This window comes from Zea mays, chromosome 3 (assembly GCF_902167145.1).
Source record: "Zea mays cultivar B73 chromosome 3, Zm-B73-REFERENCE-NAM-5.0, whole genome shotgun sequence".
Taxonomy (NCBI): Eukaryota; Viridiplantae; Streptophyta; class Magnoliopsida; order Poales; family Poaceae; genus Zea; species Zea mays.
Window position 1 is genome coordinate 54851834 of NC_050098.1, and position 72089 is coordinate 54923922.

A 72089-nucleotide genomic window follows, 5' to 3' on the forward strand; every position below is an offset into this window, starting at 1 on the left:
ACATGACATCTCGACAAGTTTCATGATTTTCCGACTTCATTTGCTTTTTATGCAATTTAAAAACAACTAGACCGCAAGTTTATGGTCAAGTTTCGTGAACATGCTGTTTGAAATCTCTGGTATGTTACTGGATAAGGCCTCAAATTATACTAAATAGCATGAATATCATTTTTCCATCCATTTTCCATTATGCGAATGACTTGCAGTTCAAATTTAAATTATTAGACGACATTCATTTAAATGAAATAAATTTACTAAATATAGCTAAACATTTAAAAAAAATTATCAAAACTTGACATGTAGTTTTAGGTGATATAGAAACATATCATAAAAAGTTTGGAAGCAAAAAGAAAAGAAAAAATATTTTACCGAGTGTCAAAAAAGACACTAGGCAAAATGCCTCTTTGCCTAGTGTCCTGAACTGACACTAAGCAAAGAGTCTCTTTGCCTAGTTCCTGAACTGACACTAGGCAAAGTAAAAATGGATATTTTCCTCATATGCTTCCAGTACGACAATGTGTGCCGAGTGTCGCCACGCTGCACACTCGGCAAAAATTTTAAAAAAATCGGGGCTTGTTCTGACAAGTGGGGTCACGTGCACCAAAAGCAAGTGACTAGTCGGCCAAGCACACCGCCTCCAGTTCGCATCCAGTGACAAGTGGGGTCACGAAGCTTGGACTTGGTTCCAGTCGGCCAACCCTAGCATGGCGGCAGCGGCGGCTTTGGATCCAACCTGTGCGTTGGCCGCCGACGATCTTCTGGCGGCGTGCTCAGCTCCCACCTCCGGTTCTCCTCCTCCGTACAGTACTCAAGTGATCCTTGCACTCCTAGTCTCCTCCGTCATTCCTGCTCTCCCCGTCTTCTCCTCCTCCTCCGGCCGATTGGCGTGCTCTCCCCAGGTCCTAGCTGGCTAGCTTCTACTGCGTCCGACCAGCCAGCCAGCTCCCTCTCCTCCGGCCTGCTCTCCCCGACTCCTCCTCCACCTCCAGCCTGAGCAGTGGAGCGCGGCAGGGCCCTCGCCCACACTAGGCTAGTCGGCTCCCTCTCAGTCTCACGCGCACAGCTGCAGCGGCCAGCGGCGTAGTCTCGCCCCGCCGGACGCCAGCAGACAAGGTGAACCTCTCCCTCTCAGTCGCACAGCTGCAGCGGCTAGCCGGCTCCCTCTCAGTCTCACGCGCACAGCTGCAGCGGCCATCCGTCTCCCTCTCAGTCTCATGCACACAGCTGCAGCGGCCAGTTGGCTCCCTCTCAGTCTCACGCGCACAGCTGCAGTGGCCAGCCAGCTCCCTCTCAGTCTCACGGCACAGCTGGAGCGACCAGCTAATTGCAAGTGTCACCAATAACATTTACCGGATGTTCATTGGGAATTTGGGTGGCAGCTAGCAAAACTAATTCCATTGTTTTATTTGTGGGGTCCATTTTAGCACTCATTTGCCTCACTAGTACTAACAGTCAACGGTAACCTTCACTGAGTGCCAACAGCGTCTTCACGTGACTTGTTTATTTAGTTCTATAAAGGCTTTTATGGGTGCTAGGTTCAATATCCTTTCCTGAGAGGAGCATCTCTTCATTGCAATATTCTAGATTGGATTGGATTGCACGTTACATGTTTGTGCAGGATTGGATTGCAGTAATTAAATGATAAATTTTACTTGCTTCTTTTTACTGGAGTGGAGCTAGAGTATATTACTAGTATTGTTTTATATTGTTTTTACTAGTTGGTCCCTACATATTCTCTTACAAGCATTTAGAGAGTAGGAACGTTGTGTAGATGCAATTGTTGTTTATGTTACTCTCTACTATATATGTTAGGCGATGGAGGACCTTGAGTGGATGTACATGGGCCGCTCAGGTCAGGGTCAGGTCACCAATGAATGGATCAACAAGACTGATGCTTTCTTGGAACGAGCATTTAGTGAGGCTGCTAAAGGAGCGAGTAGAATTTGTTGTCCCTGCAGTAAATGTGCAAACAGGAAAAGACAAACAAAGAAGGTCATGGGGGAACATCTTTGGTTGAATGGATTTACGGTAGATAATTACGCCTTCTTTATATGTGCTTATTAGTTTAGTGTTCTTAATTGCAGATAATTGAATAAAGATGGTGGGTGGTGGGATGAGGAGAGTAGCGTCGCTTTACCAAAGGCCGAGGCTTGATTTACCTTCAAAGAGGAGGAGCACTCGCAGGGCGGACGCGGAGCAGGCGCCTCCCGCCCCGTCATGTGAGGAAGAGCAGCTGCCCTTAGAGATCGAGGAGGCGCGGAACAATGCCGAGGAGGCACATGGTGACACTGAGGAAATGCAACAAGACGTCGAGGGGGCGACAGCAGGAGATTCTACTGCCTCTGGTTCGTCGAACGTCTACTTGCGAGGTCCCACAAGCCTCCCTAAGCGACAGATACCTCTTGAGAGACGTCCGGTGATTCAACCCGAGGGTGAAAGGTGAGTAACTTTAGATGTTATCACTACTACTTCATATAATCTTGATATTATATGTTCAAATTCAAAATAGAAACTAATAATTTTCTTAATCACCTGGGCAGTAACTGGTCGACTGTGGTGAGTGGAGGTGCTCCCACACGCCGAGTCAATGGCATACTCGGTCTTTTGTGCAAGGAACACTTCCCTGGCATGGTTGAGTACGATAGAGTGATGGTGCCAGCCTACTCGTTCGACCACTACGCCATTGCCCCCAATGCTGAAGATCGAGTCGGTAGGGTATTCAACAACAAGGCAGAGCGGGTGAAGCAAGAGTTGTGGGTAAATCTTTCTTATCCCATATTGCTCAATACATTGCATTCGTTGGACATTTTTGAAATAATGAATGGATGCATCATGTTTGTATATATAGGATTTCTACAGATGTCAGGAGGGATATGAGGGCAGGGCAGATGCGTAGGCTACCAGATGTTGTAAAAAACTCGTCGTAGATATGCACTACGAGGCGCGCATCCAGGCCATCATAAAATACATGGGGCCATCCTTAGAGAGAAGGTCTCCAAAAAGGACGCAAGAACCATGAAGTTGACTCGGGACCAGTACTTGGAGATAAATACAAAACATTAATATCGATTACTTTTTAGATTAGGTAGCCTTAATTTAATCTTCTCATATATCATGTACTTGATTTTCTATAGATGATTCCTTATTGGTGTGCCACGCATCCCGAGTGTTGGGAACGGATGGTGGACAAATGGTGCTTAGATGGGTGGGAGGAGGTGCACAACACTTGCCGGGATCGGCGTTTGATAATGCTAGGTGTACCACACCATCAAGGCAGCCGTAGCCTTAGCGAATACGCACAAGCATGGGTATGTGAATTCATTTATATATTGTAACACTCAATTATGCATAATTTCTAATCATCTCGCTGGTTTTCTCGCAGTCGGTGTCACATGGTGGACAAACTTGTTCCATCTTCAAGGCATTTGCTATGTCCCACAAGGGCAAGGCGACGTCCGACATCAACTATAACCCAGAGGATGGGCTGGAGGCGTACAACAACGGAACCGTCCACAGTCGCCTCAGTGAGTACACATCGATAGCAAGGGAGGTATATGGGCCTGAATACGATCCGAGCACCAAGGAGCTTGACGCAGAAGTTATCATGAGGGTTGGAGGAGGCAAGAAGCATGGACGGTACTGGATTTGCGACGATGGAATTGACTCAGCCGCTACTCCCACTCTATCTCAGATTCAAGCAAGTAGCACAAGCGCGAGTTCAGCCATACGACCTCGGCAGGACACTTCACAGCATCGGATACAAGCACTCCAGGTTGTTCATGCTATATTCATCATTCATTGAAATATTTCTTTTCTATGCATTATTTTAACATTTGAGTGAAATATTGTAGAATCAACTGGTAGAAGAGAGAAGGGAACTCCAGGTTGTTCATGCTATATTCGTCGTTCATTGATAATATATCTTTTCTATGCATTATTGTAACATGTGGGTGAAATATTGCAGGCCCAACTAGAAGAAGAGAGGAGGCAACGTTTGGAGTTGGATGCGAGGATGAGGTCCGAGCAGCAGAGGACAGAGGACATTCTTCGTTACATACAGTCCGCAACGGGTGTAGCTCCACCACCTTCGCTATTCACTCCAAATCCACCTCCATCTCAGTTTTCCACTCCTGTGAGTATGACTATTTTAGTTTGTATGTTCATGGTTAGGGTCAAACCACTGCACTAATTGAAACCTAGTAGAGTATGAAAGTTTTCATTAAATATAATATATATTTATCTTGTCTCACACATGCAATGTCTTCTCATTTTTGTAGAATCAATCGGCGGCATCGAATGATCCTCATGTTTCACCAACTGAGCCTAATTGCGTGCGTCGTTTGTGAACTTATTTGTGAGATATGTATTGTTGGTGATATATTTTGATCTTTGTGAACTTATTTGTGAGACATGCGAACTTATTTGTGAGATATGTGAACTTATTTGTGTTGTTGCTGATTTACATGTGATGTTGATGATATGTATGTGGTGTTTGATATGTATTTTCTGTCTGTTTGGATGGAATATATAAAAATAAATAAAAACGGTGGCTCTGGTCATTTTGCCTAGTGTTGCAGTCGGCAAAGAGGGTCTGTGTCGAGTGCAATAACCATATTACTCGGCAAGGTAAGAAGCGCGGGTAGCCTGGAAACACACTTTGACTAGTGTTACACTCGGCACAGGAGCCGCCTCTGCCAAGTGCTGCACTTGGCACAGCCTCCTTTACCGTGCTTCCCATCGTCATGGAAACTTTTCTTCGCCGAGTGACGTGTGGCACTAGGCAAAGTTTTTTCCGAGTGCCCGAGAAATGACACTCGACAAAGACACTTTGCCGATCCCTTCGTTGCCGACTTCTCTTTGCCGAGTGCAACACTAGGCAAAACATTTGGCGAGTGTAAAAGAGGCTTTTCCTAGTGTCTGTGGCACTAGGCAAAGAAGACGAGTTCCTGTAGTGTCTATTTCTTCTCCTATCATGCTTTTTATTTCAAATTTCACTATGTAAATAGTACCATCTAGAATGTAGAACAATATTTATACAACTATATGCACGATGTGTTGAAGATATTGCCTATGCATATAGAGGTTTGTTTGGTTTCCAATTCTGGGGAACCTGGCCACTGTGGCCTGTATTTGAGGTTGAGGAGCCGGGCTCCTTTTAGCCAGACCAAGCATTAGATCAGATGCAATCTATGTTTGGTTGCATTCATGTGTATACATGTGATACAAATAAATAAATAAATAAGTAAATAAGTAAAAAATGTAATCTTTAAAATTATTAAAAGATATAAAAAACGAGTTTAAAAGCCATCTCGATTTCTGTACCAAAGTTGGAGACACATGCATAGCACTTGCAAGCGCGAAGACGACGGGATCACGGGATGCTTCGTTTCAGCGCGATTAGGCCAGGCCCCTGTTTGGTTGGGATTCTGGGCGGATTCTGGCCACCAGAAGCTGAAGCCGCAGCCAAACGCCTAGCTTCTGGGCCAGCTTTTGATGGTCGCGCTTCCCACAGAAGCCGCCCGCGTACAGGAAACGAAAAGCCGCCCGACCCACGCGTCCTCTGGAAGCCGGGCTATTCGCGATAGGGTTTCCACCGCGCCCGCGACTCAGCTCTCTCCCTCGACCGCCGCCGCCTCCTCCGCCGCATCGGGTCGGGGACCTCGACCACACTCCCCTCTGCTCATCCGCCGCATCGTCATCTTCTCAGGTACGCGGATCATTTCGTCCATTCCGTTCCGTATCCGCTCGTCGTCCTCCCCATGCTGCCTCGTTTCGAAAACTTCCCTGATCGTTGACGTCGCTAGGGTTTTGCCCGTGCCGCCGCCAGTTCGTCTGCAAGGTTGGACTCCTCCCGTATCCCAACTCCTCGTCTTCGCAGGTACATTCGTAACTTCCATGTGTACCCTGTCTCCTCCCCGATGTGCTGTTACGGATCCGGTCATCCCCCATGTACTAATTAGGGTTTAGGTTGCATCGACGTCTGTGGTTAATACTTCCCCCTATAATCAAGACAATTTGACAACTGCTTACTAACGATTATCCTGTGACATTTGATGTTCAGATTTCGGGGAGTGAGCTGTTTTTCCCTGTTGCATCAGAAGCTCCACTCCTACGAAGGTGATGTTCACATCAATTTATTTATCCCTTTTACTGCTTTACATGCTGTGTATCTATTCGAAGATCGAGTTGCAAATATGTTCACGTTCTTGGGTAATCCATTCACAGTGTGTTAGTACTTTTATTAGTAGACACGTGCCTAGTAAATTGTGGTACTTGTACCCTCCTTTGTTAGCAGCCTAGGCACAGGACATGTCACTACGCCAAATTTTTGTAGATAGTCCCCATGTCTGGTATACTAACGACCTAATAAATCCACATCAGATGGATTCAACAGACTCCATAGCCGATAAGGCAATTGGAAGGATGCAAGAGATTGCGGACAAGATTTTTTCGGTAGCGAGGGAAACAGTCCGTCCTGGACGCGGGTTGACCTCATTTGACGCTACCAAACTTCGTGTAGTATTGGAGGACATAGCTTGCATGCTGGAGCAAGACTCTCTGGTGTTGCAAGAGAATTTGGACATCGTGAACAACGTAAACAACCCGGGTGCCAGCAGCTACAAACCTTCTACCTTGTCCTCACCACCCCCTGCTGACGACGACCTTACTCCAGACTGGGACTTTGCGGAGCACTTCGAAAACTTCTGGGGTGTTGAATATGACTCCGATCAGATGCCTTCGTTTAGTGACAATGGGGTTTAAGTTAGAACATGGTGAACCTAGCAGTCAGGTGTTAGAGTAACAGGGATAGATCAGCCTTTTGCTTAATGTGCAGTTGTAAAGTGTTCCCTGTGCTTTTGTGTCTACTAGCACATGAATTCCTTAAGTCTATATATGTAATTATGGCAAACCGAATGTGACTCCTTATGGTACTACCTTATGTTATTATGGTCCCTTACGTGTTCACTTTGTTTTCTTAGTAAGTGCACTTCAATACGTATTTTCAAACGTGTACACTTGTTTTGCACTAGATGGACAAGTCTGGCAAAGTCATTGCAAAGTGGGATAATAGAGCAACAAAAGTTTACACAGAAATTTGTGTAGAAGAGGTCAATGCACGGAACAGGCCACAACAATTTCTAAATGTCGAAGGGTATGCTAACCTCATAAGGAAGTTTAAGGAACGCACTGGTCGCACTTACACCAGGGATCAAATGAAGAATAGGTGGGACTCCTTAAAGAGAATGTTCATCCAGTGGAAAACTCTTAATGAAAGGGCTACAGGTCTTGGTCGAGACCCTCATACTGGTTCTATCAGTGCTCCAGATGAGTGGTGGGCTAAGCAAAATGAAGTAAGTAGACTTTCTTTTTACATTTTGTAGATTAACAATAGTAATGGCCATCTGAAAGTAGGAAATAACATGTTGCTGCAGGCAATGCTAGGGTGTATTATGTTCAAAACAGCCCCCTAGAGAATGAGGACGAGCTAAAGGTTATGTTTGGACCCATTGTCTGCACAAATGAAACAACCCTTGTTCCTGGCGTCGAGGATGCAAATTCATCATCTGATGATCATGTCGAAGCCACTTTAGGTGGGGGTGAAAACAGCACACCTGACCCATGCTCAAATGCGACTGGGAAGCGTAAGGTGCATCATGATTCTCCTAAACCAAAGAAGAAAAAAGATACGAGGGAAGAGTACATGAAACGCCTAGTGGAGGCTTTTGAGTCGCGTTCAATGACCACTAACAAGTCCATCACCTCTGCTGAGACCAACCCTGTTCGTGTTGAGGTTATTGCGCAGTTGCAACAAGTGATCGATGATGGTTCACCAGAAGGCAGCGACCTACATTTGTTTGCCACTCATCTGTTGATTGAGAAAAAGTATAGAGATGTATTTGCATCACTGAAGACCAAAGAAGGAAGGAACGCTTGGCTGCGCCGTGCTTTCGAGATAGATGTTAAAAAGTCCACTTAGATGGTGGTCGTCCGACAACAGAGCCTGATGTTCACTATTATGTTGTTGTTCATGTTAGTCGTGTTGCAGTCGTGTCACTATTATGAGTCTTGTCGTGTTACAAAATAAACATGTCGTACGCATAATTTTCCCCTTCGAACAATTTTGCAATTATTCGAATTGAACATGTATTTGAATAATCAGAGTTGTATGTTTGTGAACAATGTCAATCTGTGAACTTTCTTTCACCTATGATACATGAATATGTGTCTTATATACTATGCTTATACATGAATATGTGCCTATTGTTTGTGTGCATGCAGATGTGTGACCCTGCTACACACACATATGATGATGACACAGATGACAGAGATGGACAATTGCTTGTTGCCCTATATGATGTAGACATTTGGGGCAGGCCTTCTAGTGAGGTTTCTAGAAGAACAATGGTTGAAACAGGTATTCAATGGGTTGAGCGAACTTTGGAGAATAGTAACGACTGCTTTGACATGTTTCGCATGCGACGTACTGTTTTTAGACGATTGCATGAGACGTTGGTGGAAAGTTATGGTCTGCTTCCAAGCCGTGGTGTCAGTACTATGGAAGCTCTAGGTATTTTCTTGTGGGCATGTGGGGATCCACAATCATTTAGGCAGATAAGGAATAAGTTTGGTCACTCCTTGGAAACTATTAGTCGCAAGTATAGTGAAGTACTTAATGCACTATATAAGATGTCATCTGACGTAATCAAGCCCAAAGACCCAAATTTCATAGAGATTCATCCTCGTTTGCGAGAGGGGAGATTTTGGCCCCACTTCAAGGATTGCGTAGGACCAATTTATGGTAGTCACTTTCCAGCGTCTGTCCCGGCCTCGGAGCAAGCCAAATATATTAGTCTGCACGGTTACGCATCACAGAATGTAATGGCCGTTTGTGACTTCGATATGAGGTTCACATTTGTTGTCACAGGGTGGCCAGGTTCAGTACATGACACTAGAGTATTACAAGATACTTTGATAACTTATGCGGACAGGTTCCCCCATCCACCGGAAGGTAAATAAGTATGTTGTACTTTTGTATCATACGATATTCATTTATGTCTTAAGTATTGAACTTTATATTTCTGTTTGTGCAGGTAAATACTATCTTGTGGATTCAGGTTATCCAAATAGAAAGGGGTACCTTGCACCTTATAAGGGTCAGAAGTACCACATTTCAGAATGGCAAAATGCGAGGCAACCTATTGGGAGCAAAGAAGTATTCAACTATGCACACTCGTCGCTACGCAATGTTATAGAGCGATCTTTTGGTGTGCTTAAAATGAAGTGGAGAATTTTGTTAAGTCTCCCTTCATTTTCGCTTAAGAAACAATCCAAGATAATTATTGCATGTATGACATTGCATAACTTCATTAGAGACAGTGCTCTACACGATAGAGACTTTGATCAACTAGGACCTGATAGCCTTGGTCATGATGTATCTGTAGGTGAGAGTAGTAGTAGCACATCTGATGAGTTAGACATGAGTGCATTTCGAGATGGAATTGCTAATGCATTAGTGTCGTAGTTAAATATGTAAATTTAACGGTAGTTATGTTGTAATGAACTCCACTAATTATATGTAATGACCTTTTGTTGGTTCGGTGTTAATGTGTATAGTTTGTTCAAACAGAATATGCAATCTGAGAATCTGTGTATCCAAACACCTAGATTCTAACGAACAGCTTTTCTGCACAGCTGGCGAACCAAACACCTAAATTCTAACCACCAGCTTTTCCCAACAGCCAGCTTTTCCCCACAGCCAGCTTTTCAGAAAAGCTATTCAGAAAAAAGCCGAACCAAACACGCCCCAGAGGGCTTCGCTTGCATCTTACGGGCCGAGGCGAAGAATAGCGCACAGGTAACCAAACAAATAAAGAAAAAGCTAAAGATGTTGCATCCCACCGGCCACGTCCAAGTGCTACAGACTACACATGGCCATCAAGTCCGTAGCCCGGCAGCCCGACATGAAGCCCACTCTTTAGGTCCGATTTAATCCTGATCCGGCCCGTCCTGGCTCTATACGGGCCCAAGCCCAGTCTGGCATGAGCGGCGTGTCGGACTCGTTCAACGTTTTCGGCCTGTTAGGCTATCCGAAGCACGATCCGTTTCTAAACAGGCTCAGATTTAGCCCGTTTAATAAGACAAAATTGCAAAAATAGCTATATCATTTATTTAAGCCTATCATTTATTTGTGATATGTGTATTATTTGTAATATATGTTATTGTATTTAGTTATATCTTTCAATTATGATTTGTAAATATGTTCAACTTTTTATGGTGATCTAATTTTAAGCTCTTTACGCACTCGTAGGCTTGGGCGGGTCGGGCTTAACGGGCTAGCTCGGTATGGTTGGACCCATCCCGTGCCGAACTCGTTCAGATAATTGAGCCTGTCGAGCAGCCCGGCTTGGCCTAGATAGTTATTCGGGCCTAACTGTGTTGTGCTTAAACGGGCTGTACTTTAACGGGTTTGGGCCATGATGTGCCGGGTCGGGCGACCCGTTTGGATATCTCTACTACAAACAACCAAATAGCGCTTGGTGCTCCAGACACGTGAACGTTATGAAAGTTGTCTTTTATAAGGGTTAGTTTGGGAACCTCATTATTCCAAGGGATTTTTATTTTCCCAAGGGAAATTAGTTCATTTTCCCTTGGAAAAATGACAATCCCTTAGAAAAATGAGGTTTCCAAACTAGCCCGAAATAGTTGCTACAGCTACAGAGTTAGACACACGTTATAATGCCACCCACTACAAAAGTTTGACGAATTTATATCTATCTCTACCCTTAAATCCCTCAGCTTAAACTACGCTAAGTACACAACATGATTCATCCCACGTACTCATGCCCATGCTAAATGCACCCAACGTTTTATCTCCAGAAAAACCCTACTCACAAAAAAACAACGTCTCAGATCAATTCATTTGCCTACTATCTCTGCTAAAACGCATCCGACGGTTATTCTGTAATGGATCATACTTAATGCTACTCATTAATCACCCGAGTTTCGTCGTGCATCTCTATCTCGTCCAAAAAAAATCCCGCCCGCGTGCGCCCGCTCGAATTTTCGAAGCAACCGCTCGTCGCATCCTCCGTAATCATTTGTGGAACCAACCGCGACCACATCCTCTGATCTCCATCCGTCCGTCGTCCATCTCCCACCCACCGCAACACAGTCACGACCTCACCCCCTAACCCCCGCCCGCCTCGCCTCATTCACGACGCCCGAAGCCGCCCGCCATGAAATCGTGCTCCGCACTGACTGCCACGCTCCACGGCAACCACAAACACCCCTATCTTGCTCATGACGTCCGATGGCGCCCACCATGCTGGACAGGAAGTCGTACATGCCCATGTCGCATGGTCCCACCCTGTCACACCCGGTTTTGGAAGGCAAACCGAATGCGAACCATGTACTTGTCAGGATCAGAAACTCACGTACAAAGCGATTACATAATTGGACATCATCACACAATGCTCAAAGTAAATAGCGGAAAGGTACTTTATTACAATAAGATGTCTGAGACATTCACAGAGTCTAATACATAGCCATAATCCTTAATATCATCAAAGTGCGGAAAAACGTAACGTAGTAGATAAGGCCTACACAGGTATCTGACTGGGGGTTTGCCACTAAAAAAACTAGAACTCGTCATAGTCCTGGAACTCCTCAAAGTCCTCCATGTTGCCAGCATCTCCTCCTGAGCACTGAATATTGTGGCGACAACCTGGGGTGGGGGTGGTTTGTAAAGCAAGGGTGAGTACACATCAACGTACTCAGCTAATGTCCCGTTTGGCTAAAGTGGACTAGCTGTATATGGGGTTAAGGTTAAGCAATTGCTTTTAGTTGGTCAAGTATTTATTACTATTAGTAGAGCCAAATTTTAGTAGTAACCAAATTATTACCCAAATGTACCTCCTCCAAGAGGAAATACCAAGGATCAAAATTATAACCATCATCATAAAAGTAACCAAAGTTCTTCTAATCAAAGAGGATCCCAAGGCCGCTCTTAACAGTGAGCTCGGCTGATATACCAGTTTCTAACACTCTACAGAGGTTGCACACTTTACCCACGAGTCGTGAACTCTTTCCAGCCTGGGTTGTACAGACCCGATCTTCACTACTGAGGTGAATGGCCGAGGATACACTATGTAGCCTTTACAAAGACTCCCCTGGTGCATAGCTACTCGTTAGGTTTCCCCAGTCGTACAAATGCAGTACACCTCCCCAAGGTGGGTGACTAACAAAACCAAATCGAATGAACCTCTGTACCCCCCTTGGTAGAGCGAGCACCACGCCCCAGCCCCCATTGACGACCCTCAGGCAAAGCCAACTACACTGTAAACCCTAAAAAACAATGAGTTAAGAGATCCGGTATTCCTTCTAGGTCTTTTATATGAAGTAATACTAAGAAATCGTGTAAACATAAGATGAAATAGAAATATCATCAATCTAGTGGGATACGTTATCCACCTCATGAAATATAAAGAATGCTCTGAAATAAAAACAATATATATATACAAGATAAAGTGACACTTGGTAAAAGAGAATACATTATTTAAAAAGACAAGTAAGGTAATGGATATTTTTGTTAAACTTGGAATTGATCACATATTCAAAGGTAATATTTTCCCAGAAATGAAATAAAATGTGCATGTCATATTTTGAGCTTTTGCCTAAACAAATGAATAAAATAATTAATATAAATACATAAAGATATACATTTTGCATTATGGTAATATTTTGGATTGTTGCATTTGAACATAAATTGGAAATTTGGATTTTTATGTGGATTTGACAACTGAAAACAGAAATAAGAAAAAAAGGAACAACTTACCTGCACATGGGCCGAATTGCATTGGATGGCCCAACTCGCCCGCCCAACCAACTGTCCGCGCCGACGTGCGGGCCCAGCCGGGCAACCCCAGACACGTTTCTCCACCCGACTGACTCGCGGGGCGCATTGACCAGTTCTTCCTGGTACCTCGGGATGGAATCGCCCCGTTTGCTGCGATCTCATCCTTCTTCGCCGGCCGTTAGCAGCAGGCATCGCGCGCATCTCGCACTCCTCTGACCTTTCCCCCAAAATAGGTCTCGACTCTAGTATAAAACCTTGGATCGCTGTCCGCCCTGCTCCTGCTGCCACGTGCCCTTCCATCAGCGCAGATTGCCGCGAGTCGCTGTCATTGCTCCCTGCTTAGCTACCGCTCGTAATTCGTCTAGTGTGTTCGTGAAACTCTCGTGGACATGTAATCCGCGCTCGTCGATGAGGTTCTAGGCATGGGAGGGAAGGACCGCGTCTAACGAAGACTTTAGCGCGGGATCGACATCCGACGTGGGATCTTCCTCTCCACTGGTGATTGTCGCGGGCGCCGCAACCCAAGCCCAGTACCGCGGCGGGACCCGCGCGCTCCATTGTCGGTCGGCCTCCTCCATCGGTGGTGAGTACCTCTCCCTCTCCCAAGCCGCCAGTGCCGGTGCTTCCTCCCAACGCCGACGTCGTAGTTAGATGCGCGCTGGCCTGTGCGCAACGTTGAAGACGATGACAGGGCTATAGATTGTAAAGCCAACGATGCATATTAAGTCACGGCGCGCGGGATAGGCCAGATGAGTTGGGACCGTGTGTCCGTGGATCGACGGTGGTGATCGTGTGGTCGTTGTGTTCGGCCTGTCGCATCACAGCCGTTGATTTTGGATCCAAAGGGCACGGTTGCGCACCAATTCCTTGCGCAGGGAGATCTAATCGGGACCGTCCATATGCGATCGCAAGACCGAGATTAGACGATACCGCTTCGGCTTTGTATAATTTTAGAAGAGACCCTGTACTTTTTATATATGCGCCCATCGTCCACTTGGCAGTGGATTGTGTCTTGGGTACTTTTCGCGCTAGCCCTTGGTTTCCTGTGTATTCACGCGCTTAGTCCGAGGACTGGGTAAATCAGAGAAAACTATTTATAAATTGATTTGTGAATATATAAATAATTGCAGAAACTTATTTAATTCCTAGAAAATTCATATTAGGTCCAAATTAATCCATTCCAGTTTCTATAATTTTGTAATATTATTGTTTATCACCTAGTGTCTCTGTTTTGACATGGAAATCACATTAAAATTTATATCCTATTTAATTTTGTACAAAACACATAGAATCTTAGAAATTCATAACTTAAACTCTATAACTTCGATTTGATCCGTTCAAGTTGTGTTAGTCTCGTATAAATATTTACTATGCAATAACAACATTTATTATACCATGTCTCATTATGTTATAATTAGATCTTATTTAACTTATGTTGGTTAGTGTTGTTAATTTGCTTATCATTATAATCTACCAAAATATAATTTATGGTCAATTTATAACTTAAATTGAAGTTGAGATAATTATTTATAGAAGAACCTATCATATGATTAATATTAACCAATTTATAATATAGTTTAACATTTTAATCACATAAATCCTCTATAAAATCATAACTCCTTACTAGTAACTCCGATCGTAGTAGTTCTCGAGCCCACGATCTCGTAGCAACGCGTAGATCATGGTTATGCAATATGTTCTTATGTTTGGTGTGATGTTAATTTTGTCTATACCATGTCTGTTTGTATTGCTACGACTAGCAGTGCGATCATGAGGATCTGAAGAATCATCCTGGTAACTGGAATCTCAAGTGCCAGGCAAGTTGTGCCCTTGATCCACTTTTGTTACCCAATAATATTCTTTATTATCATCATTCAATGCATAGGTTTAATTTTGATGGGACCCAATAGGTCACCCTAGTCTGTTTATCCATTTTACCTTGTTATCCCTGAATCACTTGGGTAGTGTTTGCTATTGCTTTACATGGTTTTGGGATAATATTTCATTATATCCATGTTCCAATTATTTTGTTATTCTATTTATGTTCATGTCAAGATCATTAATGTTAATTGGAACATGGAGCTTAACTTGAGAAACACGTGCCACCACAAGGGTGGAATGGGACGCCCTTGGCTAACTAATTAGGAAAGCTAGTGGAATACTACCTTACCCGAAAGGGGCAAGGGCAGTAGGGGAGTTGCATGCAGGGAGGTTCTTGGGTTGATTTTGCTACGATGGCGGTCAGACGAGGGATTCTTGCAAGTGCTTTTCCCATAAACTGTAGCGGGTTTTCGGAAGCTAGTGAAACTTTGTAAAGGCCTCGTAGTGGATCCCTAGCCATTCACCTCGGTAGTGTCTAAGGGTCTAGCTAACCCTAGCGACATGGGATACAAGACTTGTGGGTACAGGGTACAACCTCTGCATAGTGTAAAACTGGTATACTAGCCGAGCTCACTGTCATGAGCAGCTCAGGACTCTTGCATGATTAATTTATGGAACTTAAATTCAAATTGTCATTTGCATTTGCATGGGATTATTTATTAATTTTGTTCTATTATTTATTATGGTTTGGTATTTACTTACATTTAGTAACTGCTAATAAAATTTTGACCAACTTATTAAAAGCAATGCTCAGCTTTAACCGATATTGTTGATCAGCCTTACACATCACATGAACTCCCACCTTTGGTGAGTTCATGCACACTGGTTTCCCCACAACTTGTTGAGCTATGATCATGTGTGAGCTCATCCTTGCTGTCTCACACCCCCACAGGAGAAGAACAGGTGGTTCAAGTGGGGCCACACAACGAGAAGTTCGATTCGATCTAGGTGGTGTCTCCCAGTTGACTTTTTGGCGCCATGGATGGATTTAGTTCGATCTATATTTATATTTTATTTTGTAAGACTTCCGCTATGTAACAAGTACTCTGATTATATTGTGACATTTATATCTATACACTCTGTTATTATATATGTTGTCTTCTTTGGCGCATGTATGAGATGCACCCGGCTTTGTCCCTTAAATCTGGGTGTTATAGAAGTGGTATCAGAGGAAATGTTGACTGGAGGACGAAACCTAGATAGAAATGGATAAACCCTTACCTACTTATCTTACTCTGATTCATTCTATACTTATCTTATCTTGGTCCTGTTTCACCTTTTGTTGTCATACTCTGATTACTCTTATCTTTTCTGCTTTAAGACAAGATGGATTTCACAACTTGGAATCCTCAGGCAAAGCCAACTACACCCCCAGGTTCATCTAATTAATCAGCTAAGGGCGTCTCATTCCACCCTCATGGTTGCACTGTTATCCCGGGTGGTCACTGAAAGGGAAATAGGGTCAAACCTTTTCCTAAATGATTTTGGTGGTTGAAATGCCCAACACAAATAATTGGACTAACTAGTTTGCTCTAGATTATATGTTCTACACGTGCCAAGGGTTCAACACAAACCAATAAAAAGATCTAAGTTAGGGTTCAAAAGAAAGGAGCAAAAGAAACCGAAGAGAACCCTGGTCTGGTGCATCGGACTGTCCGGTGCACCAGGGACCGTACAGGATGTACTCTTCACCTTCGGGTTTCTGGAGAGTCGCTCCGCTATAATTCACCAGACTATCCAGTGTGCCAGCGGAGCAACGGCTATCGAGTGCAACGGTCAACTCCAACGGTCGCCTACAAACGTGAACAGTGCGCGAACAGTTCGCGCAGAGTTAGAGCAGCGCCAGAAGGCGCACCAGATAGTGAATAGTGCTTGTCCGGTGCGGCACTAGACTGTCCGGTGCCCCAAGATGTCAGAGCTCCAATGGTCAAAAACGTCAGAACCCTAATGGTTGGGTGACGTGGCTAGCTCACCAGACAGTGTCCGGTGGTGCACCGGACTGTCCGGTGCGCCCATCGACAGACAACCTCCCCAACGGTTGGTTTGGTGGTTGGGGCTATAAATACCCCCCAACCACCACCACTCCAAGCATCCAAGTTTTTCAGATATATCATTCAATACAAGAGCTAGTGCAATCAATACAAGACACAATTCAATAGAATCAAAGCCTCTCCAAGTCCCAAATTCACTCCAAAGAAATAGTGACTAGAGAGAGAGTTTTGCTCGTGTTCTTTTAGCTCTTGTTCTTGGATCGCTTTCTTCTTCCTCATTTCTTGTTCTCAAGAGACTTGTAATCAAAGCAAGAGACACCAAGTTGTGGTGGTCCTTGTGAGGGGTCTAAGTGACCCATTGATTAAGGAGAAAGCTCACTCGGTCTAGGTGACCGTTTGAGAGAGGGAAAGGGTTGAAAGAGACTCGGTCTTTGTGACCACCTCAACGGGGACTAGGTTTGCAAGAACCGAACCTCGGTAAAACAAATCACCGTGTCACTCGCTTTATTTCTTGGTTGATTTGTTTTCGCCCTCTCTTTCGAACTTCGTTTTTATTCTAACGCTAACCCTGGCTTGTAGTTGTGCTTAATTTCTATAAATTTCAGTTTCCGTCTATCCACCCCCCTCTAGGCGAATTTCAGTCACTCCACGAACATGTCCTTACGGAGAGGTACTCAGGAAAAATGGCCTGAGTCCCCTAGAGTATCACAATATCATCATCAGGATAACATCATCGTATCATAAATGTTCTCATCATGTTCATTGATTAAGTTGAACCAATAGCATGAGCTAACCATGATAAACCCAAAAGGTAAACAAGGATAAGTAAATATAGACTAGTCCATCCTTAGGTTTCAATAATGTAATGCGGGACAGTGAATTATAGAGTAAGTAGGACATAATAGGTCAGAGGACACTTGCCTTCACCAGGTTGTTGCTCAGGAACATCTTCAGCAACACACTCAGGAACCACGGACTGCTCGTTGTCTAAATAAAGCGATCATACATTCAATACATTTGGTAAATGACAAATAAACAACACATCAATCATGTACAAACATGGGAACACATCTCAAAAAGAAAAGTATAAACTCAAAAGGGAGTTTAAATCATAGGGTAGACTAATCTCATTAAGTAGTTGATTATTCTTTAAGTGTTGTCCATGATTACATAATCTGATTCTATTTCTTTTAATGAGACATAAGAGTTACACCAGAGATAAATTCATACATCACATGTTATTATCTTCCCAATATTAAACATCTATTTACCACTAGGGTTTCCCTTTTTATTTATTTTATTAAGTGAATAAATCAATACATATACTAATTTATAGTAGACATAAAAATTAGAGTGTGCAGATTGTGAATGAATCTAATTTATTTAAACAGATAATATTCCTATGAACATTTTGCAATTTGAATCACTAAATTTGGAGTTCATATGCAAAAGATATGAAATAAACAAGTTTGGGAGTTTAAAATATGAAAATAGGTCTTATTTTGTAATTATTTAAAAGTCTAGGGTTCAATCTGCAAGATTACAGGGGCCTGCACGCGAAAACCAGGGATAGCGGGTTGATTCCCAACAAACCGAGGGTCTCTTTAACAAAACTACCGTGTGAAGGGGTATTGGGTCCGCTCAACCGTTAGATCTAAAATCAACGGCCGAGATTAGATCCGCGGGCGAGCGCGCAGACGCGGGCGCGGGCGCGCACTAACCAGCGAGCCAGGGCTGTCAGTGACCGAGGAGGGGAGGGCGGACTGACCGGCCGGGCCCGGTGCCAGGGGCACAGGCGACCGACAGGTGGGTCCGGACACAGGGCGCGCGTGCGCGAAGCGGTATCCCATGATTTGGTCCGTGCGATCCGAATCGGACGGTGGAGATCAAAGCTGGGAGGGCTGATTGGCTGCAGGCAGCGCCGCTCCTTCTCGCAGTGGTGAGGTCGTCGGAGTTGGGGCGGGTGTGTGCTACTGCGGTTCCAGGGTTGCCGGGACTGGCAAAAAACGAAGAGGACCACCCGGCGAACTCACTGGTGGGGTTTTGGCCATGAGATCGGGGTCAGAGAGGGGAGAACGGTGGAGGAAAGGCTCCGAGCGGGTCAGGGCAACTCCGGTGAGGAATCGCGGCCAAGGAGAGGAGGTCTGAGGCATGCTAGGGCTTGGACTAGCTTCAACAGAGCGAGGGGAACATCAGGGACCGACGCGGAGGCACATGACTAGACCAATTCGGCCGGTTACCTCGCGAGCGCGGCTAAACTCCGGCGAAGCTGAAGTTGGACGACGACAAGGCATAATTGAGGGAACTGGGCATGGGAACGGGTGTCTCACCTTGGGGCGAAGCTCAGGGTCGCTTGGCGCGGCGTCTGGCGGACTGGGTGATCGGTACGGCGAGCGCGGGTCTCCGGCGAGGCCGAGCGGCGAAGGCAGAGCGCAAGAGATAGTGGGACTGTGCGTAATGGGATGGGGAAGCGAGTGCGGGTGCAGGCGGTGCTCAAAAGGGAGCTGGGGGCGTGGGCGAGCGACGTGGCCGGGGATCCCGGCGAACGTGCGCGAGTGCGCACGTGCTGGTCCACGATGGGTCGCGGGGAAGGCGGAGCTGACAGGGCGTCCCACGGCGTGGCGAGAGAGAGCAGGCGCGCGGTGAAACGGGTCAGTGAGTTGACAAGGCAGGCCCTGCGAGGCAGAGAGGAAGAAGGGTGCGCGGGCGAGGGCGACTGGTGCCGAGAGAGCGGCCCCACTGGGCAGAGGGAGAGGAGGGGGCACGCGGGGGGGACTGCCGCTGATAGGTGGAGCCCACCTGTCAGGCGACACGGGCGCACGGTGCAACAATTCAAAGAATACTTAAGCTCGACATGATGCAACATTTCATGACCCACAATGTTTTTGCAAAAATAAATAATTAATTCCTCACTAATAAGCCCAATCTACTCAAAAGAAAGAGAGAGAGAAACTAGAGAGAGAGAAGAGTAACACCTGAATTTGAATGATAATTAGAAAGAAATTTTATACATCAAATTCAGGGTGTTACACACCCGCCCAGCACCAGCAGCTTCACTGCCGGGCCTCTCGCCGGACACGGTGGGATGGCAGAAGAGCGAGAGGCAGTCACCGTCGTGCCCTCGTGCACTAGGAGAAACGGGCACGGGCAACACGCCCACGCACCGGGCACGGACAACGCGCCCACGAGCCAGCAGCCGGGTCATGCAACACAAGGCGAAAGGAATAGCTGGCGCCGGAGGCGACGTACCTGCAGGTCAGGGCAGAGCCGGCGAGCAGAGTCTATAACACCCCTGGTGTTACTATCACTAAAACTTAAGCATAACATCATGTTCATGGGCATATTATGTGTTTTTTACACCTTGAGTGCATTCACTAGGTAAAAACTTTAATCAAGTTGTGATGTTAGGACTTGTTGAATGATTAACCCTAGGGTAGGGCACTAAACCCTGAGTTAGGGCTTATGGATATAAGTAAAGCCCAAATAAGTGAAAACCTCAAAAGACATGAGAACTGATCATAAGATATCATCTTTAATGAACTTTAGTGACACTAAAACCTAAAAGTGCTAAAAACCCTGAAAAGACCCCTCGAAAACCCTAAATTGGAACCCTAGGGGGTTAAGTGCAAATTTTGTGCACTTTTGGACCCAAGTGCAAATACCAAAGTAATAGAACACCACAAATCATGTGTTTCTCCCATTTGAGGATTTGCAAGTCAAATTATGGGATTTGAAATTTTTTGCAAAAAGTACCCCATGAAACCATATATGCCAAAGTCGGAAATTCAGTGCATAGGGTCAACTTTGGAACCGTATATCTCTCAATTCATAAAGAATTTGCCCTAGGTCAATACATCAAGATTATAGAGCTATTATAGGAGCATAACTTTGTTTAAGTGATTAAACCATGGTGTCATATAAAATTGGGAGATAAATAGACCTAAAGTGTGGCTGTCAGTCAAATCAGAATCTGAAATTTTACTAACAATGACTTGGGATGAACTTAGGGAGCTCTTTTGAGAATGATCCAGTGAGTATTTGAGGGTGATTTCTATATCAAGATTAGAGCTAGATTGTAGGCCAAGAACTTTGTTATAAAGAGATTAACAAGTTGCCACATAGAAATCGGAGATTAATGCCCTGCAAATGGCCCTGTCAGACAGACTGAATGGTGTTCTGATTGTACAGTGACTGAATAAGATCACAGGTTCAACTCCCCTTGCCGCCGGCGACCCCCGCGCCTAAATTCACGCTGGCAATGCGATTCGTGCCCACTGGTGCCCGGATAACGCCTCGGGATGAAAAGATCTTCACCGCGGATGAGCTTGAGACACTGTTCCGCCCTGGCCGCCGTGTCCGCTTGACTCACGGCCAGTTCAGATAAGCTCATCAGAGTTGGCCACCTGTCGATTGGTTGCCATGTGCCTAGGTGCTCTACCACGTCGCAGTAACTCGCCTTGGCATGTCTGTTCATCGCAGGTGACCTTGCCGCGGTGAAAGCCACGCATCTCTTGCGCCAGTACTCTCCCCTCTCTCCGGCCACCAGCGCGCCATTCCAAAATCAAGAGCCACCACCCTCGAGCCCTATAAATTGAGCGTGCCATCAGCTCCGCTAGGTAGTCACGCACCCAACGCACCAGCCCGTTCCTCAGATCGTCCACCAGAGCGCTCCAATTTTGAAGTTCCCCCAAATCAGTCAAAACTCCGTCGTGAGTGAGCTCATCGTGGCTAGCTCTCTACAGGTCCGTTCATGTCTTCCTTGCACTCGTTCAACATCCCTGTGTGCTATAGATGCTTAGCGGTCCGGCCAATTGAACTAGATCACGCTAGATCACCGGGAACACCTCGGATTGTCCTCGGTTTGCGCCATCACCGTGGACAGAGTGATTGTGAGCCAGAACCTTGCAATTGAGTGAGGGGAAATGGTCGTTCGGGGTAGAATTAGGTGTGGTGCAACGGAGAAGCATAGTCGTTGCGTTTTCCGGCTGGTATGGGCTCGCCGGAGCCACTGCTTCGCCGTCCATAGTTGGGAATCTCGAGTTGTGAAGAAATAGAAAGGGGAGGGACCTTTGTGTAGATGTCAGTGAGACAAAGAAACAGTGGAGAGGATTCTTTACGGTTTTTTCAAACGACCAGGGATCTATGTGCAAAATGGACACTGCGGGTGCGCGCGGGCGCACTTTCGCCTGTGCGTGCGCCGGTTTGGGCTAGTTTTAGCCTAGTACTATTCACCTTTTTCCTTTTTCTTTTTCTACCAGATTTAGGAAATCTATAGGAAATTATAGAAATGATAAAAATATGGGACCAATTTTGTTGGACTCCTAAATTTCTCTAGTAATTAATAAAAATGGTTCCAAGAATTTTAGCCCAAACTAGGAATTATGTAGTATTTAAAAAGACCAAAACCTAGTCTCTTGGAATTTTAGAAATTATATAATGACTCCAAAAATCACCAAACTTTTTGGATAAGCCTAATATGGTATTTAGATCCCATGAGTGAAGTTTGACTTGATTTGGACATTCTTTGATTCCTAAACCCAAAACCCTAGTTTTCTAGGTATCTGTCTTATGAAAATGAAGTACTGACTCCAAAAACCCTAGTTTCCCTGGTTCACCATGAAGGAAAGTTGTATTCAAGATACAACTTGGTGTAGCTTTTCTATTATTGCATTTTCATAAGCATTACATGAGCATTCATGGTTATATATGGTTATGTATAGAGAACGAGGAAGAAATAACTGTTGAAGAGGAAGAGACTACTCCATCGACAGAAAATCCACCTGCCGGAACTATTTTTATTTTGATATTTGTGGAACAGAGCCCGACTCTCCTACAACACAAGGCAAGCCCGAGTGCATTTGCCACATCCTTGCTGTTTTAAACTCTTTATCACTTGAATGATGCATTAGGTGATAGGAGTTGGGTGTTAAACCAATTGCTGCATTTCCTTCCTTGGAATCGTTTACCATTTCTTGATTACTCGTTTTATTAAAAGGTTTTCATATGCTTAGTCTTGCTTTAGAAAAAATGTTTTGTTTTAAACAAAAGTGATGCTTCACAGAGGATGGGATGTTTTCAAAAATAAGACTTGATGGTGGATCCATCATGGCCATGATGGGTTCAACATCAGAAAAGATGTACCTCTACCAGGTACCAAACTTTGGGTTTGAAATGATAAAGCTGAGACCGGGCAGGCGACTTGCACGAGAAGAGAGTCTCGGTGTAATGTCTCCGTCTGAGTTGATTAAGGACCGTCTCGATGTGGGCCTGATGATCGAGGACCTTTTAACTGGTCACATGCCTCATCATGGGTAAGCTTCGCCTCAGGCAGACTAATACCAGAAAGGCCAACACGCAATGGGAGTGGAGACATGGCGTGAGTAGCGTGTACCATCCATGGCAAGAAGCTGGTCGGTGGTGTATCAGTGCTCTTGGTTGGCGTGAACCCGGTCTGGTCTTAAGAAACTCGGTGGCGAGTTGACATATGCAAGGGTTAAGTGCTACATATGTCGTGTGATTGGAGATCCCCAGCTGGGTATTAATCGATTCAGATCGCCGTTACTTCTCGGACATGAAGACTTGGTCACTGACTTACACGTAGCATTCCAGTGAACAAAAAGGGTTGATAAAAGGATGACTAGTATAGGCCAAGTGCTTGAACTAGGGTAGAAAGAACTCTAGTGACACGTAATGACTTAACTTGTTAATAAAACTGGATATTAAGGATCCACTATTAGTAAGCATTTTTGCAAACAGAGTCTTGATTCTTGATTAAGCCTTACCTTGATTACCTTAAGCCAGCATATCCTTGAGAGTCTTTTATTTTGACTGGTAAGACTTGCAAAAGTACACTTCGTACTCAGGGTTTTCGAACCCATGTTGTTGTAGGTGAGGAAACAACATACTTTTGTTGTTTTTGCACTAAGGTGGTGCCCAAGGACGAACCTCAACAGTGAAGTGGTTGAGGGAGGATGTTGGCCTCCCTTTTGAAAAACAATATACTTTTATGTGGGAGGGGTTTTCTCCTCCCAAGTTTGTAATAATAATACTTATGCACACATATACCCTGGTTTGTAATAACTACAACACTCCCTCTACATTTTGATGAATGTAAATTAAGTTATAGTAATTCGCTTCCGCTTATTCGTTCCTTCGATGTGTTGTAATATATGCGTGACAAGTGAAATGCTCTTGGGCGAGGAAAGTGATATAGATACTGAACTTGTCGAGTGATTATGTGCATCTACAAGGTTGTTCATGGTCCGTGGGACAAGGACAACTGTAGGTGGGCCTAATGACTTGGGAGGTTCCGTCACAACTGGTATCAGAGCAAAGCCCATCTCTTCAGATATTATGAAGCATTTTCAAATACTTATCCAAGAAAATTTCTTTCTTACCTTGCCACTTTCTGGAAGTGCTCATCTTGTAAGACCAGGTAATAGAGTAAAATATATAGGAGGTTGGGAATCAACGAAGGTTGATTCCGTAATTATGCATACATCATGTTTAAAAACTATACTAATAAATTTTCCCCCTTATGGAGATATGCCGCGTAGAAGCAAAACCGCGCGCAAGTCCACTGGACCTAATGGCGTGCCTCGTCATCAGTTGGCTCCAAGACATGAAGGGAGCAGCAGCGGCAGCAACGATCCAATCGGAGACTTGGAAGCCCAAGTGGAACAACTTCGGACGGAGCTACGTCACCGAAACAGGGTGTGGGCACAAGACGGTTAGCGTATAAATGAGTTGGTAGCTGACGTCAGACGCCTGCAAGACGAGCTTGCTGAACAGGATTTGGCGGTCGATTGGGCCGTCAACTCACGTTCGGTTGCTTGGGACCGGGAATCCAAAGCTCGTGCTCGTGTGGCAGAGCTTAGTGCGGCCCTAGATAACTTGCAGGTGTACTGCAATACTTTACATGAGTAAGTGCATGTACTGTATTCGCGACTGCACCCGGATGTGCCTGCCGACCCTGTTGCAATGGGAGTCGGTCCATCAGGGACAGCAGGTGAAGGAACTAATGGGGAGCTGGACCTTTTTAGGCCTCCTCCTTCCATGAACCTAGCTGATGATCAGTCTCCCACGGCAGGAAATGAAGAAACCAAGGACGGCGAAGACTAGACTAGTATAGTTTAGGAACTATACCTATGTAAAATAAGTAATAAGGTCATGTTGTACACTTGAGTCTATATCATTACATCTTGGTAATGTAAAATGATGGTGTGTATCGGCATGTTATATTTTTCCCAAATGTTTCTTTGCCTCAGATGCCATCAAGGACTTGTGTGCATGACAGTGCGGGGACTTCCCGTGGTCGGGAAGATACTCCTAATCCGCCACCTGTACCACCAACACTAGCCGAGGCTATCGCTGTCTTGGTTATCGCGACTACAGATAATACCCGCTTTTTACGTGAGATGGCGGGTAATCAATTCCAGTAGCATGGCGGAAGGGCTCCTCCATAGGGACCACATGAAACCTCATATCTGGACTTCTCTGAAATGTGCCCCCCCCACTCTTTGTTAAAGCTGAAGACCCTCTTGAAGCTGATCAGTGGATAAGGGTAATGGAGCAGAAGTTCGGATTAATCCATTGCACAGAAACACAGAAGCCGTTATTCGCTGCTCAACAACTAAGAGGCCATGCGAGTACCTGGTGGGGAAATTTTGTGGCAATTCAACCAGCCGGTCATCAGGTCACTTGGGATGAATTTAAGCTAGCATTCCGTGAACACAATATTCCAGAAGGAGTGCTTCACATGAAACAAGAGGAATTTATTCGACTAAAACAAGGAGGGGATACTGTGATGCAGTATCTCAACAAATTTAATCATTTATCCCAATATGCGATTGACCAAGTAAACACTGACCTAAAGAAGAAGAATTGCTTCATGAGAGGACTCAACGACCGGCTCCAACAGAAAATGGCCACCTACCTAGATCTTACCTACATTAGAGCTATCAGCACGGTGCTGGCAGTAGAAGCCAAGAATACAGGCCAAGGAAAATCAAAGGGATTTGGAGGTGACAGGTCCAATCAGGGACCTGAGAAGCGAACCAGGTTGGTAATCCGACCATTTAATCAGAATCGTTCTTCGCCTCGTCCACCGTCCTATCCGTTCAAACAGCCTGTTTTCATTCGTCCTACAACTGCCCCCACTTTTACAAATCAGCCAAGTGCCCCTGGTGCTCGTTTCCCCGCCCTCCCTAGTTCTTCAACTGGCTGCTTCAACTGTGGAAAGTCTAGTCATTTTATAAAAGACTATCCATATCCGAGGCAGAATAAGTCCAACAATCAGCAGAACTCTGGGAGCTCAAATCAAGGCAAAGGGATCATGGCTAATAATTCAGCGGGCAAAAATGTCAAGAAGACTAGGCAAATTTATTACACTCAAGTGGCCACTACACCAGAAGGAGAGCCGGTAATGATGGGTACGTTTCTTGTGGCCAATCACCCAGCAGTCATTCTCTTTGATTTTGGTGCTCTGCATACATTAATAAGCAAGAAATTCGTGTAAAAACATTGCATTCCGTGCACTGAATCAAGGGAAGGGTTTAAGTAGCCTTCCATGTGTAGTAACATTGGCTGAACGTGACTTTCCCACCAATATGATTGTTTTGAAAGGACAAGATATAGATGTAATTCTGGGCATGAATTGGTTAGCCCAGCATAAAGCTATCCTCAACACTGACTTCAGGACTATCAAGTTGAGTCATGGCCATGAAGAGGTTCTCTTGTCCATCCCTATAGTTGTCCCAGCCAAACCATTTGGATGGGTCTATGAAGCTATCATCCCATAAATCCAGGATATTCCGGTAGTATGTGAATTTCCGGATGTCTTTCCTCAAGATCTGCCTGGATTGCCTCTAGAAAGGGACGTAGAGTTTGTGATCGAACTAAAACCCGGTACAGCTCCTATTTCTAGAATGTTGTACCGGCTGCCACCAAATGAATTGGCGGAGCTCAAGACTCAATTACAAGACCTACTGGAGAAGGGATTCATTCGGCCCAGCTCATCACCTTGGGGATGTCCCGCAATCTTTGTCAAGAAGAAGGATCAAACACTTCAAATGTGTGTGGACTACAGACCCCTTAATGAGGTCACTATCAAAAAACAAGTATCCTCTTCCCCGGATCGATATCTTGTTCGATCAACTTACTAGAGCACAGGTATTCTCCAAGATTGACCTCAGATCGGGCTATCATCAGATCCGTATTCGACCCGAAGATATACCCAAGACCGCATTTACTAGCGGTATGGATTATGCGAATATTTGGTTATGTCCTTCGGATTGACAAATGCTCCTGCCCACTTCACATATCTAATGAACTCGGTGTTTATGCCCGAGCTGGATAAATCTGTGGTGGTCTTCATTGATGATATCTTGATTTATTCCAAGAATGAAGAGGAGCATGCTAAACATTTACGAATCGTATTAACGCGCTTAAGGGAACGCCAATTATATGCTAAATTCAGCAAATACGCGTTTTGGTTGGAGAAAATCCAATTTTTGGGACATGTATTATCTGCAAATGGGATTGAGGTTGATCCCAGCAAGGTCAAGGATATTCTAGAGTGGAAACCTCCAACCACTGTACATCAAGTTTGAAGTTTCCTTGGACTGGCTGGCTATTACCGCAAATTTATCCCAGATTTCTCCAAGATTGTGAAGCCAATCACAAGTCTATTGAAGAATGATACCAAATTTAACTGGTCCTCAAGATGCAACGAAGCCTTCGAGCAGCTGAAGGTATTGTTGACCACTGGTCCGGTATTGGCTCAACCGGATATTGAAAAGCCTTTTGATGTGTACTGTGACGCATCGGGCAGTGGCCTCGGATGTGTCTTAATGCAAGAGGGCCAAGTTATAGCATATGCCTCAAGACATTTGCGCTGGCATGAGGAACATTATCCAACTCATGACTTAGAATTAGCTGTTGTGGTTCATGCCCTTAAAATATGGCGTCATTATCTACTGGGAAATACCTGCCATATATATACAGATCATAAAAGTCTGAAGTATATTTTTACCCAGTCAGAACTAAACATGAGGCAGAGGAGATGGCTTGAGTTGATTAAGGATTATGAATTAGAAATCCACTATCACCCAGGAAAGGCCAACGTGGTGGCAGATGCACTAAGTCGCAAGGCTTCCTGCCATTGTCTTATAGTAAGGACTCCGGACACCACATTATGTCAAAAGATGGAGAAATTAAACCTGGGGATGATTCAACATGGAACCTTGAACCAATTGAAGCTTGAGTCGATTCTTCTACAAAGAATTATTGATGCCCAAAGAAATGATAAGGGTATGAAATATATTCATGAGAAAATAGAAGCCGGCAAAGCGAATTGTTTCAGAAAGGATGATCAAGGCATTGTATGGTTTAATGATCGCATAGTTGTGCCTAAAAAAGAGGAAGTCCGCCAGCAAATTTTGGATGAAGCTCATCTTAGTCAATATTCCATTCATCCCGGAAGCACTAAGATGATCAAGATTTAAAGCAGCATTATTTCTGGACAAAAATGAAGATTGAAATTGCACGCTATGTGGCGAGATGTGACACCTGTAGACATGTCAAAGCCATACATATGAAGACTATCGGTGCACTGCAATCTTTGCCCATCCCGACTTGGAAATGGGAGGACATTATCATGGACTTCAATGTGGGATTACCCAGGATGGCTAAATGTTTTGACTCTATCTGGGTTATAGTTGATCAACCTACAAAAATAGCATATTTTCTACCGGTCAAGGCATCTTATCCAGTCCTCACCTATGCCCTGGTATATATTGCCCGTATTCTCAGTTTGCACGGAATTCCAAAGACCATAGTGTCGGAGCGCGGACCGCAATTTGTATCCAAGTTTTGGGAAGAACTACATAAGTCCCTGGGTACTAAGTTGCTCCACAGTTCGGCCTATCATCCCCAAACAAGTGGACAGACTGAGAGAGTGAATCAAATACTTGAAGACATGTTACGGGCATGCATTCTGGAATTTCCACAAAAATGGGATGAATGTTTACCATTGGCAGAGTTTTCATATAACAATAGTTATCAAGAAAGTATCAAGATGGCACCCATTGAAGCATTATATGGACGACGGTGTCGTACCCCCTTGAATTGGTCTGAACCAGGAGAAAGGTGGTTTTTCAGGCCTGATATGGTGAAAGAGATGAAACAAAAGGTTCAACTAATCATACATAACTTAAAAGCTGCACAAGCTCGACAAAAGAGTTATGCAGACAAACGCCGCCAACCCTTGTACTTTCAATTCAAAGATTATGTGTACCTGAAAGTATCACCAATGAAGGGTGTAACCCGTTTCGGTGTTAAAGGAAAGCTTGCACCCCGATACATTGGTTCGTTTCCTATTCTTGAAAGATATGGACTAGTGGCATACCGACTCCAACTACCCGAAACATTGTCTGCAGTGCACAATGTGTTCCATGTATCCCAATTGAAGAAGTGTCTTTGGGTTCCAGATCGAACCATTGATGTGATGGATGTTACCTTGGAACCAGACTTGACATATTCAGAACATCCCATTCCATTCCTAGACCAAAAGGACAGGGTCACCCAAAGAAGAGTTCTCAAATTCTATAAGATACAATAGAACCAACATACTAAAGATGAAGCTACATGGGAAACCCAAGACTTCTTAGAAAAGAATTTTCGTGGCTTTTTAGCTTCATGTAAATTGTGAGATATGTACAATTGTTTGTAAAGATGCAATAGACCCCATATCACCCCTGCTTTGTACAAGAAATAAGGAAATAAAAATATGACGTGTTTCCTTTTCCACTACTTGCCCTAGGACTTTAAATCTCGGGACGAGATTCTTTTATGGGGGGAAGGATGTAACACCCCTGGTGTTACTATCACTAAAACTTGAGCATAACATCATGTGCATGGGCATATCATGTGTTTGTTACACCTAGAGTGCATTCACTAGGTAAAAACTTGAATCAAGTTGTGATTTTAGGACTTGTTGAATGATTAACCCTAGGGTAGAGCACTAAACCCTAAGTTAGGGCTTATGAATATAAGTAAAGCCCCAATAAGTGAAAACCTCAAAAGACATGAGAAATGATCATAAGATATCATCTTTAATGAACTTTAGTGACACTAAAACTTAAAAGTGCTAAAAACTCTGAAAAAGACCCCTAGAAAACCCTAAATTGGAACCCTAGGGGGTTAGGTGCAAATTTTGTGCACTTTTGGACCCAAGTGCAAATACCAAAGTAATAGAACACCACAAATCATGTTTTTCTCACATTTGAGGATTTGCAAGTCAAATTATGGGATTTGGACTTGTTGGTACCCTAAATCAGGGGTACCCTCTCCTATAGCATGAAGACGCCGCACCCATGCGACGTCTCCTAGCCACGCGGAGGACGGCGCCTGACCCCACTGCATGGGCAGGCCAAAGGGTGCCACGTGGCAAGGAAAGACAACACATCCCAGTAAGTCCGGACCCCCACAGAAGGACACCGGACCCCTATACATATAAGTTCGAAGCCTCCGGGTAGGTCCGAACCCCAGCAGGGTCTCGGAACAAGGAGGACCCTGGTATGAGCAGGGGTCCGGTGCTAACACATGTGCGGGCCTTGCCCTCCACTTCCCGCTCAGGCGGAGACCCGCTGCTTGTGGCCCATGACATAAGCTACCGGGCCGAACCTGACGTGAAGTCGTGCAGCCCCTGCATTTATTGAGGAGAAGACACACCGCCTGCCACTGTGCTGACGGGCGACGTGCCCTCTCAGCATTTAATGTGTCCCGTCCCATCCGCTGGCAGGCAGTGTCAAGGTCACCCAGCAGGCGGCGTGCCTGCTGGGTCTGCTGGCGAACAGTACGACCGTGCCAGGCAGCACACTGTCCACATCATCCCTTCTGCAAGAAGCTTCCCCTATACGCCAAGGATACGCAGATCTCGGGCGTCAGGGACAAGAAGATTGTCTTGGCAACAGACATTAGTGGCTCCAAGTGCTATATTCTTTATGTTCCTGGGCCCACATGTCGAGGCCCAGTGCCTTTGTGCATGCCCTCCTTCAGCTATAAAAGGGGAGGCATGCGACGTTACACACACATGCAATCTTAGGACACACCTTAGACTCGCAAACTCATACAAGCTCACAAGCAATACATATCACAGTGGAGTAGGGTATTACGCTCTGGTGGCCCGAACCACTCTAAATCCTTGTGTGTTCTTGAGTTCTTTCCGTTCATTCCAACAATCAAGAAAAACACCTAAGCCCCTCCTCATCTCAGGATTTAGGGCGGGTGCACTCCGCCACCCGGCCGGAGATTTACTCTCCGACATTGGGCGCGCTAGGTAGGGGCCTAGGCATTAGGTTTTTGCTTGATCACTTGCCCAAGCATGATGGGGCAGATCATTGAGAACCGCGCCAAGACTTAGGTTGACTTTGCGGTGGAGGGAGAAGTTGTTTCCTCCACACCTCAGGTTCCCGGTCGCCTAGCACCAGTCACTCCAGCTGTGCACGCCGCACGGCAGCACACGGTAGCGCAAACGTCCCGGACTCCATCAAGGGCGTCTCCGGGGGCATTGTCAGCAGCCAGGGAGTTGTTGTGACACCCTCCAAGCTCCACGGCTTCACCAGGAGCCATGAAGCAGTGGTGGGACGACGTCGACCGACTGCTCAGTATGGCGCATTCTACCTCGACTAGGTCGAAGACGTGGTCATCCCGGCGCCAACACGAGGCGTCAGCGTCTGTGCGCTCGCCCTCAGTGAGGGGCACATAGACCAACGACCTCCGGGCAGAGCTCAATCGTAGGCGTGCGCGAGAGGACGCCCGGATATCCTTAGAAAGGGCGCGCGAGCGCCACCAAAACATCGATGGTCGCGACCTCGATCAAGACTTCGCTGCGGTTGCACCGCAGACAACCATGGGCACCCGGTCCCAAACGGGTGTCCCCTTGGCCGGCGTGGGCTGCGCCGCTCTTGCGGATCATCTCCGCGCAGCATCCTGGCCACCCAAGTTCCGGCCGCACCTGCCGGAAAAATACGACAGAACGACGAACCCGTCGGAGTTCCTGCAGGTGTACGTTACCGCCATCACGGCAGCAGGTGGAAACACCGCTGTGATGGCAACCTATTTTCATGTGGCCTTGTTTGGACCTGCCCAGACCTGGCTCATGAACCTCACCTCGGGATCAGTCTACTCCTGGGAAGAACTCTGTGCGCGGTTCGTGGTGAACTTCGCCAGTGCTTACCAACAGCACGGTGTGGAGGCCCACCTCCATGCAGTGAGGCAGGAACCAGGGGAGACCCTCCGGAAGTTCATCTCCCGCTTCACCAAGGTGCGAGGTACGATACCTCGTATTTCTGATGCTTCTATCATCACGGCCTTCCGACAGGGAGTACATGATGAAAAGATGTTGGAGAAGTTGGCCACACATGACGTGGAAACTATTCCCACGCTCTTCACTCTGGCCGACAAGTGCGCCGGAGCCGCCAAGGGTCGTGCATGACACTCGGCCCCACAAACTGGAGCTGCCCAGTCGGGTGGCTCGGGGGCCGTCCTCTGGGACGGAAAGAAGAAAAAGAAGAAGGACCGCGACTACCAGAAGCCGCGGTCCACCGCTCTGGTGGTCGCAGCAGCGACCGGAGGCCAGGCTGACCGCAACAAACGCCCGTGGCCGTAGAGAGGTGGCAGCGGTTCATGCCCTGTGCACCCGAACGGTCGCCACAGCGCCGCGGAGTGCCGCGAGATCATTGACCTCACAAAACACGTCAGCGAGCGACGCGAGCAGTCTTCCAAAGACGACTCCCTGCCTTGCTACCACCCTGGCAAGGAAAAGGTGGACGACGGCAAGGTGGCCACGCCTGAGCGGGACCTTGGGTATCAGTCGCCCGAGGGGGACCTAAAGGATATCTTCGCCGGAGGCTCCTACTCTGGTGAAGACAACTAGACGGACCTCGGAGGGACCCCGTGTCCCCCAGTCTACGAAGCTGAGGCACGCCTTCCTCCGGAGGCCCTTCCGGACCCCCCACGGGTCCGGGCTGCAGACAGGTACATGCAGAAGTGACCACGGCCAAAGATGAGGGCTCCCCGTGTCAAATGCAGACGGGAACCCTGGGTCGGGACCTAGCCCCACGGCAATTACCATACCAAGGAGGGCTCCACAACTCTCCCCCAGATGGGAAGGACCCTTCGAAGTAACGGGAGTGCACCAACCCAGGGGCAACCATCTAGCTACGACTGGAGGAGTACCTTACCCCGGTGCCAAACATCTTTGTAAGTTCTATCCATAGAGCAAGACTAAGGGGTCGAGTCTGTTTCCCTTTTTTGTAACTAGATAACGCATACGTGTATGACAACCCGGTGGGGTCTGCCCCCATGAACCCGGACTATTGGTCTGCACACATGCACGACAAGTTATAAAGAGAAACTACCCCCCTCAGCTGTGCTCTTGTGATAGTTCCATCTTGCTGCTCATGGTCCTACCTCATAGTCTTTCAGATAATACTTTTTAGCTAACCCACCCGTACGGTTTCCATCTGTCTGACATAGCAACATCTGGATTGAACAGCCAGGCTTGCAGTTTAGGGCCCCTAATACGAAAGTGGGGAGGTCCGATAGCCTGGGGGCCGACTCTAGAGAACAGGACCCCGTTCCATAGGGTGGTCTGGAGCCCGTGTAGCCGCTCAGCTAGGTCCTGTACCGTGGGCCTACATGCTCTGCCACCCCATGACGGGAACTTAGTATCTACAGTTATAAGTCCTGCGGGTCCGACAACCTTGGGACTGGAGCTAGAGAACGGACATTAGTCTCCTAGGGTGGTCCGGAGCCCGTGCAGCCGCTCAGCCTAGTCCCGTACCGTGGGCCTGCACGCTCCACCACCCTGCGACAAGTGTCCCAGTATCTAGAACCGTGACCTAAGGGGGTCCGGACACGCAACTTGGCCACCCGGACTAAAACCTGTGGGTCCCGAGCATGTATCAAAGGACGACCAATGTCAGACGGAGAACCCTGTGAGGTGTACTACTAATGCTTCCTAGCTAAAAGTGGTGTACAGATCCAGATCCCGGCGAGTTTGCCTCCCGAGGATTGTTGACAACCTTTTCAGAAACGCTGGTATCCAACCTCAACACACCAAGCCTGCATCCCAGGCGGGGGGCCAGGTACTAAGGAGGAGTCAACAACATTGCACACAACAGGAACAGGCGTTACACAGATAAGTGCTAAATGTTGCTTAGAAGGCAATATTTATTTCTTTACAAAAACAGGGGAAGACCTGGGGGCCGGTTCTAAAGAACGGATGCCTGTTCCATAGGGTGGTCCGGAGCCTGTGTGGCCGGTTAGCCTAGTTCCATACCCACAATCCTGCACACTCCACCACTCTATGGCAGGTGTCCTAGTATTTAAAACTAAAGTCTTGTGCGTCCAACAACCTGGAGGTCCGGCTCTGAAGAACAGACACTTGTCTCCTGGGGGGTCCGGAAACCATGTAGCCGCTCAGCCTGGTCCCGTACCGTGAGCCTGCATACTCCACCGCCCTGCGGCAGGTGTCTTAGAACTTGAAGCCACCATCTAGGGGGTTCGGACACACAACTTGGCTTCCCAGGCTAAAATCCTACATACATATGTTATTACATCTTGCTCTCAAGCAAATGTCATTACATGCCCTTACAAGCGGGATCCTAGCTCCATTTCTGCAGGAATGGACTACGCTGCACCAAGCAAGAGTCGCGCTGGAAGCTGGTTCCGGACAGCCCCACCAACAATGGCGACCACCTCTGCACCAGCAGCGACAACGACCTCTGCTCCGAGCGGCTCGCCAGCAGTAGCGATCACCTCAGGGTGAGCGCTGCTGCGAATAGGTCCTCGCCCCCGTCCTCCTACGAGGGATGACAGCGAGACCATTAAAGCCAAAGAGTTGGAGGTCCGGCGGCAGGTCGCACTGACGGTCTCGCCAGCGGAGGCAACCACCTCTGTAGTGGGCAGCCTCACCAGCGGAGGCGGCCACATCAGCCCCACCAGTGGCAGCGACCACCTCTACATCGATGGGCAGCGACTGCACCAGCGCGCATGAAGAGGTCTTCGCTCCCGTCCTCACTGTGAGAGTGAGGACAAGACCATCCAAGAATGCCGCCGCTGCCCCCGTGGCGTAGGACGTCTTGTACGACCTCCCGGTGCAACCAGTGGCGCAGGAGAAGCCGTGGATGTGGCCAACCCGTGCACAGCGCGACCATCGCCCGTGCAGTGGATGGGTAGCCACGCTCCGCCCCAGCGGCAGGAGGCAGCGCCGGAGGTGGCACCAGAGCCAGACACGCGGCAGCTGACGGCGCCACAGACGGCCGGCCCCACATACCCAGAGTTCGCCTCCTCCGCAAGGCCGGTGGACGCCCTGCTCCCCCGAATGCTGGAGGAAGAAGCGGACCGCCAGCCCTCGTGGAAGGCGAAGCTCCCACTCGGCTTGCCCTCCTCCCCAGCGCGGATGATGAACATCCTTGAAGCTGAGGGCAGGGGGGAGGCTGCAGCCCGGCTCGCTTCTCTCCACCACAAGGCTGGTAGTCATCCTTGTGGATGACCACCGGCCGGAGATTGCGACCGGGCTGTGTGATGAAAATCCTTGAAGCCGAATGATGGTGGAAGGATGCCAACTCCCATGGGGTTGCACCCCTCCAACAGCAGCAAGAAGACAAGATCGGTGACACCACCACGAGTGCGCGCTCTCCGACGGTGAAGTCGCCGGAAGAGACGACCTTGGCGCGGATCCCTCTAGAGAACACCGGCGCACCCCATCTGGAGGCCCAGAAGGCGAAAGGGCACGGTGGTCGCAAGAGGAGCGAGGCATGTCTACTGCTCGGGAGATCGACCCCTTTTTAAAGGCAGATCCCCCCCACTCGCGCCCCTGAAGCGTCACGGATAAAGTCTCCCCCGGCGTGCACCAAGGATCCCACCTTATGACACGGGGGCTAGGCCCCGCATGTCATACAGACCAACCCTAAGAAGGAGCGTGCAACTGCCCTACGGTTACGTGCCCCTTCATTTTCGGGGCAACCAAGGGTCAGGAAGGCGAACCGCCGCGCAAGGGGCATGCAACCGCCCCACGGTTAAGCGCCCCTTCACCTTCGCCGTATCCAGCGGTCAAAGAGGCGAACCTCCATGCAAGAAGCGTACAACTGTCCCACGACTGTGCGCCCCCTCAGCTCCGCCGCAACTGGCGGTCCAACTCAGGGGCCCAGGCCCACATGTCATGTAGCCGGCACGCCGGTTACCGTGTGCGAAGAAACCGCACCGCCGCTTGCGCCAATGCCACGTCTTCTCGGGGCTGTCACGGGAGTCTAAAAAGGTAAATTTTTCAGAACCAGTGCATCGACTCGAGGCAGCCCCGCGCATGGCCCAACAGAACCATTAAGTACTATGGTCACGGGCCGGTCAGCCATGGGAATAGGCGCGGCAGTTGGCATGGCCATAGGCGGGCCGGAAGTAATTGCAACAACAGGCACGCGGGAGCAGCGGTCCAACCGCAAATCAGACTCTAGTCCCACCTGCAGGCTCGCATCCTCCCATGAGGCGGGACCGGGGGCCACTGTCGGTACCCTAAATCAGGGGTACCCTCTCCTACAGCATGAAGATGCCGCACCCATGCGACATCTCCTAGCCACGCGGAGGACGGAGCCTGACCCCACCGCATGGGCAGGCCAAAGGGCGCCACGTGGCAAGGAAAGACAACACATCCCACTAAGTCTGGACCCCCACAGAAGGACACCGGACCCCTATACATATAAGTCCGGAGCCTCCGGGTAGGTCCAAACCCCAGCAGGGTCCCGGAACGAGGAGGACCCTGGTACGAGCAGGGGTCCGGTGATGACACGTGTGCGAGCCTTGCCCTCCACTTCCCGCTCAGGCGGAGACCCGCTGCTTGTGGCCCATGACATAAGCTACTGGGCCGAACCTGACGTGAAGTCGTGCAGCCCTGCATTTATTGAGGAGAAGACGCGCCGCCTGCCACTGTGCTGACGGGCGACGTGCCCTCTCAGCATTTAATATGTCTCGTCCCATCCGCTGACAGGCGGTGTCAAGGTCACCCAGCAGGCGGCGCGCTTGCTGGGTCTGCTGGCGAACAGTATGATCGTGCCAGGCAGCACATTGTCCTCATCATCCCTTCTCCAAGAAGCTTCCCCTGTACGCCAAGGATACGCAGATCTCGGGCGTCAGGGACAAGAAGATTGTCTCGGCAACAGACATTAGTGGCTCCAAGTGCTATATTCTTTATGTTCCTGGGCCCACATGTCGGGGCCCAGTGCCTTTGTGCATGCCCCCTTCAGCTATAAAAGGGGAGGCATGCGAAGTTACACACACAAGCAATCTTAGGACACACTTTAGACTCGCAAACTCATACAAGCTCACAAGCAATACATATCACAGTGGAGTAGGGTATTACGCTCCGGCGGCCCGAACCACTCTAAATCCTTGTGTGTTCTTGAGTTCTTCCCGTTCATTCCAACAATCAAGCAAAACGCCTAAGCCCCTCCTCATCTCAGGATTTAGGGTGGGTGCACTCCGCCACCCGGCCGAAGATTTACTCTCCGACAGGACATATTTGAAAAAAGTACCCCATGAAACCATATATGCCTAAGTCTGAAATTCAGTGCATAGGGTCAACTTTGGAACCCTATATCTCTCAATTCATAAAGAATTTTCCGTAGGTAAATACATCAAGATTATAGAGCTATTATAGGAGCATAACTTTGTTTAAGTGATTAAACCTTGGTGTCATATAAAATTAGGAGATAAATAGACCTAAAGTCTAGCTGTCAGTCAACTCAGAATCTGAAATTTTACGGACAGTGACTTGGGATGAACTTTGGGAGCTCTTTTGAGAATGATCCATTGAGTATTTGAGGGTGATTGCTATAGCAAGATTAGAGCTGGATTGTAGGCCAAGAACTTTGTTACAAAGAGATTAACAAGTTGCCACACAAAAATCGGAGATTAATGCCCTACAAATGGCCCTGTCAGACAGACTGAATGGTGTTCTGATTGTACAGTGACTGAATAAGATCACAGGTTCTGCTCCCCTTGCCGCCGGCGACCCCCGCGCCTGGATTCACGCCGGTGATGTGATTCGTGTCCACTGGTGCCCGGATAACGCCTCGGGATGAAAAGATCTTCACCGTGGATGAGCTTTAGACATTGTTCCGCCCCGGCCGCCGTGTCCGCTTGACTCATGGCTGGTTCAGATAAGCTCACCGGAGTTGGCCGCCTGTCGATCGGTTGCCACGTGCCTAGGTGCTCTACCACATCGCAGTAACTCGCCTTGGCGTGTTTGTTCATCGCCGGTTGAAAGGATCACGATGCCCAAGAGGGGGGTGAATTGGGCTTTTCTAAAAATCAACACTAAATTAAAACCTAAGCAAGAGCTAAGCAATAGCCCAACTTCACCCCAACAACTAGCACTAAGATAATAATACTAGAAATGCAACAATGCTAAGACAATACTTCAAATACTTGCTAAACAAATACACAATGTAAAATGCTTGAATTAAGTGTGGAATGTAAAGCAAGGTTTAGAAGACTCCTCCAATTTTTCCCGAGGTATCGAAGAGTCGGCACTCTCCACTAGTCCTCGTTGGAGCACCCACGCAAGGGTATCGCTCCCCCTTGGTCCTCGCAAGAACCAAGTGCTCACTACAAGATGATCCTTTGCCACTCCGGCGCGGTGGATCCCTCACGACCGCTTACAAACTTGAGTCAGGTCACCAACAAGATCTCCATGGTGATCACCGAGCTCCCAACGCCACCAAGCCGTCTAGGTGATGACGATCACCAAGAGTAACAAGTCGTAGACTTTCGCTTGACCAAGAGAAGCCTAATGCAAGTGGTGTGTGCTCTAGGTGGCTCTCGCTAGCGCTAATGAGGAACAAATGCGGGATTAATATTCTCTAATCTCCTCACTAGGATTTTGGTGCTTGCAATGCTCTACCAATGTGCTGAAATTAATGTGGGCAGCAAGACATTGAATATGGTGGGTGGAGGGGGTATAAATAGCCCTCACCCACCAACTAGCTGTTACCAGCATTGTTCTGCACATGGGCGCACCGGACAGTCCGGTGCGCCACCGGTGCGCCAACGGTCGACTCCAATGGCTAGTTCTGGTAGCTAGTCGTTGGGCAGATGGCACACCGGACAGTGAACAGTCATTGTCCGGTGCACTGTCCGGTGCGCCACTAAAATTTCACTCGGGAACCTTGCGCTCTCGGGTTTCTGCATGGGGAAACCGTTCCCTTGGGCCAGCCTGGCCCCACCTGGCAGAGGGTGCACCGGACAGTCCGGTGCACACCGGACAGTCCGGTGCCCCAAGGCCAGAAACCCTATTTTCTGTTTTATGCTGTTTGAACTTGAGTGTATATTCTAGAGTGTCACCTAGCACTATATGTAAGTGTGAATATGCAACAACACTACACTAGAACTCTCTTGGTCAAACTACTCATCAACAACCCCTCTTTATAGTATGGCTAAAGGAGAATAAAAGACCTAACTAAATCACGAGTGTCCACAACTCCTAGACACTCGGACTCCGTAGTCCTTCACCTTTTGTTTCGTCGTTTTAGCCGTTGCTTTGAGTTCTTATCTCTGGGATTGTTTTCACATTGTAGTACTTCTACCTGTGATGCGACCTAACTTACCATTTGTCTCTGCAAAACACACGTTAGTCACATATAACATTACGTTGCCATTAATCACTAAAACCAACCAGGGGCCTAGATGCTTTCAATCTCCCCCTTTTTGGTGATTGATAACAACCCTACAAGTTTTGTGAGAGTAGTTTGTTTTGAAATTTCTGTCAATAGAGAAGATGGTTAGTTGTACTCAGTAATCTTTGACAGAAAGAGTGTGTAACATAATAATATGAATGAGCGCATACACATCGTAAGTTTCTTGTGCATATATAAAGTGAAATCAAATCGATGAACAAGAACTAGAAGACTGGTGATAATATATAAGGTGAAAACATAATACACACACAGTCAACATAAGCATCGAGAGTATATAATAGAGTTTGTGAGCCAAAAGCATCATACAAAAGTGGAGCTAGTACTGAGAGTAACAAGCAAATATATTACATCAAAATGACTCTCTACTAACTCCCTAACTCCCCCTAGCTCTCACGACTCATATCTCTCCCCCTTTGGCGTCAAACACCAAAAGGAAACCCGAACCTACACATCAAAAGAGGGAGGAGGTGGCGGGGGCGCATCCGGTCGCAATCGTGGCAGTAGAGCGAACGCCACCTGTGGGTCAGAGTCAGTCTCGGATCCAAGATCTGCAGTAGAAGCTAGAGCTGGTACTGACTCAGACGAAAGCTGCGCTATAGGAGCTACCGAAGCCGAAGGAGTCACAGACACCGCTACAGTGGCAGTGGTAATAGCAGAAGCTGGTGGCACTGGCGGCTGAGAGCTGACGGAGCCAATTATCGGCAACGTGAAAACCAGGGTGACCGGCCAGAGCGGAGAGGAAGAAGGACCAAGTGTAGGAAGAGGGGGTCATGGCTGAATAGCTGGCACAACAGGAGCCTAAAGAGGTGGAGGCGGTGCTGACTGAACTGGGGGAATCGGCACACCAGTGTGTTGAAGCATGAGAGTCATGAATGCCCTATTCTCAGCCCGGTCCTGAAGAAGCTGCTGTTGCAAAGTATCCTACCTGTCCTTAATCGTCTGAAACATCGAGAGCATTCTCTTGGACATTTGCTGCTGGACCGCTGCCAAGTCAGCCTGCTGCTGAGTGAGAGTCTGGAGGATCGCCGCAAGAGCAGGGTCAATGGCAGGAGGGGCAGCAAGGGAAGCACCACTAGAACTCCTAGTCTCATGATCATGAGTGCATGGAGGCATAGGAGGCGGAGGAGGAGGTGGAACCCCAAAGTCGTCATCATCATCATCATCATGGACCGTTGTGTCCTGAGTCTCAAACTGGTGAAAAGTGGTATCCTCGAGCTGAGTATCAATCACTGGAGCAGGTGCCGACACAGGATCCTCTGGAGCTAGACGGTACAACCCAAAGATGAGGTGAGAGGCCTCAAGAGTGCCCTGGAACTGTGGGGGGCGAATCAGCTGAGTAAAGATGTGACACAGATAGTGAGCATAAGTCAGCTGTTGACGAGCACGGAGACCATCCAGTATGGTGTCCTCGATCTCACAAATGAGAAAATCCACGACATCAAACTCTGAGTGAGAAACTAGGGCACCAAGGAGCCAAAGCTGAATATGAGTGGCAGCCTCCCTGTAACACATCTTTGGCGATGTGAGCTGTACCAGGAGCAACTCCACCGTGAGGGCGACGAGGAGGGTCAGAGGTGCCATAGCACATGTTGTGCAGACGAGTCGATGACTCGTTGAATCCAAACAACTGACGAATCTTACTGGCATGAATGGTAGCATCCTCTCGCTCAAATCAGAAATCTCATCCAGTGGTGATCAGGGTCGATCCATACAGTGGCATAGAAAACTCGGACTCATTCCTCAACATATCTGCCGCTGGTAGTCAAAAGAGTGAGAAGTCCAGGCAAATAGGAGAGGTGAACCTCAGAGTCGGCACCGGCGGCTAGCAGGAAGGCAGGAAGATCCAATAACCGGTGCGCTCGCAGAGCAATCTGAGCTGACAATTGTGCTCTGTAGAAAGACTCCTGAATCCTGGTGCTGAATGGATCTTCCGCTGCAGGGTCTCTCAGTGCAGGTAACCAAGACTCCACGGGTACATATCTGAATCGACGTACCCATGCCGCTGTAGCACGCTGAAGATCAAACAACCTGGGATCTGCAGCAAGTGGTCGCACCTCAGTCTCATCACGCTCCCGGAAGCGAGCAGGTGGGATAGGTGGAGTGGAAAGGGGAGCGGAAGGAGCAGTGGAAGCTGGAGTAGTGGAGGTGGTGGGTATGGCTGAGGTGGTGGATGGCGCAGGAGTGACGGGGGCAGGCGAAGTGGTTGCAGGAGTGGAAGCAGTGGAGGGAGTGGTAGGAGCGGAGGAGCGGGCACGAGAGGCGTGACGACGAAATCGGTAGGCAATCTGATCAGAAGGAATCTGCAACTGAGCTCCTTGCTCTGCCTGCTCAGCGGCTGCTGCTGCTGTTGCCGCTGCTCGGGCTGCTCTGTCCAAACGCTGCTTCTTGCGGCCTTCCTGCTGCTCTAAATACACGGTCTTTCCCTTGACCTGCCTGAAGGGGCGAGGAGGATCCTCGTCATCTCCTCCCCCTGGCGCCGACACATTCTTCGTGCGTGGCATCCTGACCTAACGACTGCAAATGAGAGAGAGAAGCTAAGCACAAGGTGATAACAGCCGATAGAATATCAGAAGAGTGGATGTCTACCTGGAAAGCTCACACGAGAGGTGAAAATCCTGGCAGGACAGGAGACGACTCACGGGCAGGCAAGGTCACTGAAATGACAGAAGAGGTGAGCACATATTAGTCACATAGTCATAAGTATATGAAATGTGAATAAATACATACATAGAGAATTATGGCACAGAAAACGAGGGATATGGCGATCGAGAGGTCAAACGACGCGAAAATGGCGTTTGAACGAGAAATAGTGCCATAGGAGGTTTGGAATTCGAATTGAGGCATGAAATGATGTGGAATTAAGCCGATACTTCACGAATAGGTTTATATGGGTGAATATGAGTGAAGTGTGTGTTCGGTTTCAATTTTGGCAAAGAAAATGGAATTTGGGCAATCGGCTCGGAAACGATTGCTCGAAACAGGGAAATGTGAGAAATTGAAACCTGGTATATCGGATTGGCGTGAAATTTGGCGAATATGTTACTGAAGGTGTTGTGAAGGTGCCTAAAAAGTTTGTGTTCAATCGGAGCATTTTTGGCTGCTTTGGGCATTTCACCGAGCATGTGGCGCGCGATGGATTAGGGTTTTGGTGAAAAGGCTATTTGAGGATTGAAACCCTCCCAAAGTGAGCTAGAAACCTGCAGGGATACTCAAGGGACACATAGGAATTCCGCCCACTACATGGATTCACAGAATTTGATAGGAAATTGAATTTGGCACTCAAGGAGTGGAATAGAAGCTCACTGCACTGAAAAACAGACAGAGAAGATGGAAAGGATCTCGAGCTGCTCACCAGAGGAGAAGGGAGGCCAGCAGGAGCACCACCACTGGAGCACGGCCGCCGGCGAAGAGGAGGTTGCCGAAGAGGAGAACTGATCGCTAGAGGAGGGCAGAGAGCCAGAGAGTGGGGAAATGAGAGCCTCTGGCTCGGTCTCGGGCTGGAGGCGGTTTTTTTAAAACGCAATATGGGTGCACCGGACAGTCTACAGTGCATGTCCGGTGCACACCGGACAGCACACAGGAGAAGAAGATTTGCGCGCGCGGCTGCCGGTGCACCGGACATTGCACAGTGCAGTGTCCGGTGCACACCGGACTGTCCGGTGACCCCAAACAGAGGGAAATTTTGAAATTTTTGAATTTTTCTATCCCGTTTTCAACCAAACCAAATCCCAACTTATAATCACACAAAATAACACTTGTTGGGACAGGTATTGGCACCCTCATATATTTTCTCATAATTTTCAAAATATTTTGCCATAGGCTAGATAATTTTTAGAGAAAATAGGCAAATGGTGAAATTTGCATTTTGGCCTTGCACTAGGGGTTTTCATGAGTGTTTTGAGTTTTGAATACTCCCCCTAAGTGTAGTACCTCATGCATATTTCAAGAACCAACAATTGCATAGTAAGTAAGAATTTAAGTGTTAAAAGCTTAAAACTAAGACTTGTCAAGTTTGATCCGAGTTAAGCTTTTTCACTCGCTTTGTTGGCGGTTATCTCAACTAGGTTAGACAAGCCCTAGATGCAATACAAGAAATTTAAATATGCAATGCAAACTTGACAACACATTGACATCTTAAATAAAATTTCTGAGATCAAGTATATTTAATTCATTCCTCAACATGCAAAAGCGGGTCTTATCAAGTGGCTTAGTGAAAATATCCGCTAATTGATCTTCCGACCTCACTCCTAAAAGGATGTCTCCTTTAGCAACATGATCTCTAAGGAAGTGATGACGGATATCAATGTGCTTGGTGCGAGAGTGTTGTACAGGATTATTAGCAATTTTAACAGCACTCTCATTGTCACACAACAAAGGTACCTTTTCTAGAACTACGCCATAGTCTAGAAGAGTTTGTTTCATATATAAAATTTGTGTGCAACAAGCACCCGCGGCAATGTATTCCGCTTCGGCGGTTGACAAAGCAACACTATTTTGCTTTTTGGATGTCCATGATACTAGTGATCTCCCAAGCAAATGGCACCCCCAGAAGTACTTTTTCTATCAATTTTGCAACCGGCATAATCCGAATCGGAATAGCCAATTAGATCAAAAGTAGCTCCTTTGGGATACCACAGACCAACGCTTGGGGTGTGCCTGAGATACCTAAGAATTCTTTTAGCAGCGCGAAGATGAGCTTTCTTAGGATTAGATTGAAATCTAGCACACATACAGACACTAAACATGATATCGGGCCTAGATGCGGTAAGGTACAATAAACTACCAATCATAGAGCGGTAGAGTGTTTGATTAACCGGGTTACCTCCCTCATCTAGGTCGAGATGTCCATTTGTTGGCATAGGTGTCTTGATTGGTTTGCACTTCTCCATGTTGAACCTTTTCAACAAGTCTTTGGCATACTTCTCTTGTGAGAGGAAGTTACCATCCTTCATTTGCTTGACTTGAAAGTCGAGGAAGTACGTTAGCTCACCAATCATTGACATCTCGAACTCCTTCGACATCAACTCACCAAATTCCTTGCAATGATAGTCATTTGTCGAGCCAAAGACTATGTCATCAACATATACTTGACAAATGAAAATATCATTGTTATGTTTCTTTGTGAATAGAGTTGTGTCGACGGTCCCAATCTTGAAGCCCTTTTCGATGAGGAAGTCGCGAAGACGCTCATACCAAGCCCTTGGAGCTTGCTTTAGCCCATATAGCGCCTTGGACAACCTGTAAGCATGGTTAGGATATCTAGGGTCTTCAAATCCAGGTGGTTGCTCAACATATACAAGTTCATTTATGAAGCCATTTAAAAATGCACTTTTTACATCAATTTGATAAAGCTTTATATCGTAGCATGATGCATATGCGAGTAGGATACGGATGGCTTCCAGTCGAGCAACCAGTGCAAAGGTCTCTCCAAAATCTAAGCCTTCAACTTGAGAGAATTCCTTTGCAACAAGTCTTGCCTTGTTTCTTACAATCATGCCTTGATCATCTTGTTTGTTTCTGAACACCCACTTTGTTCCAATGATTCTTGCATCTTGTGGGGGCTTCTCCAGGGTCCAAACTTGGTTACGGGTGAAGTTGTTAAGTTCTTCATGCATGGCGTTCACCCAGTCCAGATCCTGTAGCGCCTCATCTATACATGTAGCCTCAACACAAGAAACAAAGGAGTGATGTTCAATAAAAGAAGCATGTCTATGTGATCGAGTAATAACCCCTTGTGAAGGACTCCCAATGATTTGGTTTTGAGGATGAGCTTGAAGTAGTGATGAGTTTCTCCTGTCAACCACTTGGGAAGAAGATCCTAGAGCATCAACATCTTTGGCTTGTACCCTTGCTTGTTCATGAGAGACAAATGTATCTTCATATGCATGCCTCTCATCTTTTTCATCATCTGGTGGTACATTTGATGAAGAAGGCCTGTCAATGTTTTGCACCTCTTCTTCATCTTCTTTTGGTTTGATAGCTCCAATTGGCATGTTCTTCATTGCTTCCCTAAGTGGCTCATCACCTACATCATCAAGATTTTCAAGTGCTCCTTGGGAGCCATTAGTCTCATCAAATTCCACATCATATGTTTCTTCTACCACGCCAGTGGCATGATTGAATAGTCGATATGCTTTGCACTTTAATGAATAACCCAATAGAAAACCAATATCACAACGTCTTTGAAACTTCCCTAGGTGTTGGCGTTTCTTGTAGATGTAGCATTTGCATCCAAACACCTGGAAGAAGGAGACGTCTGGCTTTTTCCCATTTAGCAGTTCATAGGGAGTCTTCGCAAGCAGCCGATGAGGAAACAACCTGTTTAATGCATAACATGCAGTGTTGACAGCTTCAGCCCAAAACCTCTCTGGTGTGTTATACTCATCAATCATTGTTCATGCAAGTGTGATCAAGATCCTATTTTTCCTTTCAACAACTCCATTTTGTTGAGGTGTATACGTTGCAGATACTTCATGCTTGATCCCAATCTCATCACAGTACTCATGAATGTTGGTGTTGTCAAATTCTTTACCATTATCACTTCTAATCTTCTTGATCTTGCAATCAAATTCATTTTGAGCTTTCTTGGCAAACTTCTTGAATATAGATGCAACTTCAGATTTGTCATGGAGAAAGAACACCCAAGTGTATCTTGAGAAATCATCAACAATCACCAGACAGTAGAGGTTGCCACCAGCACTTACATAATTTGTAGGTCCAAATAAATCCATATGAAGTAGTTCCACTGGCCTTGATGTTGACATGAAAGCTTTTGTAGGATGTGTATTAGCAACTTGCTTCCCAGCTTGACATGCACTACAACGCTTGTCCTTTTCAAATACAACATCCTTCAATCCTCTAACCATGTCCTTCTTTAATACCTTCTTGAGTGTGCTCATCCCAACATGTGCAAACCTCCTATGCCAAAGCCATCCAAGTGATGCTTTGGTAAAGAGGCAAGTTCTCAAGTCTGCATCTTCAGAGGTGAAATCCACTAAGTAGAGATTGTTGTATCTAAATCCTTTGAACACCATTGGTTCATCATCCATTTTTATACAATAACCTCTGTTGGAGTGAATAAGCATTGAAGTCCAAGATCACAGAGTTGACCCACTGATAATAAGTTGAAGCTCAAAGGTGCAACCAAGAGAACATTTGAAATTGATAGATCATTAGAAATTGCCACCTTGCCAAGTCCTTGAACTTTCCCTTTTGAATTGTCCCCAAATGTGATTTTGTCTTGTCCATCAACATTCTCATCAAGTGAGGTGAACATCCGTGGGTTGCCAGTCATATGTTGTGTGCATCCATTGTTAATAACCCAATGGCTCCCACCGATCTTGTAGTTCACCTACATCCACAGACAAATCAAGCTTGAGTTTTGAGGGCCCTATATTGCATAGGACCAGTGACTCTCTCAATCAAGGACTTTGCAACCCAAATTTGTCTAGGTCTACTCTTGCTTGGTGGACCTAGGAATTTAACTTTGACCTTTCCATTTGCTACTTTTCTTAGAACATAATGAGCATTGAAAGCAAATGGTCTTGAGTGCTTAGGCAAGGGAGTTGGTGGTTTGGCTTTGCAGTTGTGGGCAAAGTGACCTTCTTTTCCACACTCAAAGAATTTGATAGGCTTATGAGTCTGCTTTGGCTTGTATTGAGTAGTAGCTTTCTTTTGCACAAAAGCATTGTATCCAATACCACTCTTGTTGTTTTTCGTGACAGTGTTCATGAGCAACTCATTTTGGAGGTATTGGCCCTTGTTGAACTTTTGCACACTTGTTGCAAGATGTTCATTTTCACTCTTAAGTTTCTTGACCTCATTTTTAAGCCTTTTATTATCCACTGCTGACTCATTGTTGAAATCATTGTTCTCAATAGCAACCTTTCCTCTAGTAGTTGCATCAGTCAAGTATCTCTTCAATTTTTGGTTGTCTAAAGTCAAGACTTCAACTTTTTCGGTCAATTCATCATGTAGACTAGTTTGCTCTCCTTGACTCAAATCATCACATGAGGTTGCTACATCAATCTTAACAACAGGGTTAATAGCCTCATGTGTATTGCAAGATAAAAGTTCATTTTCAACAAGATTATCATGATCAAATTTAATCTTAGTATAGTCTTCCTTGATTTTCACTAGTCTATCTTTCAACTCCCTATTAGCTTCATTTAACTTGTCACATTTATCCTTAGCATCTTTTAGGGAGGTTGTGAGCTCATTTACAGTGGATGACATAGTTTTGTTCTCTTCTTTCATTTCATCACTAGCTTTCATGACTATGTCATATTTGGCATTTAAAGATTCATTTTCATTTTTCAACTTATCACATTTATCTTTTGACTTCCTAATGATTTGAGTATATTCTTTAAGCAAGTTAGCTAGTTCATCATAAGAAGGTGAAGCAAATTCCCCATCACTATCACTATCACTATCATCAGTAATATCAATATCATTTTGTACCTTCCGTTCACCTCTAGCCATGAGGCATAGGTGAGAAATCGATGATGGCGATGGTGGTGGTGAAGAGAAGTCCCCGGCGATGGTGGCAACTTTTTCATCATTCTCTTCTTCACTTGAAGAAGATCCACTTGATGACTCAATGTCAGTGAGCCAGTCACCAACAATATATGCTTTTCCATTTTTATTTTTCTGCAACCTCTTTTGCTTCCCATCCTTCTTCTTGAAGAATCTCTTTTCCTTTTTCTCATCATCGCTGTCATCTTCTTTCTTGCCCTTGAACTTGTTCTTCTTGGGCTTGTTACATTGATGAGCAAGATGACCAAGCTCTCCACAGTTGTAGCAATCCATCTCAGAAATGGGCTTTCTTTTGCTGGAAAAGAATTTCTTCTTTCTTGAATCAAATTTGATGCCTTCTCTGTTAAGCTTCTTTAACATCTTGGTGGTCTTCCTCACCATCAAGGCAATGTTAGCATCAACATCATCATCACTTGAGGATTCTTCCTCAATTTGTACTTTAGCTTTTCCTTTTCTTTCTTGATTTGCTTTGAGAGCCAAATCCTTTCTCTTGGAAGATGAGTCTTCCTTGTCATTGATGTGCATGTACATCTCATGAGCATTGATCTTTCCCAATATCTGTGTAGGTGTGGTAACTGAAAGATCCATTTGATGCAGTACAGTGACAATGTGTCCATATTTGTCAATTGGGAGGACACTGAGAATCTTCCTCACAACATCCGGTTGTGAAATTTGTGTAAGCCCCAAGCCATTCACTTCCTCTACAAGAATATTGAGACGTGAGTACATAGCATTGGCATTTTCATTAGCAAGCATTTCAAAAGAATTTAACTTTCTCATAGCAATGTGATATCTCTCCTCACGCTCACTTCTAGTTCCTTCGTGTAGAGCACAAAAGTCCATCCACAAATCATGAGCATTTTTATGATTTCTAACTCTATTAAACACATCTTTGCAAAGGCCTCTAAAGAGGGTGCTTTTGGCCTTAGCATTCCATTTCTCATAATTAAACTCATCACCTACAAGATTTGGGCGATCTCTAGGTTCGGGGAATCCTTGAGTGGCGGCTTTGTAGACACCAATGTCTATAGCATTTAAATATTCTTTCATACGAATTTTCCAATATGGAAAATCATCACCATCAAAAACGGGAGGAGGTCCATCCCCACCGGACATCGTTACTCTAGTGGTTAAGCTAATCTAAGAGCAACAAGGCTCTGATATCAATTGAAAGGATCACGATGCCCAAGAGGGGGGTGAATTGGGCTTTTCTAAAAATCAACACTAAATTAAAACCTAAGCAAGAGCTAAGCAAGAGCCCAACTTCACCCCAACAACTAGCACTAAGATAATAATACTAGAAATGCAACAATGCTAAGACAATACTTCAAATAATTGCTAAACAAATACACAATGTAAAATGCTTGAATTAAGTGCGGAATGTAAAGCAAGGTTTAGAAGACTCCTCCAATTTTTCCCGATGTATCGAAGAGTCGGCACTCTCCACTAGTCCTCGTTGGAGCACCCGCACAACGGTATCGCTCCCCCTTGGTCCTTGCAAGAACCAAGTGCTCACTACGAGATGAAACTTTGCCACTCCGGCGCGGTGGATCCCTAACGACCGCTTACAAACTTGAGTCGGGTCACCAACAAGATCTCCACGGTGATCACCGAGCTCCCAACGCCACCAAGCCGTCTAGGTGATGACGATCACCAAGAGTAACAAGTCGTAGACTTTCGCTTGACCAAGAGAAGCCTAATGCAAGTGGTGTGTGCTCTAGGTGGCTCTCGCTAGCGCTAATGAGGAACAAATGCGGGATTAAGATTCTCTAATCTACTCACTAGGCTTTTGGTGCTTGCAATGCTCTACCAATGTGCTGGAATTATTGTGGGCAGCAAGACATTGAATATGGTGGGTGCAGGGGGTATAAATAGCCCTCACCTACCAACTAGTCGTTACCAGCATTGTTCTGCGCATGGGCGCACCGGACAGTCCGGTGCGCCACCGGTGCGCCAACGGTGCACCACCGGTGCGCCAACGGTCGACTCCAACGGCTAGTTCTGACTGCTAGCCGTTGGGCAGATGGCACACCGGACAGTGAACAGTCACTGTCCGGTGCACACCGGAGAGTCCGGTGCACTCTCTGGTGCGCTATCCGGTGCGCCACTAAAATTTCACTCGGGAACCTTGCGCTCTCGGGTTTCTGCATGGGGAAACCCTTCCCTTGGGCTAGCCTGGCCCCACCTGGCAAAGGGTGCACCGGACAGTCCGGTGCCCCAAGGCCAGAAACCCTATTTTCTGTTTTATGCTGTTTTTCAACTCGGTTTTCGTTCTAACTTGAGTGTATGTTCTAGAGTGTCACCTAGCACTATATGTGAGTGTGAATATGCAACAACACTACACTAGAACTCTCTTGGTCAAACTAATCATCGACAACCCCTCTTTATAGTACGGCTAAAAGAGAATAAAAGACCTAACTAAATCACGAGTGTCCATAATTCCTTGACACTCGGACTCCGTAGTCCTTCACCTTTTGTTTCGTCGTTTTAGCCGTCGCTTTGAGTTCTTATCTTCGGGATTGTTTTCACATTGTAGTACTTTTACCTGTGATGCGAACTAACTTACCATTTGTCTCTGCAAAACACACGTTAGTCACATATAACATTACGTTGTCATTAATCACTAAAACCAACCAGGGGCCTAGATGCTTTCACCGGTGACCTTGCCGCGGTGAAAGCCATGCATCTCTTGCGCCAGTACTCTCCCCTCTCTCCGGCCGCCAGCGCGCCATTCCAAATTCAAGAGCCACCGCCCTCGGGCCCTATAAATTGAGCATGCCATCAGCTCTGCTAGGTAGTCACGCACCCAATGCACCAGCTCGTGCCTCAGATCGTCCACCAGAGCGCTCCAATTTTGAAGTTCCCCCAAATCAGTCAAAACTCCACCGTGAGTGAGCTCACCGTGGCTAGCTCACTACAGGTCCGTTCATGTCTTCCTTGCACTCGTTTTAATATCCATGTGTGATATAGATGCTTAGCGGTCCGGCCAATTGAACTAGATCACGCTAGATCACTGGGAACACCTCGGATTGTCCTCGGTTTGCGCCATCACCATGGACAGAGTGATTGTGAGCCAGAATCTTGCAATTAAGTGAGGGGAAATGGTCGTTCGGGGTAGAATTAGGTGTGGTGCAATGGATAAGCATAGTCGTTGCGTTTTTCGGTCGGTATGGGATCGCCGGAGCCGCTGCTCTGCCGTCCACAGTCGGGGATCTCGGGTTGTGAAGAAATAGAAAGGGGAGGGACCTTTGTGCAAATGTCAGTGAGACAAAGAAACAGTGAAGAGGATTCTTTACAGTTTTTTCAAACGACCAGGGATCTCTGTGCAAAATGGACACTGCGAGTGCGCGTGGGCGCGCTTTCGCCTGTGCGTGGGCCGGTTTGGGCTAGTTTCAGCCAAGTACTATTCACCTTTTTCCTTTTTCTTTTTCTACCAGACTTAGGAAATCCATAGGAAATTATAGAAAAATGATAAAAATATGGGACCAATTTTGTTGGACTCCTAAATTACTCTAGTAATTAATAATAATGATTCCAAGAATTTTAGCCCAAACTAGGAATTATGTAGTATTTAAAAATACCAAAACCTAGTCTCTTGGAATTTTAGAAATTATATAATGACTCCAAAAATCACCAAACTTTTTGGATAAGCCTAATATGGTATTTAGATCCCATGAGTGAAGTTTGACTTGATTTGCACATTGTTTGATTCCTAAACCCAAAACCCTAGTTTCCTAGGTATCTGTCTTATGAAAATGAAGTACTGACTCTAGAAACCCTAGTTTCCCTGGTGCACCTTGAAGGAAAGTTGTATTCAAGATACAACTTGGTGTAGCTTTTCTATTATTTCACTTTCATAAGCATTACATGAGCATTCATGGTTATATATGGTTATGTATGGAGAACGAGGAAGAAATAACTGTTGAAGAGGAAGAGACTACTCCATCAACAAAAAATCCACCTACCGGGAACTGTTTTTATTTTGATATTTGTGGAACAGAGCCCGACTCTCCTACAACACAAGGCAAGCCCCGGTGCATTTGCCACCATCTTGCTATTTTAAACTCTTTATCACTTGAATGATGCATTAGGTGATAGGAGTTGGGTGTTAAACCAATTGCTGCATTTCCTTCCTTGGAATTGTTTACCATTTCTTGATTACCCGTTTTATTAAAAGGTTTTCATATGCTTAGTCTTGCTTTAGAAAAACAAATGTTTTGTTTTAAACAAAAGTGATGCTTCACAGAGGATGGGATGTTTTCAAAAATAAAACTTGATGGTGGATCCATCATGGCCATGATGGGTTCAACATCGGAAAAGATGTACCTCTGCTAGAACCAAACTTTGGGTTTGAAATGATAAAGCTGAGACCGGGCGGGTGACTTGCACGAGAAGAGAGTCTCGGTGTAGTGTCTTTGTCTGAGTCGATTAAGGACCGTCTCGATGTGGGCCTGATGATTGAGGACCTTTTAACTGGTCGCATGCCTCATCATGGGTAAGCTTTGTCTTGGGCAGACTAATACCAGAAAGGCCAACACACAATGGGAGTGGAGAGATGGCGAGAGTAGCGTGTACCCTCCATGGCAAGAGGCTGGACGGTGGTGTATCTGTGCTCTCGGTTGGCGTGAACCCGGTCTGGTCTTAAGAAACCCGGTGGCGAGTTGACATATGCAAGGGTTAAGTGCTACATATGTCGTGTGATTGGAGATCCCCAGCTGGGTATTAATCGATTCGGATCGCCGTTACTTCTTGGACATGAAGACTTGGTCACTGACTTACACGTAGCATTCCAGTGAACAAAAAGGATTGATAAAAGGATGACTAGTATAGGCCAAGTGCTTGAACTAGGGTAGAAAGAACTCTAGTGATAGGTAATGACTTAACTTGTTAATAAAACTGGATTTTAAGGATCCACTATTAGTAAGCATTTTTCCAAACAGAATCTTGATTCTTGATTAAGCCTTACCTTGACTACCTTAAGCCAGCATATCCTTGAGAGTCTTTTATTTTGACGGGTAAGACTTGCAAAAGTACACTTCATACTCAGGGTTTTCGAACTCATGTTGTTGTAGGTGAGGAAACAGTAGACTTTTGCTATTTTTGCACTAAGGTGGTGCCCAAGGACGAACCTCAACAGTGAAGTGGTTGCGGGAGGATGTTGGCCTCCCTTTTGAAAAACAATATACTTTTATGCGGGAGGGGTTTTTGCCTCCCAAGTTTGTAAAAATAATACTTATGCACTCATATACCATGGTTTGTAATAACTACAACACTCCCTCTATATTTTGATAATTGTAAATTAAGTTATTGTAATTCGCTTCCGCTTATTCGTTCCTCTGATGTGTTGTAATATCTGCGTGACGGGTGAAACGCTCTTGGGCGAGGAAAGTGATACAGATACCGAACTTGTCGAGTGATTATGTGCATCTACAGGGTTTTCCAAGGTCTGTGGGACAAGGACAACTGTAGGTGGGCCTAATGACTTGGGAGGTTCCGTCACAGAGTCCATGCCTGTGTGAGGAGCGTGTGCAGTCAATGCTCTTATGCATAACAAGTGTTCGACGTTTTGCCTCTATGAGATGATTGGCGTCTAGTCCCCTTCCAGTGCTACTACGACCTTCTTGCTACATCGGCAATGAACAACATGCCACACAGTGTTCCCTCCTATTCAAAGCACGTATGAATAGCAAGTGTACTACCTTTTGCCTTTATAGGATGACTGTTCAGATTGGAACTAATGACTATTGTATCTAATGACTTTAAAGTTCATCAAAAATACCTAACTTATTTACATTCAAAATAACAAGTTCTGTTTTTGCATTCCAATATAATCATTTGAATTTATCATCCTTTCTTAGCAGAAGGCCAATGACAAATAAACATTTGTCAAGCAAATGTGCTTTGTTTATGGTAGGTGAGAACTTGCACCCAAATAACCTTTTTAACTGAATGTTTCTCGAAATTGTTTCTATTTTGCTTTTCATAAACTAAATTCCTGATAGAAGGAAATATTAATATGCTTTGCATTCGAGAAGAATGCAGATACAAATAATTACAGGTTACATGCGCACACCACCGTTCGAGATTCCACGGGACAGTCCTACACTACAGTAAACGACAGAACTTCCGACGGCCAAAGCCGTCAGACATAAGCAGTAAACCGTCGGAGGTAGCTTATGTCCGACGGTATTTATTTATCTCCGACGATATATGGCCGTCGGACATAAGGGGTCGGAAATAGCATAATGTCCGACGGCAGCCGTCGGACATAAGCTATCTCCGACGGCCGCAACCACCCGTCGGAGATAATACATGTCAACTGTTTTATCGGTCGCAGGTGGGACCCACATCTCTTATGTCCGACGGCCTGGCGTCAGCCGTCGGACATAACATGCCCTTATGTCCGACGGCTGACGCCAGGCCATCGGACATAACAAATTTTAGAAATTACACAAAATTCTGTTTTTTAAAAATTCTGACATTTACAAAAAAAACAGAATGCATGCACATATACACAGAGTTCATATACAACCACATATTCACAATCATAAATATATTCACATAAGTATTTACATTCACAAATTTAACATCACGACATATAGTTCCAAATAGTTGCAACAAGTCTTTTACATCAACATATAGTTCCAAAATAAAAACTGACATTGTTCGACGGATAGTCTTTGACATGAACAGTAATAGTTCCAAATTAAACACATTTGATGAACTATCACTCATATCCATCGTCTGGTTGGTTCAAGTTATAGCTACTTCCTCCGGCTGGACTCTGCGTGTTGAAAAGGTTGTTCACCCAAGAATGTGATGCGTCGTCTTGACCAGACCCATCTCCAGGTGCGGCAACTGAAGCAGGTGGTGTCTGAAATCCCTATAACACACGCACATGAAATAGTAAACACTCAGTTTTTCATTTAAACACATAAGACATCTATGAACATGTCACACACGCATATGTGTACATACCATAGGGAACTGTGACGAAGGCGGAGGTGGAGGCGACAGCATTGGCATCGGCAGTGCAAAGTCCGGAGGCGGCATCCCATATGTTGGCATCGGGACGCCAGCTTGTTGTGCCAGTTGCTAAAAATTATATACAAGCCATTTTTGAGAAAATAAGATACACATCATGTGTTTTGCAAAATAAGGTACAAAATGTTACTTCAACATACCGAGAGAAGAGCTTGATTATGGGCCTGGAGGTTTGCATAATACTCGTCCTTCTTCTTCTGGTACTCAGCTTGTTGTCTCTGGTACTCAGCTTGTTGTCTCTGATACTCCAATTGTTCCCTCAAAATTGATTGATGATACTCTGCCTGTTGACGCAACACTGCAAGCTCTATCTCTTGGGCAAAAGATCGTGAATGGGACGACTGTGAAGACGAGGATGTGGACTGTCCTCCACGGCGTCTCAGCTCCCTAGAATCAATCGTAGAATCAAAAATACCCAACCTACAAGAGTGAACCATTCACTTAGTATAGTAAATCATGGAATCAGTTGAATCGCAAGCATATGAGGATAATTTTGAAATCGAAATCAAATAATTCCACCGTCCATGGGCTTGTCCTCCTGCGCTAGCATATGCTGCCTAAGAGTCGATTGGCTGGCTCCTCCAATCGTACTCCTGTCCAGGCGTTGAACCATCTCCTGCACATACGAAGCCTGGAGGCAAAAAAATATAAAATATAAGTGCATCACCAAATTGATGGACAAACACATAATAGAGTACCAAAAACTCACTAGACGGTTGGTGGCCGTCTGAGTGTATAAAACATCAGGATTCTGAGGATCAGAACCCCTATGCCCTTGCATATACACCTCCACATCCGTGGGCGTACGGCCGGATTTGACTTCCTGTACATACAAGTTAGAATGACACATTTCTATGTAATTCGAAGTTACAACATACTGTGACATACCATTCGCTTAGCCAAGCGCACATGTCCATCGCCGCCGTAGTTATGGAACGACTCAGTCCCACGGTTTCCCCTGTTCCTTTCGGAAATGGCACAAAACTCAGGGGAAGCCCACTATCTGCACAAGGCCCGATAACCCTCTGATCGGGTGGCCCGATAACCCTCATTACTTCCGACGGCGGCCCGTGGCCGTCGGACATAACCTTATGTCCGACGGTATCCTAGGGGGTCGTCGGACATAAAGTGGCCGTCGGACTTTTGCTCTTTTACTGTAGTGCTAGGAAAACAGCGGCGTCAAATTTTAGGATCATCAACAACTTGAGTTACAATTCATACTCTGTTTTGTATGGCCAACCAAGCAAAGATTTTACATGCTTTCTAATATCCCATTGAAACAAGATCTATCTATGTGATATATAAACCGTAGCAACGTCTGGGCACATCCACCAGTTTAAACTTTAAAAATCCACTCAACCAAATCATCCTCACACCCATAACCTCCACTAAATTCACTAAATAAATTGCACCCAGACTTAACACACCATCAAAACAAACGGTTCACGTCGCTTGATAATCCTTTCTCCCTTACTCAAATCTAATGGACAATATTATTTGGATCATTCCTTGTATCTCATCTTTTCTCCTCCCCCCACAACCCCACCGTCCCCACCCTCCCCCTACCCCTCCCTGCTACCCTCCCCACACTCGCTCTACCGCCACCATGAACATCTCCCCTCGTGTTGTCAACGTCGTCGTCGACCCTTCCCTTCCACGGGATTGTAGCGTTAGCACGACCAATATGCTAGTATAGAGTAAAAACCATTGTAAATAAGATTAAACCATTGTAAATAATTATTTACCTTAGAGTTTTACCTATTTACGTATATTTCAAACCTTCACTAATAAAGTCTCGTAAATATGCTTATTTTTGTCTACCGGTCGTCGTAAATAAGTAATCTACGTCGGCCAGAATAAAACCATCGTCGGCTAACAAAACTGTTGTAAATAAGTCTGTCTTATTTATGCCGGCCTATAAAGCCGTTGTGAATAATTCAATCTGATTTACCACGATTTTAGTAGTCGATGTAAATAAGATTGACTTATTTACAATGGTTTTATTAGCCGACGTTAGGCTTATATACAATGGTTTTATTATGACGGACGTAAATAAGACTATTACCTACACACAAAATTGTTATTTTCTATTTTTCACAATACAATATATATCACAAGAATAATAAATCTCTCACGATACAATATATATCACAAAATACTCACATTGTATCACAAAACTTCAACAATATATCACAAATCCAAGCAGGGGCGAAGCTAAGATCTGATATTAGGGGGATTAATTGTATTAGGGGACTGTTAGAAGCATTTTTGCATCGTTTACATAAGAATTAGCTAAATAACTGACAGTCCTATAGAATTATAGGAGCATTAGGGGGGACATTGCCCACCTGTGCCCCCCTGCCGTCGTCCCTGAATCCAAGTCCATATTCATAGAACAGAATTGTACCAATTACTAGTCATAAAATATGTCCTCACTGTTTTACTACATCTATACAGTACAATACCAAATTGATACTACAAGTCTCATGCACAAATGAAACTACAAAGTCCACACAAATGAGACTATGTTGAAAGATAATCGTTCGAGTTCTGTGCTATCTCTGGAGGCAAATAGGTTGTTGGCAAACTATAAATGAAATTATTTGTTAGCTCATGACTAAGAAAGGACTTGAAAAATAAAGGATTTAACTCTATTGATCTATACCTCAAAAGAAGTTTTAACCCTAAATTATCCTGCAACTTGCTAGTGTTCGAATATTACAACAGAACATTGAAAATTGGATACGGACACCCAAAAAATCTAACAATGTTCTGCAAACCCTCTCCCCATAAGGCATTTGGTGAACTTAGATGGTTGAGATATGTGTTTCCATCATAGATATAACTCAGTTGCTGGCACAGTAATACACATATAACAACATTGACTAACAAACTAGCAAATGCTAGATATACCAGAACTAGACCCCTTGCTTACAAGAAGACAAAACCTAAAACAGATATGACGAGATGATGCTAGGTTTGGAAAATCAATAGATGGCTATATCTACATCTGATAACTCGCATATATGATCATCCTAGTAGCATAAGAAAAACTAATGGTCACAAAATTAAGAAAATTGACAACACTTGATAGTTTGATGCTCCCACACAGTTGTCAAGATATGAAACAATAAGTTGACTAACAATCAGCAAACTAATAATGCAGTAGAATGCAACTATCATACCAAATGGGCAATGATGATCCATGTTGGTGGTCTATATGGAATTCAAATGGCTATATGGTTGGTGTTGGGGGCCTATAAATACGATCCCAACTAGTTGGTATGATGTCCAAGAGTTAAGATACAAGTCATACAAGCTAGAGCAACACCTCCAAGCATGAAAGTGATCCAAATGCCCCAAATCAAGTAGTATGTGTAGCAATAGCCATACTTTGAGTGATTTGCAAGTGAGCGCTTATGTTGAGCAACATTATGGAATGTGTTTGTGATCTTTGAGCCTTGGAGCTAAGCTACCATTGAGATTGTGTAAAGAGGGCAAGCGCCTACAAGTTGTGGAGAGCCTTGCAGAGACTTTGTGTTACCATTGACCAAAGTGAAAGGGAACTCAAGTTTGATCTTGGTGATCACTTGAGTGAGAAAAGGGTTGAGAATGTCCCGATCCTTAGTGGACTCCTCAACAGAGAATTACGTTTCTTTGTGAAACCGAACTCTCGTAAACAACCTGTTTTTCCTTTATGCTTGCTTTGCAGTTTATTTTACACCTTTCCTCTTTAAGTTCATACTTGCTTTATACTTAATTTATTGTTGCTAAGTTAAATTCCATACTTACATTTATTAACAACATATTGCATGTATAGCGCTCAAACTCATCTTGGACTAATCCCTCTTGTTCTAGCACTTAAAATTAAATATCTCGAATCAATGTTTGTTGTTTATGTTAAAAATCTAGGTTTCACCTATTCACCCCCCCCCCCCTCTAGGGGACTTTCAATTGATACTAGAGCATGACACTTTATTTAGGGTCTAACAACCTAAAGTGATGTTGGGGGAACAATCCAAGAAAAACAAGATGGTCCTGCCAGAGGACAAGGAGAAGGAAAAAGAATTCGTCCACTCGGGTTCAAATAAGACCCACAATAAGGGTCAAGGAAGCCCAAAAATAAGATCATAATCTCCAACGATGACACCTCCATGTCAAGATCAAGTAGTGAGGATGAGGTCGTCTACACCAAGTGATGACATAAAAAGAAATTAGTTAAATATAATTATTCTCGCATGTCGTTTATTTACAATCACAATCCTTTCAATACACTACCCTTCTATTAACGGTTTCACATGACTCCCAAGATTTTATGGAACATGTTATTCCAAGTGGATCATAGTATGACAGGACACATGCACTTACTCCTTGCACCACACATGCCTCATGACAAACGAGGCAAAAAAAAGGTAAAACCAACTACAAGCACAGACACGACTCGCCCAAGGGCATCCTCGGGCGGGAGATGCAGTCACCACTCTCCTGAGGCCAACCTCAGGTGGGAGACACAGTCACAACTCGTCCGATGCCAACCCCGGGCAGGAGACGCAATCACGACTCACTGGAGGCCAACATCAGGTGGGAGATGCAATCACCACTCGCCCCGAGGCCAACCTCGAGTGGGACATGCAATCACGACTTGCTCGAGGCCAACCTCAGATGAGATTGGCAGTCACGACTCACCTGAGGCCATGTTTGGGCGAGAAACAGTCATGACTCGCCCAAGGCCAACCTTGGGCAGGAGACGCAGTCACGACTCGCCTAAGGTCAACCTCGGGCAGAATAGGCAGTCACGAGTCGCCCAAGGCCAACCTCGGATGGGAGAGGCAGTCACAACTCGCCCGAGGCCATCCTTGGGCGGGACAGGCAGTCATGACTCACCCGAGGCCACCCCTGGCAAGAGGCAGTCATGACTCTCCTGAGGCCAACCTCAGTGGGAGACATAATCACGACTTGCCCGAGGCCAACCGCGGGCAGGAGATGCAGTCACGACTCGCTAGAGGCCAACCTCAGGCGGGAGATGTAGTCACCACTTGCCCGAGGCCAACCTTAGGTGGGACAGGTAGTCACAGCTCGCCCGAGGCCAACCTTGGGTGGTGAGACGCAGTCACGACTAGCCCAAAGCCATCCCCTGGTGAGAGATGCAGTCACAACTCACCTGAGGCCAACCTCGAGCGGGAGACGGAGTCACAACTCGCCCGAGGCCAACCTCGAGCGGGAGACGCAGTCATGACTCACCCGAGGCCATCCTCGGGTGGGAGACACCATCACAACTTGCCCAAGGCAATCCCCGAGCGAGAGATGCAGTCACGACTCGCCCGACGCCAACCTCGGCAGGAGACGCAAGTCATGACTCACCCGAGGCCAACCTCGAGTGGGAGACACAGTCACGAGTCGCCTGAGGCCAACCTTGGGTGGGACATGTGGTCATGATTGGCCCGAGGTCATCCTCAAGCGGGAGGGGCAGTCACGACTCGCGCGAGGCCAACCTCCGGTGGGAGAAACAGTCACGACTTGCTTGAGGTCATCCCCGGGCGAGAGAGGCAGTAACGACTCGCCCATGGCCATCTCTGGGCTGGAGACGCAGTCATGACCGGGTAGGAGATGCGGTCATGACTCTCCCGAGGCTAGCCTCGGGTAGGAGATGTAGTCACGATTCTCTCAAGGACAGCCCCAAGCAGGAGACGCGGTCACGACTCGCCCGAGGCCAACTTCGGGATGGAGAGGCAGTCACGACTTGCCTGAGGCCAACCCCGGGCGGGAGACAGTCACGACTCGCCCGAGGCCAACCTCAGGCGGTAGACGCAGTCGTGACTCGCCGAGGGAAACCTTGAGTGAAAGACGCGGTCACGACTCGCCCTAGATCATCTTCGGGTCGGAGGGGTAGTCACGCATTGCCCAAGGCCAACCTCGCGAGGGAGAGGCAGTCACGACTCACCTCGAGGTCATCCATGTGTGAGAGAGGTAGTCATGACTCGCCCGAGGCCATCCCCTAGCGGGAGACGTAGTCACAACTCGCCCGAGGGCAACCACCGGCGGGAGACACAGTCATGACTTGCCCGATGCCAACCCTACGTGGGAGACGTAGTCACGACTCGCCCGAGGCCAAACCCAGGTAGGAGAGGCAGTCACGACTTACTCGAGACCATCTCTGGGCGGGAGACGCATTCACGACTCTCCCAAGGCCATACCCCAGCGAGAGACATAGTCACCACTCGCCCAAGGCCAACCTCGGAGGGAGAGGCAGTCATAACTCTCCCGAAGCCAGTCCCGGGCAAGAGACACAGTCATGACTCACCCGAGGCCAACCTCTAGCTAGAGAGGCAGTCACAACTTGCCCGACGCCAACCTTGGTCGAGAGATGCAGTCACGACTCACACGAGGCCAACCTCGGGATGGAGACGCAGTCACGACTTGCCTGAGGCCATCCCAGAGTGAGATACACAGGCATGACTCGGCCCGAGGCCATCCTCGGGCAGTATACGCAGGCATGACTCAGCCCAAGGCCATCCTCGGATGGGATACGTAGTCACGACTCACCCAAGGCCAAGCTCGAGCGGGACAGGCTGTCACGACTCGCCCGAGACCATCCCCGAGTGGGGGAGACTGCCACGACTCGCCCAAGGGCATCCCTGGGTGACGCAGTAACCACTCTCTCGAGGCCAACCTTGGGTGGGAGACGCAGTCGCGACTTGCCTGAGGCCAACCCTAGGCAGGAGACGCATTCATGACTCACCGGAGGGCAACCTTAGGCGGGCGATGCAGTCACCACTAGCCTCAAGGCCAACCTTGGGTGGGACAGGTAGTCACAACTCGGCCAAGGCCATCCTCAGTGAGATAGGCAATCACGACTCACTCGAGGCCATCCCCGAACAAGAAACGGTCACGACTCGCCCAAGGCCAACCTTAGGCGGGAGACGCAGTCACGACTCGCCCGAGGCCAACCTCGGGTGAGAGACACAGTCATGACTTGTTAGAAATATGCCCTAGATTTAATCATATGGATGAGCATATTTCTTTGTATCCATGATATATATTGCTTAATTGAATATCCATGAAAGGCACCTTGTATTGATTAGCAATTATGTGAATTGTTTGTGAGATTCTTTACTTGTATGGTTATTCTAAATGATTTCCCTAGTCAGAGTCGATGACTCGCACATGTATTAGTTGATGACTACATTTCACAAGTCATGGACATGGAGATGTTAAACTAATAATGTGGGCGCATGTATGACATGAGGCCAGATCGACCCAATATGAGATATTTTAATATAGTTATCTTTTTGCAACATGTATATTGTGTCCTTAGACCTAAGATTGTCGCATGTTCTCAAGACGTGAATTGTCTTACTTAGGGACTATCAAATGCTACTTCGTAACTAGGTAGTTATAAATGTAGTTTTGGGTTTGTCAGGAAGCATGTTGTGAGGCATGGTCAGTCAAGATGGAATTTGTTCCTCTCTTCTTGAGAGAGATATCTCTGGGCCCCTCAAGTGATTAGATCAAGAAATGCATGGCCATGCTAGGGTTAAGTGTTAACCAATGAAAGGATTCCAATTCACAGTATCAAGAAAGAGAGGTCAGCTTAGAGCCAAACCAAATATCGTTAGACAAAGGGAACAACATGTATGTAATGTTGCAATGGTTCGTGTGATATGACCTTTACATGCGCATAGGAGTTGACATGTCCTGCTAGAGGCCACTGTCAATTATTGGTCAAGTAAGAGTACTTGGGCCATGTCTATATGTATGTGAACCTATAGGGTCACACACTTAAGGGGAAGGAAGCCTAACTCGAATTAGATCCGAAATTAGACAGGGCTTTAGGGTTACTGATGGGCCTCAGAGTCAGAAGCCCACCAGAACGCCTATATAATGAGGGGCAAGGGCGCGATTAAGAGAACCCTAATTCACCACCAGTAAACGACAGTCGTCCGCCCCTCGCCCTCGCCCTACCGCCATCGCGAACCTAGCAGTTTGGAACATAGCGATTCCTCCCTGTATGTGTGGATACGTCAAAGGTGCTGCATCTGGAGCACTAGGATGAATCGTGCAAGGATGTGAAGGACGTCAACGACTGCACAACACTGCTCGATGCGTTCGTCTACATTGAGACGTCTTCCGCTGCCCTACGCATCTAGTGGTAATTCCATGACCTATAACCACAATAGTTCTTGGTTTTATGGGGTCAAAATTTTTGTTTTGCTCTAGTGTAGCCTCCCCATAATCCTACACGACTCGCCCGAGGTCATCCCCAGGCGGGAGAGGCAGTCACGAGTCACCTAAGGCCAACCTCGAGCGGGAGAGGCAGTCACAACTCGCTTGAGGCCATCCTCGGGGGGAGGGGGATAGGCAGTCATGACTCGCCCAAGGACACCCCTGGGCGAGAGGCAGTCATGACTCTCCCAAGGCCAACCTCAGCGAGAGACGCAGTAATGACTCGCCTGAGGCCAACCTCAGGCATGAGATGCAGTCACCACTCACTCGAGGCTAGCCTCAGGTGGGACAGGTAGTCACGGCTCGCTCGAGGCCAACCTTGGGTGGGATATGTGGTCACGACTTCCTGACGCCAACCTCGGGTGGTGAGATGTCGTCACGACTTGCCTGAGGCCATCCCTGGGCGGGAGATGCAATCACGACATGCCTAAGGCCAACCTTAGATGGGAGACAGAGTCATGACTCGCCTGAGGCCAACCTCGGGTGGGAGACGCAGTCACAACTCGCTCGAGGCCATCCTCGGGTGGAAGACACCATCACGACTCGCCCGAGGCCATCCCCGAGCTGGAGACACAGTCACAATTCACCTGAAGCCAACCTCGGGCGCTAGACATAGTCACGACATGGCTCAGGCCAACCTAAGGTGGGAGACACAGTCACGAGTCACTCGAGGCCAACCTCGGGTGAGGCACACAGTGATGACTTGCCTGAGGTCATCCACAGGCGGGAGGGGCAGTCATGACTCGTCCGAGGCCAACCTCAGGTGGGAGAGATAGTCATGACTCGCTCGAGGTCATCCATGGGCGAGAAAGACAGTAACGACTCACCCAAGGCCATCCCCAGGTAGGAGACGCAGTCACGACTCGCCCGAGGCCAACCTCAGGCAACAGACGCAGTCACGACTCGCTTGAGGCCAACCCTGGGTCGGAGACGTAGTCACGAGTCGCTCGAGGCCAAGCCCGGGCGGGAGAGGCAGTCACAACTTATCCGAGGCCATCCCTGGGCGGGAGACGCTGTCACGACTCGCCCGAGGCCATACCTGGGAGGGAGACGCAGTCACCACTCGTCTGAGGCCAACCTCGGGTGGGAGACACAATCACGACTCTCCCAAGGCCAGCCCGGGTAGGAGACACAGTCACGACTCGCCCAAGGCCAACTTCAGGATGGAGAGGTAGTCATGACTCGCCTGAGGCCATCCCCAGGTGTGAGACGATCACCACTCGCCCGAGGCCAACCTCGAGCGGGAGACATAGCCACGACTCGTCCTAGGTCATCTTTGGGTCGTAGGGGTAGTCACGGCTCGCATGAGGCCAACCTCGGGTGGCACACGGGGTCATGACTCACCCGAGGTCATCCGCGAGCGATAGAGGTATTCACGACTCGCCCGAGGCCATCCCCGAGCGGGAGATACAGTTATGACTCGCCCGAGGCCAACCCTAGGTGGGAGACATAGTCACGACTCGCCTGAGGCCAAGCCCGGGCGGGAGAGGCAGTCACAACTCACCCGAGGCCATCTTCGGGCAGGAGACATAGTCATGACTCTCCCGAGGTCATACCACAACACGAGACGTAGTCACCACTTGCTTGAGGCCAACCTTAGGGGAGATGTAGTCACGGCTCTCCAGAAGCCAATCCCGTGTAGGAGACACTGTCACGACTCGCCCGAGGCCAACCTCGGGCTAGAGAAGCAGTCACGATTTGCCAGAGGCAAACCTATGTCAGGAGATATAGTCACGACTCGCTCGAGGCCAACCTCGGGTGGGAGACACAGTCATGACTCGCTTGAGCCATCCTTGGGTGGGATGCACAAGCATGACACACCTGAGGCCATCCCCGGGTGGGAGACAGAGTCACGACTCGCTCGAGACCACGCTCGGGTGGAAGAGGCAGCCATGACTCGCCCGAGGCCATCCCTGGCGGGACACACAGCCATGACTCGCCCAAGGGCATCGCCGGGCGGGAAACACAATCACCAACCTCCCGAGGCCAACCTCAGGAGGGACACACAGTCATGACTCACCCAAGGCTAACCCCGGGAAGGAGACATAGTCATGACTCGTCGGAGGCCAACCTTGGGCGGGAGATGCACTCACCACTCGCCTCGAGGCCAACCTTGGGTGGGACTGGTAGTCACGACTCGCCCGAGGCCAACCTCGGTTGAGACATGTAGTCACGACTCATCCGAGGCCATCCCTGGCAGAAAACGGACACGACCCGCCCGAGGCCAACCTTGGGCAGGACACAGCCACGACTCACCCGAGGCTAACCTTAGGTGGGAGACGCAGTCATGGCTCGCCTGAGGTCATCCTCGGGTGAGAGAGGCAATCACGAGTCGCCCTAGGCTAGCCTTGGGCGAAAGAGGCAGTCACAACTCGCTTGAGGCCATCCTCAGGCAGGACAGGCAGTCATGACTCGCCCGAGACCACCCCTAGGAGAGAAGCAGTCATGACTCTCCCGAGGTCAACCTCGGCGAGAGACACAGTCACGACTCGCCCAAGGCGAACCTCATGCAGGAGATTTAGTCACCACTCGCCCGAGGCCAACCTCAGGTGGGACAGGTAGTCATGGCTCGCCCGAGGCCAATCTCGGGTGGGATACACGGTCACGACTCGACCGAGGCCAACCTCGAGCAGTGAGACGCAGTCACAACTCGCCCGAGGCCATCCCTGGGCGGGATACGTAGTCACGACTCGCATGAGGCCAACCTCGGGCAGGAGACACAGTCACGACTCATCCGAGGCCATCCTCGGGCGGGAGACACCGTCACGACTCGCTCGAGGCCATCCCAAAGCGAGGGACGTAGTCACGACTCGCCTGAAGCAAACCTCGGACAGGAAACATAATCTTAACTCACCCGAGGTCAACCTTGAGTGGGAGATGCAGTCATGAGTCGCCTGAGGCCAACCTTGGGTGGGAGACATAGTCACGACTCGCCCAAGGCCAAGTCCGGGTGGGAGAGGCAGTCACGACTCACCCGAGGCCATCCCTGGGCGGGAGACACAGTCACGACTCGCCCGAGGCCAACCTCGGGCGGGAAATGCAGTTATGACTCGTCTCAGTCCAACCCTGGGTGGGAGACGTAGTCACGACTTGCCCGAGGCCAAGCCCGGGTGGGAGAGGCAGTCACGACTCACCTGAGACCATTCCCGAGCGGGAGATGCAGTCACGACTAGCCTGAGGCCATACCCATGCTGGAGATGTTGTCACCACTCGCCCGAGGCCATCCTCGGGCGGGATGCTCAGTCATGACTCATCTGAGACCATTCCCGGGCGGTCACGACTCGCCCTAGACCATCCCCGGGTGGGATACACCATCACTACTCGCTTGAGGCCAACCTCAGGTGAGAGACGCAGTCACGACTCACTCAAGGCCAACACAGGGCAGGAGACACAGTCATGACTCGCGCGAGGCCAAGCTCGAGCTAGAGAGGTATACATGACTCGCCTAAGGCCATCCTCGAGCAGGAGACGCAGTCATGACTTGCCTAAGGCCATCTTTGGGCGGGAGGCGCAGTCACCACTCGCCCGAGGCCAACCTCGGGCAGGAGATGCAGTCACGACTCGCACGAGGCCAACCTCAAGCGGGAAACGCAGCCACGACTCACTCGAGGCCAACCTCGGGCTGGAGACGCAATCACGACTTGCAAGAGGACAACCTCAAGTGGGAGACATAGTCACCACTCACAACCTCAGGTGGGACAGGCAATCACGACCCGCCCGAGGCCAACCTCGGGTGGGACAGGTAGTCACGACTCACCCAAGGTCAACCTCGAGTAGGAGACGCAATCATGACTCGTCCGAGGCCAACCTTGGGTGGGAGACGCGGTCACAACTCACATGAGGCCAACCTTGGGTGGTGAGATGCCGTCATGACTCACCCGAGGCCATCCCCATGTGGGAGACGCAGTCACAACTCGTCTGAGGCCATCCCTGGGTGGGAGACGCAGTCACGACTAGCCGAAGGCCAACCTCAGGCTAGAGACGCAGTCACGACTCACCCAAGGCCAACCTCGGGCGGGAGACACAGTCACGACTCGCCCGAGGCCTTCCCGGGCGAGAGACACCATCACGACTCGCGTGAGGCCATCCACGAGCGGGAGACGTAGTTACAACTTGTTCGAGGCCAACCTCGGGCAGGAGACACAATCACAACTCGCCCGAGGCCAACACCGATTGCGAGACATAGCCACGACTCGCCCGAGGTCATTGTTGGGTGGGAGGGCCAGTCACGACTCATCCGAGGCCAACCTCAGGAGGGAGAGGCAGTCACGACTCTCCCAAGATCTTCCCCGGGCAAGAGAGGCAGTCATGACTCGCTCGAGGCCATCCCTGGGCGGGAGACGCCGTCATGACTCGCCCGAGGCCAACCCCGGGTGGGAGACATAGTAATAACTCGCCCGAGGCAAGCCCGGGCGTGAGAGACAGTCACGTATCACCCAAGGCCATCCCCGAGCGGGAGACGCAGTTACGACTCGTCCGAGGCCATACCCGGCCCAGAGACACCGTCACCACTCGCCTAAGGCCAACTTCCGAAGGGAGACATAGTCACGAATCACCCGAGGTCATCCCCGTGCGGGAGATGCAGTCACGACTTGCACGAGATCATACCCGTGCAGGAGACACAATCACCACTTGCTCGAGGCCAACCTTGGGTGGGATACGCAGTCACGACTCTCTTGAGGCCAGCCCTGGGCCGAAGACGCGGTCACGACTCGTCTGAGGCCAACCTTGGGCCGGACTCGCCCGAGGGCATCTCTGGCGATGCTCTAGCAATAATAGGAATAATTTGTGCGATATTGATAATGTTCGCCACACGGATTTTGCATATCATAGTGATGTTTGTCGTTCCGTATCTATGTTTCATACAATTTTTTTACTCCCGTCGCAACGCACGGGCAAACCTAGTCATAATATAAAATCTTAAAAACATTTTAAATAAAATATTTTAATTTAGTAAAAATAAATATATCACTAATATAATAAAGAAAATAGATTAATTTTGTATACTAATGTCAAATAACATAAATTAATTGTCTACTCGGTACTAATATTATATGCTAATTAGGATTTTATATGAAAAATTGTTGTTGGATCGAGTCACGAGCTAGCTCGCGAACTACAGCGAGCCGAGCCATGATGCCTCGCTCTTTTCACGAGTCACAAAAACAGGTTCGGCTCGGGCTTGTTCTGAGTGTCGAGTCGGTACAAGCCGAGTCATTGCTAGCCTGAGCCAACTCGTTGAGCTCGAGCTTTTCTCCCAACCCTACTGCTACCTGCTGACGCGTACGCAGCGCTAGACGAGCACCGTAGCTCGGAATGACGAGCACATACAGGAGAATAGGAAATGGTGAAGGAAAAGCACTTAGCTATTTCCACCAGCTTACCTATTCTCATGTCTATATTCAAACTCTACTATGTGAATAGTACAATCTACAGCGCAAACAATGTAAAATAGTGTTTTATGTGACCATATAGGTGAACTACTGGACACGGTGTTACGTGTTGCGAAATATGGTAAAACCATAAAAACAGCAAAATCCTGGGCTGGGCTGGCCTATTCCCGAATTGCAAAATACAGGATCATCCCGATTTAAAAACAGGAACCCAACTAAACGGTGCACAATAGTAAAAAGATAATTTTTCGACGGTTTATGTCGTCGGAAATAAGACTTATATCGTCGGACATAGGTTATTTCAGATGGCTTAGGCTTTATTTTCGACGGCATGAGCCCGTCGGTTATAAACGACTGGAAATAAGCTTATTTCCGATGGTCGACGTCGGAAATAGCTAACGTCCAACGGTCATTAGTGACCATCGGCGTTAAAACTGGTGAACGGTCCTGACGACGTACAATAGGCCCCACATACTTATTTTCGAGGGCTACTAAGCATGCCGTTGGAAATAACATAGTTAATTTTGATGGCTACTAAGGAGTCCGTCGAAAATAAGCTAGCGGTCGAAAATAAATAATAGCAGGGATGTCAAATTTTTTCCTGGTTTTTGCTTATTCCCGCAATCCAAAACATATCACAATTTATACACATCATAATAGTTCTAAATCCGCATACAAATCAATTTACATTTGAATCAACAAAGCGACATTTACAACCACAAACGAAATTCATTCACATAGTTCCATATATTACATATCTCATTCATATATCACGTAGTTCCACACATTTACACATCGAACGGTGTTGATCCACTTTCACATAGTTCCATATATTACGTATCTTTATTTTAGATTTAGTTCTCTTTTCTGATATCTTGAGGTTGTGGTCAAGCCTTCAAACAAAGAAATGGTCACATTTAGTTAGGTAGCATCAATTCGTAGTTCATCAGTCGTTACGCTAGACATAAATAAGTTGTTCCACTATATGGTCGAGTTTTCATGCGGCACTTGAGGCAAAAAGTACTCAAAAAATAACTACAGTGCAAAACATAGGCAGTGAGCATGAGCATAAGAAATAATTTTCAATTAGATATGATATGTCAACAATAGAGCATGCCATAGTCAAACTATTAATAAAACATGGACTAAATGCTGCTTTCAATAAATGCTATATGTGATTATGTGATTTAAAAGGAAACGGAAGTGTAGAATAAAAGTTAATGTTTACCAAGTACTTTAAACATTAAACCTAAAACCCTGACTGACATTAACTAGAGATTAACCCTACAGGCTAAAAATAAAGAAATATATTGCAGTAAACAAAAAAGAAAGAAAGAGTAGATACACAATAAACATCTGATTAAAATCCAAAATAACAATAAACAATAGCATACCATTTCCCCTATCCTTAAGCTAGCTTACTACTGTATCTAGAACAAACTTAAGATCCATGCACATGTCTTCATATGTAATCTAACAAGAAACTAAAAATTAAACACTAAAACTTACATCATCGGGAACATTAGGATCAGCACCAACCTCGAGTAAACACTCGTAAAAATCTGTTAATCCCTCGTATGCAGTATGCAACAAGTGTTAACGGGGTAAACTTATCAATGCCCTTAATCACATCAGCACCAGCCTGATACAAAAAATTTCATTTATGCCTCAAAAAATGCAAGAGTTTATTTTAAAAATTACAAAGACCTTGGTGGACACTAGTGTTTCATTCCCTAGACAAATTCCATGTAATTTGAATCAATGTAAGAAATGTTTATTACCTTAATTAGATGCTTGACACAATTCAGTCGAGCTTTATTTATGTTGCATTTCAATGAAATCCTACTGCATGCAATGTATAATGAGCATACCATGTTTGACTTCGTTGGTCATAAGAACAATAGGGAGGAAAGAGCATTGCCCAATGAACTTACAGGAAGCCGGTGGCAGACGGGGCTGTGGGCAAGGACGAGGCGGCCGACGTCGGGTGGGGCCGGGCGGCCGATGTCGAGTGAGGCCACAGGTGGGGATAGGGCAGCCATCATCGGGTGGTGCGGGGGCAGGTGACCGCCGGTGGGGCCGGGGCGGCTGGCGTTGAGGTGGCCGTTGGCAGGTGGGGTCAGGGGCGGTCAGTGTCGAGTGAGGCCATGGGTGGGGATAGGGCGGCCAGCATCGGGCGGTCCCGGGGCAGCCGACCGCAGGCGGGGTAGTCGACGTCGATGCGGTCATTGGCGGGTGGGGTCGGGGGCTGTCGGTGTCGAGTGAGGCCACGGGCGAGGATAGGGTGGCCAACGTCGGGCGATCCCGGGGCAGCCGGCTACGGGCGAGGTAGTCGGCGTCGAGGCGGACGACGACGGGTGGGGTCACGGGCGGCGAAGCGAGCACGAGCATATCCATGTGTCTCGGGGGGCGTGAGTTTGAGCGAGCAGATAGAATGGAACGGTGTGGACACGTTGTTCTATATATCTAGTCACTTCTGACAGCTGTCAGGGTTAGGCCGTCGTATATAAGATTATGTCCGATGGCCTGGTCTAACCGTCGTTGGACATAAGTTTATGTCTTACGACTGCTGAAGGCCCTAGAAAATAAGCTAATGTCCGACGGCACCAGCATCGAACATAAGCTATCCGTCAGACTTTTGCCTGTTTTCTGTTATGGTCGGAAAAGTAGTTCTACCGTTTTTACATCCCGTTTTCGTTGTTTAATCGGGTTCGAAAGCGGTCGAGGAAAATAACAGAATCAATTATACGATAGAGGTCAGTTCAGGATTTTTCCATCCTACTTTCATCCCTACGGACATGGCCATAGTATTCCAAGCACAATCTTCAGAACCACCCTCTGTAACTATCCTGCCCCACCTCGACAAACTTTGTTGTCTTCGTCTTCTAAAATTTCGCGGGTTCAGCTTCTGATTCCTAACCCCCGCCATTGCATGTTTATTCAGCTTCACTGGACGTCCGTGAACCGAAATCCCACCACCATGCCTGTGTTTGGTTCACACTAGATATTGAAAATCTGATATTCAAAATACACTAGGAATCCAAACACAACTCATTCATTCTGTGCCTCGTATTCTGCGCACAGTGGAACAAAATCCTAGAATTAACTCTGCGTCGTTGGATTTTATCGGGTAACGTACAGCTGCAGATTTTGTAAGAGCATGTACAATATGATGTTTAATATAGAGTCTCTTGAGGTGTCTAAAAAGGTACTTAAAAATTTGTGGAGTCGTCTCTCTTTGAAAAGACGTCACTGTTTCTTAACCAGGGCCGGCCCTGAGAACTTAGGGTATGTTTGGTTGTAATGACAGAACGGGATAGGATAGGACGATACCTTAAATAAGGTTGTTTGGTTCAAGATGTGTGGTTGGGACATGACTATCACATTGTTGCCTCTAGTTGTCCCTTAAAAT

At 47.1% G+C, this 72089-nt stretch overlaps 2 pseudogenes; one reads left to right on the forward strand and one right to left on the reverse strand.

Annotated features, from left to right (window-relative positions):
• Positions 1 to 5832: 5832 nt before the first annotated feature.
• LOC118476663 (L10-interacting MYB domain-containing protein-like) lies at positions 5833 to 8125 on the forward strand (annotated as a pseudogene).
• A 34705-nt stretch (positions 8126 to 42830) lies between these two features.
• On the reverse strand, positions 42831 to 58268 carry LOC111591157 (protein S-acyltransferase 11-like; annotated as a pseudogene).
• Positions 58269 to 72089: the final 13821 nt, after the last annotated feature.